Source organism: Rana temporaria, chromosome 3 (genome assembly GCF_905171775.1).
Source record: "Rana temporaria chromosome 3, aRanTem1.1, whole genome shotgun sequence".
Taxonomy (NCBI): Eukaryota; Metazoa; Chordata; class Amphibia; order Anura; family Ranidae; genus Rana; species Rana temporaria.
The window spans coordinates 193100529-193172617 of NC_053491.1; the positions used below are offsets into that span (position 1 = coordinate 193100529).

General features: G+C 42.4%; 2 protein-coding genes across 5 annotated transcripts in view; one reads left to right on the forward strand and one right to left on the reverse strand.

Annotated features, from left to right (window-relative positions):
* The first annotated feature begins 5341 nt into the window (after positions 1 to 5341).
* MDM2 (MDM2 proto-oncogene) lies at positions 5342 to 34978 on the forward strand. Of its 2 annotated transcripts, none has more exons than XM_040344023.1 (11): positions 5342 to 6053; positions 6202 to 6280; positions 6377 to 6451; positions 6560 to 6693; positions 16031 to 16080; positions 18620 to 18684; positions 21848 to 21926; positions 22099 to 22259; positions 25826 to 25981; positions 31646 to 31723; positions 33974 to 34978. In XM_040344023.1, the coding sequence occupies exons 1-11, from the start codon at positions 5929 to 5931 to the stop codon at positions 34520 to 34522; spliced, it is 1551 nt and encodes a 516-aa protein (XP_040199957.1). In that variant the 5' UTR covers positions 5342 to 5928; the 3' UTR covers positions 34523 to 34978. The 2 variants fall into 2 exon arrangements, with proteins under 2 accessions (XP_040199957.1, XP_040199958.1); XM_040344024.1 differs by having other exon boundaries at positions 5343 to 5506.
* Positions 34979 to 54748: 19770 nt separating this feature from the next.
* The window catches only part of CPM (carboxypeptidase M), a 110762-nt gene continuing 93421 nt past the window's right edge, over positions 54749 to 72089 (reverse strand). For all 3 annotated transcript variants that reach the window (XM_040344027.1, XM_040344025.1, XM_040344028.1), the window contains 4 exons: positions 64584 to 64724; positions 63128 to 63280; positions 58032 to 58180; positions 54749 to 56072 (listed from right to left, as the gene is read on the reverse strand). In XM_040344027.1, the coding sequence (XP_040199961.1) occupies positions 55845 to 56072; positions 58032 to 58180; positions 63128 to 63280; positions 64584 to 64724 (671 nt within the window). In that variant the 3' untranslated portion in view covers positions 54749 to 55844. The remainder of the gene's footprint in view (positions 56073 to 58031; positions 58181 to 63127; positions 63281 to 64583; positions 64725 to 72089) is intronic.

A 72089-nucleotide genomic window follows, 5' to 3' on the forward strand; every position in this document is an offset into this window, starting at 1 on the left:
GAGAATGCTGCTCAAATCTGTAAGTGTACAAATCACTGTGGATGTGGTATAAGGTAAAGGAGGGATGAGCGCTATCTCAGGCACATCTATTATGGATAAGTGTACGGGTCCCTTTAAATATGCTGTGAAATGCAAAGTGAATGAGTATAAGTGCAATGGTGATATATCATCAACAGCCTTATAATATAAGAGCAAACCCAGCTGCTGACTAAGTGTCCTGTGTCAATATAATCAAAATACAAAGTGGCAGCTGCTGAAACAAATTGAATGCATATAATATGATCATAAGCAATGCAGTATATCAATGACAAAGTCCATATGGTGGATGTATTTAGTCCATTTGTGAAAGATAAAAGCGTGGATCTTCTCAACAATCGAGCTCACAGAGTGCCTACCTGAAAGATGAAAATATCAAGCTTGGATGGCTGAATGGCAGCTTCTCTGGCGAATGGTGGCTTCTGTTTGGGGATTACCAGGCTCTATCTGCAGGCTTCAACAAAATGGAGGCTCCTAATCTAGTGCAGTTTGGTATATCAATCCAGAACAGAAAAGGAGCCCATAGTGAAGTACGTCAGTGTGAAAAACAATTTTAATAAAACATATGCGCTTACATGCATAGATAAAAACCAGGCGGTGAAAAAAGCATCCAGACGGACGAGGGGGACAGACTAACGTCGCTTCCGGTCGTGGAGCCTCCGCCTCTGGTATCACATGCACCCGGTTTGGCCAATCACCGGCCGTTTAATGCGGGCGTCAGTCGCTCCCTCCCCCTGGCCAAGTACGCCCCATGTATGTTGCTAGCGCAAGTGCCACGCTACAGGCCGCCGCACCGGGGGCTAAATTTATGAGGGAGCCGGAAGGTGGCCGCGGGAGCCGATTAAATAAAAGGACGGATCGGGGTCTTTTCTTTTCCCTAGGCCTAGGCCAAGATACATCCCTAGCCTGCGGACAGATGGCTGTAAACAGAGAGATCGTATCAATAGAAAGAAGGAACCGCCGCTCCAGATGATGTACCTCAGTCAGGGCCGGATTAACAATGGGGCTGATGGAGCTGCAGCTCCAGGCCCCTTTCTCAAGATAGGCCCATTTGCCCAAAAAAAAAAAAAAAAAAATTTTTTTTTTTTTTTTTTTTTTAAGATTTTTTTTTTCTAAGATCGAATTTGGGGGGTTGTAGCTCGATGACCAGAGGTCACAGAAACCCCACATTTTGGGGTAGGCATGGGAAGAGCTACCCCACAACTGGTTAAAATATGGGACGGCTATCATTTATGGTTCCGGAGATACAGGCCTGCTTGCACAGCCTGTCAGAAGCTACATTCAGAGCGGCCAATATAAATACAAGCTGACACACTACAGCAGACTGATAGGATCACAGGGTTTATAATAATTATTTGTATATTACTCATGGTAATTAACCCCTTGCCACCCAGGCCAATTCTGACACTTCTCTACTACATGTAAAAATCATCATTTGTTTTTTGCTAGAAAATTACTCTATGGTGGTCTTTGCACTTTTTATGTTGCAGGGTACAGAGCTGCACGATTCTGGCTAAAATGAGAATTGCAATTTTTTTGCTTAGAAGATAGATCACAATTCTCTCACGATTGTTGCGGCGTAACATCATCTTTCACATTAAAACAAAACAAAAAAAAAAAATGGGCTAACTTCACTGTTTTGTTTTTATGGTTTTTATTATTCATTGAAGTGGGAAAATGCAGTGTGACATAACATATTGCAGCAATAGCCATTGTCTTCCCTAGAGTTTCTGCTAAAATATATATAATGTTTGGCGGTTCCAAGTAATTTTCTAGCAAATAATATTATTTTTTAATTTAAGAAACAAGTGTTGGACTTTAAGTGGTTAAATTTAGTTACAATGTTAGTTACAATGTTTCATGTTGTTTACAAACTTCGCAGACTGCCCAGATTTGTTCTTTACACACAGAAGTGTATCCCTTTGATCTAAGAAGGAAGTGTCAGTTACAATGTTTCCTGTTAAAAACTTGGCAGACTGCCCAGATATTTTCTTTTGACAGCTGAAAGTCTCTCCACTTGTTATATGAAAGAATCAGCAAACTCTGAGATTGGAGATCGTCAGGGCGGTTGAATCTAGATCATGATTTTTTTAACGATTAATTGTGCAGCTCTAGCACGGTATTTGCGCAGCAATTTTTGAAACATGTTTTTTTGGAAAAAAACGTTTCATTCATTAGAAAAACAGTTAGTTAGTTAAGTTAGCACAATTTTTTTTTGGTATCCTAAGCGATGCTTTACTTTTTTTAGGTTACATGTTTAGAGTTACAGAGGAGGTCTAGTACTAGAATTATTGTTCTCGCTCTAATGATCGTGGCGTATGTAACCTGTGTGTATCTGGCTCTGATACTACCAGTGCCTACCCAGCCACTGACTAGTATCTCTCCCCAGCCTGTCCCCACACACCCTCTCACCTGCTGACCTGTGGATGGGGGAATCACTCCTGCAGTGTTATTGTGTTCTGCCAGTGCGTACAATGATCAGTGTTGCTAACTTTAGCTGGCAGCACTGATTGTTTTAAGAAAAAAAAACAGGCTGGTTGTACTCAAGTTGATTAATAGATTGACTTGTGTAAAACCAGCTAGCCCATACATAGATTGACTATGGCTGGTCTCTGCATAATTGGCGTAATTTCAATCCATGTATGACCCGCTTAACCACTACTCAGTCCCTAAATATCCTTCCACTCCTGTACATAGTGCTCACTGTCATACTCTCCACACTCCTCTCCTGTACATAGTGCCCACTGTCATACTCTCCACACTTCTCTCCTATACATAGTGCCCACTGTCATACCCTCCACACTCCTCTCCTGTACATAGTGCCCACTGTCATACCCTCCACACTCCTCTCCTATACATAGCGCCCACTGTCATACCCTTCACACTCCTCTCCTGTACATAGTGCCTGCTGTCATACACTTCTCTCCTGTACTTAGTGCCCACTGTCGCACCCTCCACACTCCTCTCCTGTACATACTGCTCACTGTCATACCCTCCACACTCCTCTCCTATACATAGTGTTCACTGTCATACCCTCCACACTCCTTTCCTATACATAGAGCCCACTATCATATCGTCTACATTCCTCTCCTGTACATACTGCCCACTGTCATACCCTCCACACTCCTCTCCTGTACATACTGCCCCATCATACCCTCCACACTTCTCTCTGGTACGTACTACCCTCTGTCATACCCCCTCACTCTTCCTGTACATACTGCCCATTGTCATACCCTTCACACTCCTCTCCTGTACATAGTGCTTTTTTCCGTACCCTTTGTACTCCTCTCCTGTACATAGTGCCCACTGTTAGACCCTCCACATTCCTCTCCCTCACCTGCACATACTTCCCACTTATATACCGTCCATACTCCTCCCCTATGTCGCTTACCCACAAAAACAGTTCTTTAAAATTATACTGAATATCCTCAATGTTACCAGCTCTAGAATTAACACACTTTTGTTAGTTCAACTAAAGGAAATCTCAGTTCTCATATTTGTTCTGCCCCATTATTAGTACTCCTTTAATTTTGTGATTACTACTATGATGTATAGAGGAACATAGGGGATCTCAGCTACTCTAAATATAGCACTTATATAAAAAAAATGGCCCTGAAAATATTTTTTAAATGTTGGCAACTGTGCACTTAGGCACTGCCCAAGGGCCACCGTCCACTGGGTCAGTAGGGGGCCCCATGAGAGGCTCCTGGGATCCTGTGATAATAAAGTGGTAGTAAACTTTCCTGACATTACTACTTTTTAGAGGCCCTGGGGTAGGTTATGCCACAATGTACAAGTATGCACAGCATATTAGCACATTAGTGTACACTTCAATTTTCAGACTGAGCCCTCCAGTGCTGCGCTGTGATGAATCAGGCGGGGCCCGGGCACTTCCATCTTCACCCGGTCTTCCTTCTGGGTTCTGTGCCTTTGGTCACTTGCCTTGGCTGGGCTGCGTTCATGTCATTCCCACGCATTTATTTATTATTTATTACACTCCATTCACACCTCCGCGACAAAACGCCCGACGCCGGCCGCTCGTGCCGCTGGAGGGGAGAATTCCCATTGCTGTCTATGAGATGGTTCACATCTCATAGACACCGTACACCTGCGGCATGAAAAAAAGTCCCGGACCCTTTTTTTCAGGCGGCATTGGCGTTCGGCCATACAAAGCAATAAGAAGGATTTGTAAAAAAAAAGTTACACTATTCGCGGCAAAATACGCCGCGTACGCGGCGTTACTTGTCGCGGAGGTGTGAATGCAGCCTAAAAGGCCCCACCAAAATCCTCAGCACCAGGCCCATGATGTTCTTAATCTGGCCCTGACCTCAGTGGTGAATAAAATAGCCCAAAATCCAGTGGGTACAGGCAATGCACAGAGCATAAATGGGAGAAAATACATTTTGGACAGCCGCACTCCAATAAAAGGTAAAAAGGTGGTGCCTTTTATTCTGGTAAAAAAATACTACAAAAGCAAGAAAAAAACAGCAAACAGTGGGGTAATAGAGCTAACTAGTTTCACATTGATAACCAATGCTTAGTCATAAGTCATAGCTATGACTAAGCATTGGTTATCAATGTGAAACTAGTTAGCTCTATTACCCCACTGTTTGCTGTTTTTTTCTTGCTTTTGTAGTATTTTTTTACCAGAATAAAAGGCACCACCTTTTTACCTTTTATTGGAGTGCGGCTGTCCAAAAATTTATTTTCTCCCATTAGAGATTGTATCAAGCTGAATACAAATTGCTGTTTGGTGAGTAGACCACCGAGGGGAGACTATTGATTGGGTCAGTGACAGAAGTGTGTATACATCATCCAGCATCATTAGCCACTAGGGATGAGCCGAACACCCCCCCCCCCCTTTCGGTTCGCACCAGAACCTTCGAACGGACCAACCGTTCGTGCGAACATTTAGAACCCCATTGACGTCTATGGGACTTGAACGTTTGAATTCAAAAGTGCTCATTTTAAAGCCTAATATGCAAGTTATTGTCATAAAACGTCTGAGAACCCGGGTCTTGCCCCAGGGAACATGTACCAATGGAAAAAAAGTTTTAAAAACAGTCGTTTTTTTTGTACTGTGTGTGTATTTTTATATATATATATATATATATAAAATCAGTGTGTAAATTATATATATATATATGAGATTAGTGTGTACTGTGTGTTATATATATATATATATATATATATATATATATATGAGATTAGTGTGTATGTTTATGAACAGTGTGTATATTGGGTGGAGAGCCGCCAGCATCCAGACGTGTCACTGTAGCAGGAAGAGGTTAGGTGTGGCGCCTGTGTCTGCCTGCAGGGGGAGCTCCTGGGATGGCGCGCTACTCGCTGGCAAGTCGTGGCTGTGTATATCGTGTGTGGAGCGGCTGCATCACCATTTTCCATGGTAAACACGGAAAATTAAACGTTTTGCACACAGAATGGAGGAAAGCGAAGGCTCCGGCCAGCTGAGGTGAGTTTGTGGTGTCCGGTAGGTATGTATGGTGCCGTGGTGCGGCGGAGGAGGGCTATGCGGCCTGTAGGAGCAGAGCTAGAGTAGCGTGTGGAGGGGGCGCTCCTTTGTACTAGGCCCTACTTTGTGTTGGCGCTCCCTGTATTGTATTGGTGGGCAGGCTCGGTGGTACGGGACATGTCCATGGCATGTAGTGCTGAGTTTCGTATGAGGAGAGGAAGGAGTCGTTGTGAGCGGGCTGGTGTCGTCATGAGTATCGGTGAGGGTGGGCCATGCTGGTCATGTCTGTGATAGCAGCGCCCCCCTCCCCCCTCATCACCCCCTCTAGTGGCGAGCATGCACGGAGCAGTCAGTCCGGTTTGGCGTGTTGTTGATGGTGACAGGTGGTGAGTCAGCTCTGACTGTACGGATCATGCTCAGACATGTGCCAGGGATCTAGCCCCGACTTGTCTGCTCTCACACTCATAAAGACGGCCATCGGCTGCACCGTCCTGCACTTTATATACTGGGAGCCCAGCTCCACAACCTCAGCACTTTATATGTCAAGGTAAGAAAAGCCCTCCTGCTCATCTACATGTCTCTCTTCTCTTTGATCATCCCAATCACTGATGTTCATGTCATCCACACAAGCTGTCAAGGAGCAATCCACTCATCTTCTTTACTTGTTCTCATAGAGAATCCTCTATTCGTTACAGGGAAGCGTGCAATGTATCGTCTACCAGTACCGATTGTATAGAAAACTCTGCAATCATGGGCTCGGACAACGAAACACTGGTGAGTGAACGCTATGTATATCCTCTTTAATTGATTTACCATTGTTGTCATTAGCCTGTCATTAAGCCTGTTTCTTCCAACTGGTTAATATTTCAGGTTAAACCAAATCCACTTCTGTTGCATCTGTTAAAATCTGCCGGTGCCCAGAAGGATACCTTTACAATGAAAGAGGTGCGCGGATGATATGTTTGCGTAAGATTGTATGCAGTCTGTATTAGCCGTGCTTTTGTTGTCTGATATAATATAGTTCATTGCATTGTTTCCATACTTACGCTGTAGGTTATTTACCATCTTGGTCAATACATTATGGCCAAGCAGTTGTATGACGAGAAGCAACAGCATATTGTCCACTGCTCTAATGATCCTCTGGGAGAACTATTTGGGGTACAGAACTTCTCTGTAAAAGAACCAAGGTAATATAAATACAGAGTGTATGTGAGATTGTGACGTTCTAGAAGGATTTCTTTTTATGTAAGGCTCCATGCACACTGGGCTTTAAAAAAACGTCTGTTCTCTTGGGAGTAAAAAACACTTATATAGAGCATTTTAAAAAAAAAAAAGTTTAGGAGAGTTTTAACTTATTTATTTTCTTTTTTGCCAGTAAGCTTCGATCAGAAACGCGAACCAGAATTTTTTTTTTTTCTGCCTCTAAACGTTGAGCTCAAAATATGCCTGTAATCGTCCTAATGTACATGGACACATAGGATAATATTGAGCTGCTTCTACAGGCAGAACACAAAACTTCTATAGAATCAACGTTTCTTTTAAGCCAGTATGCATGGAGCCTAAACGTTACAGCGTGTGCACACACCGTTTTAATTCCTGCTTTTCCTCTGTAAATCCTTACTTTTTCTTTAAAATTTGTTTAAAACATGGCTATCTTTTTATTTTCTATTTTATGCTGCATTAAGGCACAGATCTGATTCTGCTTTATTTTGGAATCTAATGGGGACCTCCAATAAATATGATTCTTCTCTAATTCGGGGGCCCCCTGCTTGCCAGCTGCATATTCATTTTGACATACAGCAAGTTTTTCTCCCTTTTATTCTACTCTCTCTCTCTCTCATCATGCTTTCATCACTGACTGCATACCATTCCCTACAGCAACTGACTGACTTCCAAAATAACCATCTACTCATTACATTTTTTCTTAAAGTGGAGGTTCACCCGAAAAGTTAATTTTTAACATTGGATTGAGGCTCATTTTGTCTAGGGGAATCGGGTAGTTTTTTTAAAATCGAAGCAGTACTTACCGTTTTAGAGAGCGATCTTCTCCGCCGCTTCCGGGTATGGGCTGCGGGACTGGGCGTTCCTATTTGATTGACAGGCTTCCGACGGTCGCATACATCGCGTCACGAGTAGCCGAACGTCGGTGCGCAGGCGCCGTATAGAACCGCACCGACGTTCGGCTTCTTTCGGCTACTCGTGACGCGATGTATGCGACCGTCGGAAGCCTGTCGGAAGACTGTCAATCAAATAGGAACGCCCAGTCCCGAAGACCATACCCGGAAGCGGCGGAGAAGATCGCTCTCTAAAACAGTAAGTACTGCTTTCGATTTAAAAAAAAAAACACCCAATTCCCCTTGACAAAATGAGCCTCAACCTAATGTTAAAAATTGTTTTTCGGGTGAACTCCCGCTTTAAAAACTCGCTCTCTTTTAAACTCCTTTTATATATCACAATGCCTGAAGCCGAATTGATTCTTTTTTTTGCCCACAGCAACCTCAGGTCAGCCATACATGTTAAGATTTCTGTCAGTAGATTCCTTCATGCTTGTTTAAAGGATAAGTTCACTTTTTGAACCTGTTGCGTGTTAAACCCTGAATATGGGTGTAGCATGTTACAAATGCATCAGCCCCCCATCATGATCTTCTCCCTTCATTAGCTGTCACAATGTAAAAAAAAAGTCACGGGGCTCTGCTCACCCGGCTGCTTCATTCCTTCACAATGTTCTGTGAATGGGAAAACTACAGGTACAGGCAGTCTTTGCAACTGTAGTTCTCAATGAACTACCAGGTCGCTGTGGTAGGTCATTGATTGATTTTTTATTTGTTTTTCCTCTGTCAGTCTGTAACTTGCTGCCCATTCAGTGTATAGGCATCAAGCTTACACTGACAGTCTATAGGAGTCCTGCATGGCACCCACAATCTGCTGATCACTGGTCCAATGCTTTACAGCAGGGGTCTTCAAACTATGGCCCTCCAGTTGTTCAGGAACTACAATTCCCATCATGCCTAGTCATGTGTGTGAATGTTAGAGTTTTACAATGCCTCATGGGATGTGTAGTTCCGCAACAGCTGGAGGGCTGTAGTTTGAAGATCCCTGCTTTACAGGCTCCTACAAAAAAAAATCGTAAATGCACAATTTCTTCTTCTTTTATTTTTTTTCCTGCAAACAAATTCGCTTTTCATTTAAAAAAAAAAAAAAAACTTATCCTTTTAACAGTGAGGATGGAGGAATTTTCCCTGCTAGCTAGTGAATATTCTCACAGCTCCTACAGCGGTTCTAATACTCAAACAATAAATGCATTGGCTACAGTCACTGTTAAGCTGAGAAATTTCATTTAGCTTCTTTGATTTTGAGATTGAAGTTTGTTAATTTAAGAGCGTCATCCACAGCTGGAATTTCTACTAATTCAGCAAGAATCAGACTAAATTTGAGCCATGTATGTCCAGCATAAGCTGGTCCTTCCTGTACAAAATGAGACATGTAAGGCATATTCTGGTTGCTATAGGTGACAAAAACGAATTCTTAAGTCATTTTGATATATAAGGTACAGTGTGCATTAAGTATACGTATACAGTTGATCATGCTTCACTTAATTAAAACGTTACATGTTACTGAGCAAAGTAAAAATCCAGGAGCCACTGTACCAATCGATGCATGCTGAACACAAGCCGAGTTGTGCAATGTCAGGTTTGACCAACTGTCAAGTTGCAAGTCGCAGAGCCTTCTGCTAATATGGCTATCAGTATATATGTCTGGTCATAAATGTTACATTTTGAAAACACATTCTCCTTTAGATTTAACATCAAATGTCCAAAGCAAGGCCCCTTGAAAAAAAAATCTTCCATTGCTGTAGAAACTACATTGGTGGCTTCAGGGGATCTTTAACTTTTGTAGTGTTTGTGTAAATGTCACAAGCCTAATGCCAGATGGAAGCAATATGGTGGCACAACGTTCCTGGTACTGTCAGCCCCCACCCTCTGCACCCTCTTCCTGCTCCTGCCATAGATCCTTCCGGGCGCCCATCGGTGGATCAAGGACTAGCACGCTGGAGGGAGATTAACCACAATCCTTTGATTTCCCCTTCTGCTACTGACTCAAACATCACCTCTGGGGCCTGGTGTCAATGTCTCCAGTATGGCTGGGGAAAAATCTAATGGAGTGCAATCTTCACTCTAATTTTACACATCTGATGTCTTTAAAAAAATTATCTTGTCACCAAAAAGGACTTTGTCCCAATGTGATTGTTGAAGAAACACCTACAGACACGTACAAATGTAAATGCATGCGACGGGTGACTATGCACAAAAATTCATGGTTTACCCTAAACTGATGACCTTTTAAAGCATTGCCTGTAGAAAATGTAGGGTATATAAGTTTGCAACTGTTTCCCAGATGCACGCAATTTTGTGCTCAATATGAGTTTTTGAAAGCTTTTCAAACGAAAAGAAGAAAAACACATCAAACAGAAACTAAGTCCGTCTTATTACAACGAAGAGAAGGGTACGGTTTTGCAAACTAGGACATGGAAAGCGCACACAATTTTAAGGTGTGACGTGTTGGGTATATATTTACTCAGTGCAGCCTCATCTTTTAGATTTTAACAAAAAATAATTTATTGCATTTGGTGTGCCTTAAAATTAACTTTAGGGTATTTTCAACTGAAATTTTCTAAAGTGTTTCGCTAATATTGTGTGACATAAAAATTGGATCTATCACTATTTTATTCTCTAGGGTGTCTGTTTTCAGAAAAATATAAATCATGTTTTGGTGTTTTTATGTATTGGCCCTGATAGCAAAAAGGTTATCGGCTCCCTTCACACCTCAGAGGTCTGGTGCCCTGTGTTAAGGCAGTCAATTCATAAGGAACGGATTGGCAACACAGCCTTCTGTTAACACAGTGAGATGTAGGTCTGTCAGCTCTTGCTACTGTAGGTTTGTTCAATGGAGTGCCTTTTTCACAATAAATGACACTGTGCAGAGTAGTGTGTGTGTTACCACATGGTAAAATGCTGCATTTTAATGAAAGCTAAGGTAACATTTAGACGTGACGCCACGATGACAGGCCAGTAAATTATTATCCAGTAAAGGTGACCCTGGCACAACCTAGTTTTTGGTAAATCTAATGGAGATTGTGTAAACGGATTTTAACATAGGTGACCTGCATAACATGGATAAAACATTTACTGTCCTCTGGCTGTGCACAGTGACTGCTTTTGTCTATTTGAAAAACTGGTTGAGTGAAGAAACAAAGGTAAGTAAGTGAACCTGGACTAATGTTTTGTCTAAAACATAAGTTATGTATCCTTATATGTTTATAGAATGTTTACAGATTACTGAAGCCTTATCTGTAGAAATGTACACAGTAACTTTGACAGAAATGTGTTTGTGACTCCTTCAATAGGTGAGGTAAAGGGGGGGGGGGGGGCGGCTGACAGAATTGGCCCTGTGTATGAGATATGTCTGAAAAGTAATTGTGTTGCTTGTAGAAACCAGTGAGTGACAGTGATTAGAATGATTTGGCCCACATGGATACCACATCTCGGAGAAAAAGTTGTCAGTAGATATACTTTGGGTCAGTTTTGCAATGTGTCCAAATGCCTTCTGCCCATTTTAGATGAAGTTTTATATTTGTAAAACTATGTTACAATTAAACATGTTTGTCCTGGTGGATTCCTGATTGGCCGTGGTGGAGAGGCAGGCAGATGTCACAATTTTCACCTTGGCCAATCAGAGGATGCCTTGTATTAATACTAAATGATGGAGATGTGGTCAGGCTGACTCAATATAGCTATGAATGATTTCAGGCAGGAAGTCGCCCATACTGCTGTGGAAGATGGTACTGTTATGGCTAATGCTACAACAGTGTGTTACAGTGCTCACATCCACCTCATAGTTATGTAATGGAAGTAGTTTGTTTGGGCCACCTTTTCCCAAATAAACTAATTAAAGTCATAGTAAATTTGGAATCTTACTTTAAGATTTTATTCACATCTATGTCCTTGTACCAGGCCACACTGCACAGGATATGTGCATTTATTGATGCATTACCGTTTGTTTTGAATGGAACCCAAACATACATTTAGTGCTAGTTCACACAGCCTTCAGCTTGTATAAGAGCAGTGTGAACAGCAAGCATTTGCTGAGCTTTCTGCAACCTTTTGTTGAAGCTTTTAAAGTGCCATTCTGCTCCACATTGGCATTGTTAAACACAGATCTTAAATGGAGTGCAGACTGTCAATTAAACAAGATGCTAGCAGGTTTCAGCACTACTGGAAGTTTGTTGAAAGGCTGCTGAAGCATGCTAAAAACAGTCTTTTAGCTGGCGCCCTCCTAAGAACAGCATAACTATTATCCTCATGCGGATCTATTTATATGGATTTGTTTTATTGCCCTGTTCTGTGACCCATCCCATACCTCTTGTTTTTAGTGTTGTATAGCCAGATACAGAGTGTGCCATATTATCCCACTGTTTGTATGCTGAAGCATGCTAGCTGCATATTTAAAGTGACATTCAGCACTCCTAATAAGATCAGTGTTTTAACATTTCCAAACGAGAGCTGAAGAGTGCTTTAATCCTAAAAAAAAAAAAATCAGCACAAGGGATATCATTTACAGTAAGTAGGACGTTGCCCTTGTGCTGATTTATTTTCTATGTTACTGAAATTCTTCCTCCATTCATGTCTTCACCCCCACTGTTGTAACCTTCTTGCGCGGCAGGTGTTAATACAACTAAAGGGCTATCGCAGGCTTCCTACAAGAGGGCTTTACTAACTGCCCTTTCTGAGCATCTCTTCTGCCTAGCTGCTCTATTCATAGATGCTGTACTACAGCTTCTATGAATTGAGGGGGCGGAGATATGAATTATCCTTCCTTCATCCATTCTCAGATTGCTTTCCAGTCATAGAAGCTGTAATACGGCTTCTAGGTGTTGAGGATTTGGGCGGAAAAGGCAGGCATAGTTGGGCTCTTTTGATGAGAAAATAAAGTGCAGCGCCAAACAATAAGAAGCACTAACCATGTGCAGGTAAGGCTATGAAGATAGAAAAGTTTATGCAATAAATTCAAGCACACACCTAACATGTGGGGTTGCAAAAACTAATACTAATGATAAAGTCCACAGTGTAAACCAATGATGAAAATCGTGAAAACACAATAAAATGTGCATATATAATGTCCATCCAAATGTAAACAAGCTGTCGGAGCATGTATGAGAGATGGTGTCTATTTTCTTCCCAATATCACTGTTTCTGGAATCCCATTCAAAGATATTCCTAATCAACAAGGTAAGAAGAGATTGAATACTCTTACCGGATGTGATGGACCCAGGAACACCGTACGGTGGTGGGTCAGATGCGCATAATCAACCCAGTGAATGGGGAGCAGCTTCTCTCGATGGCTCTGGACTGTGGTTCTCCACGATGGTATAATCCAAACTGACTCAGATCCTGGACGTGGAAGTGATGGATCACTGTTTCCTTGTTAGGCATAGGATGGACTCGCCATATAAAAAAGAAAAACAAAAGAGGACGCCTCCTCATAGTGTAAAAAATGGTACAAAATGTATTGTTCAAAAAGGTGACCAACCAAACATGAACATACTCAATAAAAATGCGTAAAACAACATCAAAGGGGAAAAAAAGCAAAAATGAAAAACTAATAAAAATCCCTGTATAAGAAACAATTGCACAGTACAGAAATGGCTGGGGCCAATGTGAGTCCATCCTATGCCTACCAAGGAAACAGTGATCCATCACTTCCACGTCCAGGATCTGAGTCAGTTTGGATTATACCATCGTGGAGAACCACAGTCCAGAGCCATCGAGAGAAGCTGCTCCCCATTCACTGGGTTGATTATGCGCATCTGACCCACCACCGTACGGTGTTCCTGGGTCCATCACATCCGGTAAGAGTATTCAATCTCTTCTTACCTTGTTGATTAGGAATATCTTTGAATGGGATTCCAGATACGGTGATATTGGGTAGAAAATATCTCTCATACATGCTCCGACAGCTTGATTACATTTGGATGGACATTATATACACATTTTATTGGTTTTTTTTTTCTTGGATTTATTGCATAAACTTTTCTATCTTCATAGCCTTACCTGCACATGGTTAGTGCTTCTCGTTTGGCGCTGCACTTTATTTTCACATTTTACACGATTTTACTCCTTTTGTTGTGTTGGCTGCCACTTCTGATTGGACGAGCGCAGTATATTTTTATAATTTTTGTATGCTCTTTTGATGAGAGCCTGTGGCAGCCCCTTGTATTGACCCCCACTGCATGGGGAAAGTTGCGCGGGCAGGAGTCATAAGGGGCAAAAGATTTCAGACGAGGAATCTGCACAAAAGGACACTTCCCACTGACTGTGACTGAAGTTGTCCCTTGTGCTTGTTTTTTTATTTTAGCTACACTTGGGCTTTAATGACTTCAAGAATATATATATATATACCAAAAAAATTATACTCACCATAAAGCGCCGCTGCTATGCGGAAGTATCTCTTCTGCCTCTTCCTCCACCGCGGTCTTCTTCTTCGTCTTGTGGTGAATGGGGCACGCTGCCTTCTGGGAACTGTGTGTAAACCAGGAGGCAGCCGCCCATTCACAAAGAGCCGTGCTAGTTGCGCATGCATGCGCAGTAGGAAACGGCAGTATAGCCGTAAGGATGGAGGCGCCAGGGCGGAGCGATTGCCGTCAGGGGCCCATCATCGCTAGCGCCTAGGACAGCTAAGTGTCCTTATTAAAAGTCAGCAGCTACACTGTTAGTAGCTGCTGACTTTAAAAAAAATAATAATTTGCGGGTGGAATCCCGCTTTAAGTCTGCTGAAAACTTTACAAAAGCTTTCTGAAGGTTTCATAAAAGATTGTAGTTATACAAGCTGAAGCTGGACTAGACCATACATTGTAAAGCATAGCACCTGCCTGTCAGCACACCACAACTTACAGGTGTGAATGCTGTTTGAATTGTGTCTCAGTGCATTGGCCATAAATAGTGCAGGTAGTTGCATTAACACAAATCTGAATTTAGATTAATATAGGCTGTCTTTCTGACCTAAAAATTCTAGCTACTTCTGTCTTAAGGATTCCCAATTTGTTGACTTAAAACAAGCAAACGGCTTTAATAAAATCAGTGGGAATTCGGAACAAATGATCTGTATTTTTGTAAAGCAGTAATAACTCGGAGTATTAGGACCAATATATCATTACAAAAGTTAAATTACAAATGTTAGAATTAACTGTCCGTGCGTCTTGTATTTCTTCCAGTACAGGTTTCTTTAACCACTTAACCCCCGGACCATATTGCTGGTCAAAGACCAGAGCACTTTTTGCGATTCGGCACTGCGTCGCTTTAACTGACAATTGCGCGGTCGTGCAACGTGGCTCCCTAACAAAATTGACGTCCTTTTTTTCCCACAAATAGAGCTTTCTTTTGGTGGTATTTGATCACCTCTGCGGTTTTTAGTTTTTGCGCTATAAACAAAAATAGAGCGACAATTTTGAAAAAAATGAATATTTTTTGCTGTAATAAATATCCCCCAAAAATATATAAAAAAAAAAGCATTTTTGACACATTTTTGGGACCATTGGCATTTTTATAGCGATCAGTGCTATAAAAATGCATTGGATTACTATAAAAATGCCACTGGCAGTGAAGGGGTTAAGTATGTTCCCTGGGTGTGTTCTAACTGTAGGGGGGGGGGGTGGCCTCACTAGGGGAAATGACTGATCGCTGTTCTTACATTGTATGAACAGACGGTCAGGCATTTCTCCCCTGACATGACCGGGAGCTGTGTGCTCCCGGTCCTCGCTCTGTAACGAGCAATCGCGGGTGCCCGGAGGCGATCGCACCCGCCGGGCATGGGAGTCAGGGACGAGCAGGCGGCGCGCATGCGCCCCTAGTGGCCGCTTAGAGAGTCGACTTATAGCTACAGGCTCTCGCGCAGGGGAGCCGACCTGCCGCCATATAACTGCGGCGGCTGGTCGGCAAGTAGTTAAAGAAAATAAAATAAAGCCTTGACTCTACCTTTTTAAAAAAAAATGATTTTGTAAGGCAGGACAGTGGCATACTGTAAATTGTAATTAATATGGGCTTAATTAACAAACATTTCCTCAAAAAGGACAATGTCCAAACGCATAGATCTACAACATTTACACAGATGACATTGGGCCTGATAAGTGTCTAAAGAAAGATCATATTCCCAATGATACACACATGTTGCACAACCAATAATTCAAAGGTTGTTGCAGAGAAAGGGAGATCGAGATATTGTGTGTGTATGTGTGTGTATATATATATATATATATATATATATGGCTAATGGCATGTTTGCCTTAAAAACCAAGTCTGTGACAGCAAAGATTGTTGAAGTCTGAGATATGGTTACAAATTGTTGCTGCCAGAACTTGCCTCCATATTGTAAACCTAGAGCTTCAAAACAAATATTTCAGAATTTCTAATATATGCGCATGTATACGAATGTACAGATTTTAAAATATGATCTCCCGCTTTCTTCCCTTAGGAGGTTGTATGCAATGATCTCAAAAAATCTAGTAACTGCTGATTCACAAGGTAAGTTATCGAAATACATGTACTTTCTAATACTAGTTTAACATACATGTCTCTACTTTGAATCTTTCTGTATTTAAGGACCAGAGCAATTTTTTTACATTTCCGCTATGAACCTTTGTCATTACTTTAAAGTGTAAGTTCACTTTTCAGGAAGTTTTTTTTTTTTTTTTTTTGTTTAGAGATCCCCACTATGTAATTCTACATCCAATGAATAGTACGTACTGTAGCATCTTCTCTTAAATACGGTTCTCCCATTCAAATGCAGGTTTGTTGGAGCCTCTCCAGAAACAGCACCCCCCCCCCCCACCCCCCAAATATCTCCTGGTCCTGCCGTTTGCAGGACAGGCTTAATTTCACTAATGGCGCCCCTAGTTGCTGCTCTGAGCAATTTAAACTGCACACATTGGCAGCGTGTCCTCCAATGACTCAGGCTAACCTTAGTAGTGACTGCTCTGGAACATTCAAACGCAGCGTGTTCTGCCGAAAATCGTAATCTTTTTTCTAAGCAAAAAAATTGTGATTCTCATTTTATCCAGAATCGTGCAGCTCTAGCCTGTACATGTGCTTTCTTGAGTAGGGGGACCTTGCGGCCGCAACAGGACTTCAGTCCTTCATGGCGTAGTGTGTTCCCAATTGTTTTCCTGGTGACTATGGTCCAGGGCTGCCTTAATATCCTTGACAAGATTCTCCCGTGTAGTTCTGGGCTGATTTCTTATTTTTCTTGTGTTAATCGAAACTCCACGAGGTGAGATCTTGCATGGAGCCCCAGACCGAGGGAGATTGACAGTTATATTGTGTTTCTTCCATTTATGAATAATCGCACCAACTGTCATCCTCTCACCAAGCTGCTTGGCGATGGTCTTGTAGCCCATTCCAGCCTTGTGTAGGTCTACAATCTTGTCCCTGACATCCTTGGACAGCTCTTTGGTCTTGGTCATGGTGGAGAGCTTGGAATCTGATTAGTTCTGTGGACAGGTGTCTTTTTATACAGGTAACAAGCTGAGGTTAGGAGATGTGCTGTGCTTTACCTACACCGCAGGTGCAGTGTACCTGCAGCTTTCCTGCTGGATTTTTGCGCTTGGCCTTAGACTTCTATTATATCCTGCTGTTTTACCAACCCCCCCCCCCCCCTAACTAAGGGCTTATTCACAAGTTCAGCAGGCACTGCTGCTCCTCTGAAAGAGGCGACACTGTGATCTTTGACTTCTCCCGTGTTGTTCAGGTAGATCTCCACCTCCTTAAGGTTGCCTACCCCTGACCTAGAGCAATGGTCATCAATCCTGTCCTGCAGGGCCCACTAACAGGCCAGGTTTTATGTATTACCTTGGGGAGATGCAGTCTAGAATACTGCAATCACTGAGGAGCAAATGATATCAGCTGTGATGTATTTCAGTTATCTTGCAAACCTGGCCTGTTAGTGAGGCCTGCAGGACAAGGTTGATGACCACTGACCTAGAGCATTTATTGTTTCGTTAAGTGTTAGCTGGGTATTGGATTTGAGACAGTAGAGGTAACTGCATCCCAGAATGCACTGGGAAATAATAGAGAGCTAGAAAGGAGCAGCTTCAGTCACTTCCTGTTTGTACAGAGCAACTCTGTGGTAACACCATTTGCTTCTGTGTTCAGGCAAAAACAGCCAGCCAACAAAACTGATAGTGCCAGGCAGGGGCAAAGGCATTGAGCATTATTGCCAGAAGTTCAAGCTTTTTGTTTAAGCAGAATTATTCTGGACCGAGCCAAGTGTCAAAATATACAAATCCATCTTGCAGAGAATTCACAAAATGTTTGCTATTGCACCACAACCTAACCACGTTTAAAGGTAGATCATTTTCTCTGCATTGCTTTCCCCTTTAAGCACTTCCAACTTGAAAAGCAATGCTTCCATGGGCATTTATCAAGCATTATTGAAACATTTTTAACGCTTCATAAACGCAAAAAAAAACATGCCATAGTCGCATAAATACCATAGAAGCGTTAACGAGCATTGCTTCGTTCTTCATAATTTAACACATGTATGAACAAGCACTAGCTACACCTGTCAGACTAGGCTGTCGCTTAACGCTCTTGCCCCTAATAACAAATCAAAGTGTTTCCCAAACATGCGATTACTATGTCAGCTTTGATATAGTATTGGCCTGTCGGGCCATAATAAAATAAAAACAGAACAGCGTTTTTTTTTATTCAAACAGTGTACCAAAATAAAAGCCGAATATAAATAATATTTAGGTATGCAGATTATTTAAAGTATTATATTAAGGGTAACTGGTACATACTGACATGGCTAGATTTAACTTTGGCCTCTAGGCTTCAATGATCTCTACTTGCAAAAGGGTTAAAAACAAGAGATAAACACTGTTTTCTGCACAATCTACAATTGTCCTGTTTTGTATACTTAAATTTATCATATCCATCGTTCCTTTAGAAGAGCTTGGAACTATTGTACAAAGTATTTTTCTATTTAGAATGTTGAAAGTCACCTGTGTATAGCTTTTATCATTTCTTTGTATATGTACCAATGATCTGTGTATTTTTCCTGCAGAGTGCTTGGGAGACATATTGTATGGGAAAGACAAGTGTACTTTACTTACACAGGGATCTCAGCAGGTTGGTATACACTCCTAAACAGGTTATTTTATGAAACTAAGAAAATGAAACCGATCCCTGGTTTAGACAGCGAGCAGGACTAAGGGGCCACTTGCTGTCAGAATGTAAAAAAAACGCATCCGCGTCATTCATTCAGTGTTCTGTGAATACTACAAGTACTGACAACCTTTGCAGTTGTCAGCTTGCAGTTGTCAGCTTGTAGTTTTCGATTAACTACCAGGGTGCTGTTGAGCGCTCTATTAGTTCATTGTGTCTTACTGTCAGAGTGTAACTGCCTTCTTGTATCGGAGGTACGAGCAGACAGCTTCACACAGTTTAGATCATGACATTACACCCACGATCTGCTGATGGTGGGTGTGATTCCTTACGGACTCCTAACGAAAAAAAATAATAGTAAATGCTAGTGCTGTCAGTTAAACGCGTTAACGGCGTTAACACAAACCCATTTTAACGCCGTCAATTTTTTTATCGCGCGATTAAGGAGGTTCACCCTTTAAAACATTTTTTTTTTGTCAGCACGTACCTCTTAACCCTTTCACGCCGACGGGACGCATATATGCGTCCTCGGCGTCCGGGGGTTATACCGGGATGATGCCTGCAGCCGCAGGTATCATCCCGGTACCGTTGTTTAGAGCGGGCGATCGGCTATCCAAACATAACAACCGATGCGGCTAAAAGCCGCTCGGTTGTTATGCCGGAGGAGCGGGAGGGGACACCCCCCCCGCCTTTTGCCGCTCTGACCGGGCCTCCCGTCCCACCGGGAGACCCGATCCTCCATCCGCCGCGTTCTGTGTTCAGGCGGAGACTGACACTAAGCCGTAAACGGCTTTGATTCATGACGTCACTTCCGGGTTTCTCGGCTGCCAATGGCGCCGGATTTAAAAAAGTACACAGTATTCAGAATCGCCGTTTTCGGCGATCTGAATACTTTGAAGTGCAAAGGAGGGCTCGGAGGTCTTTTAGACCCCGATCCCTCCATAAAGAGTACCTGTCACCACCTATTGCTGTCACAAGGGATGTTTACATTCCTTGTGACAGCAATAAAAGTGATCAAAATGTAAAAAAACACAATTTAATATTCTAAAAAAAAAAATGTTTTAAAGGGTGAACCTCCTTAATCGCGCGATTAATCGTGAGTTAACTATGACATTAATGCGATTAATCGCGATTAGAAATTTTAATCGCTTGACAGCACTAGTAAATGCATATTTTTTTACTTTGGGGGGGGTGATGTACATTTTTATTTTTTTGTAAAGGTGAACTTATCCTTTAACCACCTAACCCCTGGCCAATGCTGACGTTTGTCGTACAATAAAAATCATGATTTTTTTGGAATAAAGTTACTTAGGACCCCCAAACATTAGATTTTTGAAAGTAGACACCCTGGAGAACTTAACTGGTTGTTGTTGCAGTTTCATTATGTCACACAATATCTGTGCAGCCATTTAAAAAAAAAAAAAAAAAAGCAAATTTTTAGGAAAATATACACTTTGACCACTTCAGTACCAGGCCTTTTCACCCCATTTCTGCCCAGGCCAATTTTCAGCTTTCAGCACTGTCACACTTTGAGTGATAATTGTGCAGTCATGCAACGTTGTACCCACATTAATTTTGATCATTTTTTTTTCTCCACAAATAGAGCTTTCTTTTGGTGGCATTTGATCAACTCTGCGGTTTTTATTTTTTGCGCTATAAACCAAAAAAGAGCGTTAATTTTGAAAAAAAAAAATCTTTTTGCAATAAAAAAGTTTCCTCAGTTATAGGCCGATATATTCTACATATTTTTGGTATAAAAAATCGCAATAAGCGTATATTGATTGAATTGCGCAAAAGTTATAGCGTCTACAAAATAGGGGATAGAATTATGTCATTTTTTATTATTATTATTTTTTAAATAGTAATGGTGGCGATCTGCGTGACCTGTTGTGACTGTGACATTCGGACACTTTTGACACTATTTTTGGACCATTCACATTTATACAGCGATCAGCGCTATAAAAATGCATTGATTACTGTATAAATGTGACTGGCAGGGAAGGGGTTAACACCTAGGGGGCGATCAAGGGGCTAAGTATATTACCTAGGGCAAGGATCCTCAAACTACAGCCCTCCAGCTGTTGCGGAACTACACATCCCATGAGGCATTGTGAAACTCTGACATTCACAGACATGACGAGGCATGATGGGAATTGTAGTTCCTAGACAACTGGAGGGCCGTAGTTTGAGGACTCCTGACCTAGGGAGTGAGTCTAACTGTAGGGGACTCACAAGGGGAGGAGACCGATCAGTGTTACTCTGTAATAGGAACACACGGATCGGTCTCCTCTCACCTGACAGGACATGGATCTGTGTGTTTACACACACAGATCTACGTCCCTGCTCTGTGACGTGCAATCGTGGGTGCCCAGCGGACATCACGCGCATTGGGTGGTGCGATCACAGTTTACATATTTAAAACTTTTTTATTTTTTTACACTGTCCCTTTTTACACACTCCTTGTGATAGCAAAAAGCATGACAGGTCCTCTTTATGGAGAGATTTGGGGTATGTGAGACCCCAGATTTCTCTTTTGTCCTCAGAAGCAGTAGTCATCAACCCTGTCCTTAGGGCCCACAAACAGTCCAGATTTTATGTTTTACCTTGAGGAGATGCTGAGCAGCAAATGATATCACCTGTGATGTATTTCAGTTATCTTGCAAACCTGATCTATTGGTGGGCACTGAAGACAGGGTTGATGACCATTGCTCAAAAGCATCTGATCAAATGGAGATTGGTTTGATCTGATGGTGACGAGACTGTCCCCCTTCAGTGCCCTGTAAAAGTGATCGTGGCTGTAGAGCTGCTTGGATCACTTTTACAGGAATCCTACAAGCCCATCACTAGCTGGAAATGATGATACCTGCAGGTGCAGACATCATCCAACCAACCACTTCAACCCGAGAATGTACAGGTACGTCCTAAGGGGTTGAAGTGGTTAATAAAACGTCATACTTTAGCTAGTAAGTGGATACAGTTTATAGTCTCCAGCGCTTTCATTCTAGATCTGCAGTATGTAAAAGTGAACCATTTACCCTAAATTCTACTTTTTATTTTATTTTATTTTTATGCCACATATCAGAAAATGGTCCTAATGTCTCATTAACTATGTTTGTCTCACATCTAGGTGTCCTCTGTGGAGCTCCAAGAGAAGTTAACTCCAGGCACCTCTGCGTCGTGTTCAAAAAAAGGCAACAGTGACTCTGGTAAGGAACCTTCATGATCTCTGATGCCTTGGTGTCACATTGGTCTTGACATTCCCTCCAAAGTGTAAATAATCTCTTGGTCATTATATAAACAGTTATTGAGCAAATTTTCTATGTTTTTTTTTTTTTTTTTTTTTTTTTTTTTTTTTTTTTTTTTTTTTACTTTGCTTAGAAGAAAATTCTTCAAATGATCAACCAGCAGAACAACAGAGAAAGCGTCATAAGTCAGACAGTATTTCATTAACGTTTGATGAAAGCCTTTCGTGGTGGGTGATAAGTGGCTTACGGTGTGATAGAAATAACAGTGATTCAACAGACACCTCTTCTAATGCTGTAAGTAAGGTTATTGGCTGACAACAAATGGGTGTGAGAGATTTGTATTTTTTCAGCAAGGGGTGTTAGACAAGTTAACAGCATTCAGGTGTGCTCATGCAGATAATTCTTCTCTGTTGCCTTTGAGGTAGATTCTATGCTATGGTGTCTGGTTTGTGATTTTGTTTTGAATACAGGCTGAATGGCTAAAGACAGAATATTTAAAAACAAAAGTGGCAGGTTGACTGTGAGAGGTTCTGTTTGCATTATGCAGTTGGTTTGGATTGTGCATGATTGTGATGTGCCAAGAGAGTCTATAGGTCGTAATCAAGTGAAAGCTAAGGTCTTAATAGGTAAAGCGATGGGCAAGTTTCATGGCCATCTTTATTTGAACATCGGTTTCTTTGGTAAAATAAAGATTCTCTCTCAATGAGCATTCATCTTGATAAGTGATTGGTAAGTAAATGGAGAAACTTTACCTATGTTTTAACCACTTCAGCTCTGGAAGGTTTTACCCCTTTCATGACCAGGTAATTTTTTGCTGTTCGGCACTGGGCTACTTTGGCAATTGCGCGGTCATGTAACGATGTACCGAAACAAATTTTATATAATTTTTTTCACACAGATAGAGCTTTCTTTTAGTGGTATTTTTATTTTTTGCGATCTAAAAAGATAAAAAAAACAATCTGAAACTGACACTGAGAGGAACTGACTAACTGGCACTGACATCACCAGTGACTTTAATACAATGATAGTACTATACACTCTAAATGTACCAATTCCACTGGCTCGGAAGAGTTACCATAGGGTGGGGTTAAATATGTGCTTAAAGCGGAGCTTCACCCAAAAGCCATAAAAGGGAAATTTTACGCTTGTCTGCCTATTCCTCCTTCCCTGCCCCCCCCCCAAGCTGCAACATTTGACACCTTTTGGGGGGGTCCTGGTTTTAACATGTTCTGGCTCGGTTCTTGCCTTTTCCTCGCAGCTAGCCCATTCATACAGGGCAGTAAGAGATTGGGTGTGGGTTCCTGGACAGTTAAGTGCCCTAATATTAAAAGTCAGCAGCTACAGTATTTTTTGAAGGAGCCTGGACCTCCTATTTAACTATGTGTGTACAGTGTGCTGCTTTTATTAAAGAGAAGCTAACAGATTGCTCCCTCTGTACAGAGCTCTGTGTTGTTTACCAACATAAGAGCTCTGGGCTGTGATTGCACACAGCCGATCAGCAGATCCCAGCCATGAATGCCAGGACTCACTGACAGGCTTCTGCTGTGTGCAATTACAGTGGGTGCCTGGCAAGGGGGCGTGGCCGAAACACAGAATTGATCAGCGACATACAGGTATGACGCTTTTCCTACAGCCGCCACCCGTCTGCAGTACATTGCGGGCAGGCAATCACCAAGTGGTTTAAGGGTCCTTTTATGAATAGGATAATAGATGTATATTTTACTGATGGATAGTTCTGCATAGGCAAATTCAGGGAGATGCAGTATGCCTCTGGCTGTAGGACACAGGACAAAGTACTTGAGGCACCCTTTGCTTTATTCGCACTACAGCCCGCCTTGCTATTAACTACTTAACCCCCGGACCATATTGCTGGTCAAAGACCAGAGCACTTTTTGCGATTCGGGACTGCGACGCTTTAACTGACAATTGCGCGGTCGTGCGACGTGGCTCCCAAACAAAATTGGCGTCCTTTTTTTCCCACAAATAGAGCTTTCTTTTGGTGGTATTTGATCACATCTGCGGTTTTTATTTTTTGCGCTATAAACAAAAATAGAGTGACAATTTTGAAAAAAAATAATATTTTTTACTTTTTGCTGTAATAAATATCCCCCAAAAATATATAAAAAAACATTTTTTTTCCTTAGTTTAGGCCGATACGTATTCTTCTACATATTTTTCGTAAAAAAAAAATCGCAATAAGCGTTTATTGATTGGTTTGCGCAAAAGTTATAGCGTTTAAAAAATAGGGGGTATTTTTATGGCATTTTTATTAATATATTTTTTTTACTAGTAATGGCGGCGATCAGCGATTTTTTTTCGTTACTGCGACATTATGGCGGACACTTCGGACACTTTTGACACATTTTTGGGACCATTGGCATTTTTATAGCGATCAGTGCTTTAAAAATGCATTGGATTACTATAAAAATGCCACTGGCAGTGAAGGGGTTAACACTAGGGGGCGGGGAAGGGGTTAAGTATGCCTGGGTGTGTTCTTACTGTGGGGGGGGGGGTGGCCTCACTGGGGGAAACACTGATCCTCGGTTCATACATTGTATGAACCGAAGATCAGCATTTCCCCTGCTGACAGGACCGGGAGCTGTGTGTTTACACACACAGCTCCCGGTCCCCGCTCTGTAACGAGCGATCGCGTGTGCCCGGCGGCGATCGCGCCCGCCGGGCACACGCACGGGAGTCGGGGGCGAGCGGGGGGCGCCTCCGGCGGCGCGCACGCGCCCCCTAGTGGCCGCTCGAAGAGTGGACGTATAGCTACGGGCTCTCGCCCAGGAGAGCCGACCTGCCGCCGTATAATGACGGTGGCTGGTCGGCTAGTGGTTAAAGTGATATGTAAGCAATTTTTTTTTACATTTGTTTTGGTAAAATGAAATGCTGAAAGTAGGACTTGCATGCTCCACCGCAAACCCGCCCCCCCCCCCCACCCCGCCCTTTCTGTGCTTGCTCCTCACACTGTCCCCCAGCCATGCTGCCTAACTTCAGGTAAGTGGGTGCCTTCCGGGATCTATGGAGTTTTGCAGGAGTTTCCATTCGGGATCTATGGAGTTTTGCAGGAGTTTCCATTTTGTGCATGCTCCCGTATTGAATGTCTGACTCCTGAGCTTTTGGCTTTCAGGAGGAGGAGACAAAAAAAAGACAGGAAGAACATGCAAGTCCTGCTATCAAAAACCACTTGCCTGTGTTCTGTCAGATCAGCTAATGGAAGTGACGTTCCGTCAGCTGCGCATGCATTCCACTACCAGGTTTGCTAATCTAACAGAACACCTGCAGTTCGAAGGCGGCAGTGGACCTCTTGCTACACCCAGCTCTACGTCTTTTATTTTAGAGGAATTTTAGCAATAAAGTGAGCGTAGATGGATAAAAATATAGTGTATTGATATCTGTGATGCTGTTTGGATCTTTGTTGTCTGGGTACCATTTTATTGACATTCCAGACTTCTGTGCTGCCGATTCTAGAAAGACATCCCTAAATGCACACATAAGCCTGTAAAAGCCTATTTGCCATCATCCCACCTGATGTAATGCAGCCACTGAGGGAGGGCCAATATATTTTGTATGACTACAGATTTTATTTATTTTTTATTTTGTGCAATCATTGAAATCTCATCATATTAGGCTATCCTTACTGATGCATTTAATTTAAAAGACATTTAATTTTTGTTTTTAAATGAATTTATTGGTAAGTTTAAATATATTTTTCAGTAAGCGCTGGCTGTTGGGAGCTAAGCACTACCAGTGATCCCCACTTATTTAAGATTGGTTATCTCTTCTCTCCAAACGGCAGACACCATTTTTAGCACCTCATCATTTCAACAGGTATTTTTTACTTTCACGTCTTGTTTTAGGATCTTCAAGCACATTCAGATGACTCTGATTGGCTGGACCAAGATTCTGAATCTGACCAGTTCAGCGTGGAATTTGAAGTTGAGTCTGTATATTCAGATGATTACAGCCCCAGTGCAGATGAACAGAGTCATTCGGATGATGAATTAGATGATGAGGTACACATATGCTTTTAAGTGAAAATGGTAGCTTGGAAAATGTCCACACAAAATGCAAATGTGTAATTTTTATGCTATCCTCTAGTATCAAGCAGAGTTTAAAAATGTGTTTTATCTTGGATGCATACATGTTTCTTGGGCATTTCATTGCAAGCGCATTACAGCTGAATGGTTTGTTCATGCAGACATAGGCAGCAGAATAAAACCAAACCTTACCTAAACAATACACAGAAAAAATATGGTAAGGCTCCATTCACATCTAGGCGTTTTCACGCCCGACGCTCGTGCCGCTGGAGGGGAGATTTCACATTGGTGTCTATGGAGATGGTTCACATCTCACGCCGAAACGCTGTACGCCTGCCGCCTAAAAAAAAAGTCCCGGACCCTTTTTTTCAGGCGGCATTGGCGTTCGGCCATAGACAACAATGTGTTGTAAAAAAAAAAAAGACCCGTTTTGTCGCGGCAAATCGCGGGTTAAATACGCCGCAATTTGTAGCGGCAAAATACGCCGAAATACGCTGCGTTAGTGTGAATGCGGCCTTAATGCTGAACTCTAGGTAGTGAGATTAACATCAGTTTAAATACAAAAAGGGAACTATTTTACCCACCAAACGATTTTGAATTCTTTGATCCCGTCACCACTGTTGGACATCCCAGCCACACCCAGGATCTCCACTGCAGCAGCACTTTATCAAACAGTACGGTCTGCTGATTGGATAGTGAAGAAGCTGAAGCATGCTGGAGAAGTCATCTCTGTCCACTTTCTCTTCTCTTGTTAGCACACTGACATTGAACAGAGTTTAAATGGCTCAGTATGCTTCACATTTCCCTTCCCTACCACTGAACTGCTGCGCAGACTTACAAGTTGGTGCACTCAAGGCAAATTTAGGCACTTACCTTGGATACATGGGTGCAATTCTTCTTCATTTTTATATCCATGTGGAGTTCAGCTTTTAACAAGAACTTTTTTTTTAAATCTATTTTCAAATTTTAATCATATGTTTTTTAGATGCTACCTTGACGAAGTTGTTTTTATTTGGATTTGATGATATTAGAGCTGGTTCACACAGGGGCGACTCGTCGGGTGACTTAGCCGCCTGACAAGTCGCTCTCCGTTCTGTACTATGAAACCATTCTGATAGGAGCGACTCAAGTCGCACCGACTTAGAAAAGGGTTCCTGTACGACTTTGGGATGACTTCAGGGTGACTTGCATTGACTTCAATACAGAAGTCATTTTGCAAGTTGCCTCTGAAGTCGTGGGCAGATCCCCATGCCCAGTCGCTCGGCAAGTCGTGCTGCCCCTGTGTGAACCGGCTCTTAAAGTACTGCTTGGCAGCATTCGGGGATAACAATGTTTTGATAAACCATCGCCTCTGCCAATACATGTTTTGTCTGGCTTTATGGCAAGGCTTTTGGACACTTTTCAAAGGATTTGTATATGTCAGGGTGGGTCTCTCTTGCAACTGATACATTTGTTGGCAAACTCTTATGCTGCTAATTGATACTTTGAAACTGAATGAAGGTAGATGGTTGTAAATATTGTGTGTAAAGGCATTGTGATTTATGAGCAATGTGATAATTTTGTCTTTTATGTATTTAAACAATGCAAATCATCATGCCTTCATTGCAGTATTTCCTCTCTTACTTCCATAGGCTGCTGTAAGCCTGGTCTGTTGTTACATTTTGGGTACTGAAGATGATCAGCAACTTCTGATATCACTGAAATGCATGTTCATATGTGCATTCTAGTGAGTGGCCCCTCGTCTTCATTGCTCCAAACCTAATGTCATCTGTTCAGATGTGAGTGGGAAGGCAGAGAAGCATGGCATACAGCCTGTCAATTCCCACACACACTGAGCTCAGATCCAGACTACAAGACTAATCATTGTCTCCCAGGTAGGAAACTGGAGCAAACCATTTTAATAGAAAATGTAATTTTTAAATTACAATGTGATAGTGGTGTTTTTTTTTTTTAAATTATGGATTTACTGAATGTTAGATTAAGACAAATAAGGGATACAGGTTGTTAGAGTGTAATTTCCAGGGCTCATGATCGTGAGGGGGGTATGGCTTAGAGTTTAGAGGCTTGGGTGCCAGTGGTTGCATAGAATTCTTGTGAATTACAAAGGGCAGTCCAGGAAACTCAGATCCGAGTATATGAAGACAGATGGAGATGGGAAATATAGTCTAATACATTGAACCACTCGTGAAGGGTAGGTGGTTGGGGTCAGTGTCAGTTGCGATCACATGTTTGCAGTGAGAAAATCTTGAAGGATATCTTGAGTAGCATGTTTAATAGAGCTAGAGTCTGTCAGAGTGTTACAACAAGGACAGTTAGGGACAGCAGAACCTGTGGTTTTGGTGTAGAGTTCCTGGATTATGCCCCAGAGTTTGTTGTGAGGGTGCAAGCCAACCAAATGGAACATAGTGCCCAGATGTTTTTTTTTCCACCATTGGACCGCGACTGAGGGATAGACGATAGGGAGCATTGTAGGGCAATCGGTACCAAGTGAGAATTTTGCAATTGGTTTCTTGAGCTTTGTTTGCCTATCGGAGTGTAAAGATAAAGGCTTGTGTAAAGCCTCTTATCCTCCCTTCTCAAAAACGGCTTTAGCCAGATCTTGACCACATACAATTTTTGTTGTAATTAATCATGAAATCTAACTACAGTGTTCAGGCAAAGAAGCAATAAGGCAACATTATCATGTACCACTTCTAAGTAGAAATCGGTGCCTGCTTATATATTCAGCAGATAGGGTTGCGGCAATGTACATGTATAATTGCATGCTGTATAAACTAGTTCCACTAAAATCATTATTAGAGATTGATCATCATTTAAATTAAGCTAAGCATCTTTACCTTTTTCACTATTACTTTTATATCTAGAAAAGGTTCAAATGCAGCCAATAAATCACTTGGCTGAAAAGGTGAACTTGGCTTGTTGCAGCAATGGCCATGGAAGAGCTCACTATTGGAGTTTTAGACGGTAGTAAAAATTAAACCTGGAGAATTTTAGTTTTTCTTAAAATCCCTACACCGTTAAACTTCAAAAAGGGGTCTGTAAGTTTGTTCTTTATGAATGTCTAAGATTCTGCTGTTTTAAATATAACTTTGCTTTGCAGTAATATATAGTACTGTCTGTGCAAAGATTTTAGGCAGATGTGAAGAAATTCTGTAAAGTATGAATGCTTTCAAAAATTATACATTTTTATTGTTTATTTTTATCAATTTACAAAATGCGAATTGAGTGAACAGAAGAAAAATCTAAATCAAATCGATATTTGGTGTGACTGCCCTTTCCCTTCAAACCAGCACCATTTCACATGGGCAATCAGTTCAGGTCATTTTTTCAATGGTCCATGCATCCCTATTGAGCGTTGGGTGTTATTGGACTTGTGTCTGTTTACATTCGCCTATTTCCGATTTGCCAGAAAAAGACGAGAATCTATTGTTTCCTTTTGGGTGGATCAGATTGGAGGGCAGTTGGGCGTAAACGAGGAGCTGGTCCATTTACACCCGACCACTCATAGAGCAGAGTGGGCTGTGTCGGTGTCCTCCATGCATATACTGAGTGGACATGGACATCTCATCTGCCCGCTCTGATCTGCTCAGCAGGGAATCGGACAGATCTCCTGCTGAGCAAAGCAGACTAGTGAAAGAGGTCTTAAGCTTGTACACTTGCAAAAAGTCAGGGATTTTGGAGGGTTAGAGTCAGGTGTATAACCAATTATACCAGGTAGAAGCTAATGTTTTATCAATTTTCATATGTAGGTTGAAATACAGTCATTAACTGAAACCGCTGTGTAGGAGGCTTAGAACTGGGTGAAGAGCAGCCAAACTCTGCTGCCAAGGTGAGGCTGTGGAACACCATTTCATGTCACAGGTCATACTCCATTGCAAGACTCTGAGCACAGTAACAGGACACAAGTTAGTTCTACTGCATCAGCAAGGTCTCTCCCAGGCAAATATTTCAAAGCAGACTGGGGTTTCAAGATGTGCTGTTTAAAACTCTTTTGAAGAAGCCCAAAGAAGTGGGCAATGTTGAGGACCATAAACGCAGTGGTTGGCCAAGGAAAAATGCAGCAGATGAAAGACACATCATGCCTACTTTCCTTTGACATAGATGCCCAGTAATGCCATCAGCACAGAACTGGTGGAATGCAGTGTGACGTCACCCAGGTAGACCCCTTTACTGCCTGGAAAAGTCGTAACCAGAAGTCATGTTCGGGGAAGAACTGCAAAAAGTCCAAATTCCAAAAATCCGTACCTCTGACGTGGAAACAAGGTGACTCAACTATGCACGAAAACAGGAACTGGTTCAAACGCACAACTCCCAAAGCACTAGGGTTGTCACCTCATCCCTTTAAAACCGAACACATATTAATTACACAGGTTCTCTGGCTGATTTAAGGTGCTAATTAAACTCGGTGCCTTATCGACATTAAATTACCCCCAGAACCTGTGTAATTACTATGTGTTTGGGTTTAAAGGGATGAGGTGGCAACCCTACAATGCACACATTCCGGTAGAAATGCCTGTGCATGTAAGTGAATGCTGAGGAGAACCGTAAAAAGAGCAAAAGAATGTCACCAGCACACCATGGATCTCCAGAAAGGGTCCAAAGCTTTAATTTGCGATCACACTACAGCAGATTTTAATAAATATCTTATTTATTAAAATATTTTTAATATTTTTGTTCTGTATCGCACTTTGTCACATACCTGATGAAGAGGTCCTGCGCGGCTCCAAAACTTTGCTATCTGCTGTAATGATGTGATTGCTGATTAAAGCTTTGCACCCGTTCTTGATATCCATGATGTGCTGGTCAAATTCTTTTGCTCTAACCTAAGAACTGGGTTGCAGAAAAATGTCAGCAGGTGCGCTGGACTGAAAATTTTGAACTGTTATTGGAGCAAGAGGCATTAATGGGTTAAATATATCCTCAGCCTAAAGAACAAGGAGTCCTGGAAGTGATGGTTTGGCCCCCCACAGAGCCCTGATCTTATCTAGTCTGTCTGGGATTACATGAAGAAACGGAAGGATTTGCATTTGAGGCAGCCTGTATCCACAGATATCTGTGGATAGTTATCCAACATGTTTGGAACAAGCTACCTCCCGAGTTCCTTCAGAAACTGCACGTTTACCTAGACGAATTGATGCTGTTTTGAAGGCAAAGGTTGGTCACACCAAATATTGATTTGGATTTTTGTTCTGTTCATTTGCACTTTGGTGGCCGGTGTACATCAAGCAACCAGTGCAGGAAGTGGAAAAGCAGAAAAATGAACATACTTTTGTAAAAGAATAATGCTAGCTTACTCTGGTTTCTACAAGGAGTGATGTTGGCAAGGTACTGTTTGGAAATAGTTCAATTATTTTCATGATGATTTAGAGCAGGGGTGGGTAAGCTGCAGCCCTCCAGCTGTTATGGATATTCATATGCCATGAGGCATTACAAGACTGGAAAGTTCCAGAGAAAGAGGCGTGATGGGACTTGTAGTTTCCCAACAGCTGGAGGGCCATGGTTTCCCCACCTCTGTTTTAGAGTTTATATGAACTTTTAAAGGTTTTATAGTCTAAATTTATTGTATTTTTATTTTTTTTCAATGTCTACTGAATGATAATACTGTTTTTTTCTTTGTAATGACCTGTTTTCTAAATCTAGGTATATCAAGTAACCATATACCAAGCTGAGGATAGTAATGTGGATTCTTTTGAAGATGATACAGAAATTTCAGAAGCTGTAAGTGTTTATTTTTTAATGGAGTAGACCAAAATATAAATGTGTATTTGCTTTTATCCTCATACATGTGGCTAACATTTAGCAGCTGACTTTCATTCATAAAGCCCAGCCAAAGTGTATTGAGACAAATGGGTCAATACTGGAACATTTCCTTTTATCATTTTTATTTTTTTAAACTATTTACACAAACGTTAACATTAATAACACTTTGGCCTTCATGTTCACTAGGCCTTAGACTGGCAGCTCCTAAACTTTGACTTTTAGGAGCTCTTGGTGTTTTTTTTTGCCAAAGCTCCTAAACTCAACTCTGTATAAAAGCCTATGTGTCCATGTACAGAAAGGCTTTTAGCAGAGTGTATCAGATGCTGCGTTTAAGGTGAGGTTCAACCCCCCTCTCCTGAATGTGGAATAATCGTGCTCGGGATCGGAAAGTGTTTTGACCGCCAGCCACGAGAAAACCCAATGCATGGCAAAAACGTGCCACAATTTTGCTGCGTTTTCCCACAGCCGAGGTAAATGTAGGCCAGTGTACTTAAAGCCTTTTATCTTTTACAGCAGGGTTTTTTTTTTTTTTTTTTTTTTTTTTACTCTCGAAGTCCTAAACCTAACATGTGACCTATCCTTTACTGTTAAAGGCTAAGTTCATCTTTGGGGACAAAAAAATTATAAATGCACATATTTTCACAGGGAAAATATGCTTTTTCTTTTAACTTTCCCCCTAGGATCAGAGGGGTGCTGGAGAATATTACATGTTACACCCTAAATACATGTGTAATATGTAACATGCTCCAATAGGTGAACTTATCCTTAACCCTAAATCAGCCTAAGCTTTTAACAATACTAAGCCATAAATTAACACTTGAAGCAGTATTAAACCCAAAACCAAGCATTTAATATCTTGCATCTTTCTAATCCTTCGATTTGATGGCTGTCTTTTCTTTTTCTTTTCTTTTCTTTCTTTCTTTTCTTTCTTTCTTTTCTTTTCTTTTCTTTTCTTTCTTCTAACTTTTATATCTGCAGGAAAGCATGTTCTGTTGAAAACCAATGCAGCCATTACATCTAAAAATGAATAAGCTGCAGTAAAAAAAAAAGCTTGGATTTGATTTAAATTGATTGAAAGCCCTCACAAATACCCACTGAAGTGACTAGCCTCAGGTTATACACTGAGAAGAAACAAACCCTCCTACATATGTTGTACCAATTTTTTTTTTCTTCATATGAGGTTTACAACCACCTTAACCATAGCCTCTTATGTAGGTACTAAAGTGACACTCAAAATGAATATTTTTTTTGTCTATGCAAGGGACAGGATCACTTAACCACCTCCTCAGTCCTCAACAACATGTACCTTTTTTTTTAACTCTTGTGCTGCACCATTTGGATGCCAGGACCTGGAATAAATAATTGACCATTCCTGCTATGGGTGAACATGTGAAATCGCCCTTTTCCATGTGACAGGCCTAGGGGCCTAGGTACCCTGTGATTACCATAGCGCTGTTACATAGTTCTAGTTCTGTGTATGCTCTGACTAGGCAGTTTTCATTCCTTTCCATAATCCTGTGACCAAATGAGTGCATGCTGTAGGGTAAAGAGGAAGTTGGAACCCAACTCCAGGAAATTTAAAAATCTTCTCTTGCAGTGGGGCTGCAATCACACTGCATGTGTTAACTGCTCCTTTACTTTAGTAGAGAATAGAAGAACATTTTACTTGCATGATCCTCTGCTTACCCAGCACACCGTACTCCCCCATTCTCTGGTGGTGTAAACTATCTCTTGGCATTGTTATATCCAGTGCAGGGCTAAGGACCCTGCATTGGTTTTGATGGTGACAGGACCTTAGAATGCTGGAGCATGGGGGAGAAGATTTTGCAGAGACTGGTATAGCAATGTGGAGGATTGGGTAGGTAGATCTTTTTTTGGTCCCCTAGCCCTTGAATTACGAGTACAGTCCCACTACAAGGCATCATTTTTCAGTCAAATTTGAGAAAACCCCACCTGGTGTTTTTATGTGATCCCACTCACACAGCATACCAAAAAAAATGTCCTTGCCTTTTTAAGATGTTGAAAACACATTCTATTCTCTCCTGCTTTTGTTACAATGTTTTTAAACTATTTTTATTGTTCTTTAAAATATATCTACCACAAAATGAAAGACCCACTGTAAATGTGTATGGAAATAAGGTGTCCTTTTTTTACTAAACAATTTCTGGGGTGCTGTGTGGTAAGCGTGTCTTGTACCTGTCATTGCAGGATTATTGGAAATGTTCGGAGTGTGATGAGATGAATCCTCCCATCCCAAGATACTGTCACAGGTGTTGGTCTCTTCGGAAGGGCTGGCTTCCTGATGAGAACGAGGAAAAAACGAACTCCCTAAAGAGGAAAAAGATGGAAGATTCTCTGGATGACGAGGGTTTTGATGTACCTGATGGCAAAAAGGCAAAATTGTCAGATTCACAAGAAGCAAATCTAGAAAAGAAGGAAGATGAGGGCTTACAAAGTTCAGAATCCCAGGAGACAGAGGACTTTTCTCAGCCATCCACGTCGGGTAGTCAGGAGGAGCTCAGAGAGAATGAGCGGGAGCAGTCTTATGAAGAAAGCTCAGAAAAGAGCCTGCCTTTGACCAGCATAGAACCTTGCGTCATTTGTCAGACCAGGCCAAAAAATGGATGCATTGTCCATGGCAGGACGGGACACCTCATGGCATGCTTTAGCTGTGCAAAGAAACTGAAGAAAAGGAACAAGCCTTGTCCTGTCTGCAGACAGCCCATCCAGATGATTGTACTAACCTACTTCAGCTAAAAATCAATACTTGACCATTAAGCTTTTAAAATGAAAAAAACTAGATCATAAAACCTTTGTATCCAATAGTTATACATAAAAAAAAAAAAAATTATATATATATATATTTAGTATTTTTTCCTCAACAGAAGAATGGACTGTCAAACTGTAATACTTGTTGGGCTTATTTGCTTAATGAAGAATTCTAGTAAGCAGGTTTATTTAAAAACATGTACATAGTTATCTTATAGTTTTGTAAATTTAGGCACAGGTCGGTGTATTTTTTTTTTTTTTTTCCCCATATCCATGATTTATTAATGATGCTTGCAATCCAGTGATGAGGATGTGATTACAGGTGTACCAGATGGTGACCACATTTGCACTTGATGGACTGGGACATTATAGCCCATTCCTATGGTGATGCTGTGTTTCTAATCGCATACACTGTAGCTGTGATAAACGCATCTAATCCGTTAAGAGAAGTAAGGGATTTATTTTGGTATCCTACTTACCTAGGTGGATGCAGCAGGCGCCTCTAACACTGAAAATTGTGCAATTGAACATTGCAGATGGCTCAGTTCTCACAGCTCCCTGAGGAAAGAGCTGCTGACTGTCAATCGGAAGCTCTCTGCTCTGCTGCTCTTCGCTCACTGCAGCGCTGAGCTGTGGAGGTGCGGGGTGCTGCTGTCTCAGGCTCAGTCACTGACGCGGGGTCTGGACTGATTTCTGTGATATCGGCAGACTTCAGTCTGCTCTCTGCTAAAAACGGGTCACTGTTGCAGGTTCATTCAGTCAATAGGTCATGATTCCAACATTATACAGTAGACAAAAAGGAGATGCAAGGTACATCTGTGAAGGTTATCATTTGTTAAAGTGGTTGTAAACCATAATAAAAAAAACTTGCAAGACAAAGGCATAATGAGCTAGCTCATTATGTAATGCTTGCCTTAGATCGAAGCTGTTACAGTGGTCCTCATACACCGCTGTGACCGGCGACATGTCTCCCGAAGTTATTTATGGGTTTGCAGGCTCCAGCGCTGTGATTGGCCAGAGCCGTGATGTCACTCCCGTGTATGGCCCGCCGGTCACAGCACGAGCCCTTTTGAAACGGCACAATTGAGTCGTTTCTTCAGTGCGCATACACAGATGACGCCGGTGCAAGCGTATATGATAAATATCTCCTAAACTGTGCACATTTAGGAGATATTTACAGTACCTACAGGTATGCCTCATTATAGGCTTACCTGTAGGTACAAGTGGTGTAACAGGGTTTACAACCATTTTAAAGTCATCGTATAGCTAGGGTTAGTCAGACACACTAAACTAGTGTCATATATTTTTTATAAAAAAAAATTTCAGTTTGTACAAGCTGCCTCTTCGAACAGAAGCGGCTTCTTTGATAAGATCCAAATTGTCCAAGGGTCCGTTACACTTGTCTGTTTTAAAGCAGCAAAGCTCTTGCATTTTGCTGCATTAAAATGCAAGTCGGGCCCATTTACACTTGCACGTGTGCATAACTATGCATGCTGCATGCACATGGAACAGTGCAAACCCAGCCTTAAACATTACAGAACAAGTCTATTTTAATATTTTGCCACTCCTAACTATACCACAAAGTGTCCGCTCGGCGCTTCTGTGCTCTATGTTAAAGGCTCCAAAGGTGCTTCTGTACACCTCGGGAGCCTTGAATTCAAAGACTTGGTAACCAAGTTGGAGCTTTGATGATATTGTGCACCTGACATTTTAGATAATTAGAGAGGGGCACACTTTGCATTATGGAATGCTACTGGGATATTGCAATGCACTTTGTTCACCAAGTTATTTGTGTACAGTACACACAGAAGCCCCCCAAATCACAAAGTCAGAAAGAATGCAGACCTCTTGTGGTAGTTGCTAATGGCCACCATTGGATATTTAATTACCTTGTAATATAGATAGATTTGCTTTATATTAAGCGTGTGTAAAAACACCTGTGGTCACTATAGAAACACAGTGTCAATGCTCCACTCCCATTTGGAATCCTCTTCTGGTGGACCTTTTTCTATTCAAAGGTCAGTGTAAGTCGATGTGGTGACCAGCGGGTAGCAAATGACGTATGCAATGAACTATTTGGCTTGGTGCACAAACACATACCAAATGGCGCCTTAAATAGCATGACTACAGAACCTATAAGTTGTCAAATAGATTAGCTAAAATTGCAGACATCAGAAGTACATTCTTGTCTGTAAAGTTGCTCACATGTGAAGCTTTCATGCTCCGTTTTGTATATTGTATAGAGATATTTGCATGCAAAATGAATGGGCTGAAATTGCACTGCACAGAACTTAATGTGAATTGCAGGTGAACGTGCGGCACGATCCTGTGTGACTCGCATGCATTTCTTAGTGTGAATGGGCTCTTAGGCTGGATACACACCTATGCATTTTTTGTGCTTCTTGCAGATTTGCAGTACAGAACGTGTTCCATAGGAAACCATGTTAAATGGGCTGTAGTGCAAAATGCACTAAAACTGCATGGGTGTGAATCCAGCCTTAGGGCTTTGATACTGTGGTGGTTAATCTCCAGCAGGCAGATTTAATTCTGCATCAGCCATGGTATAATGTATCCTCTTACTATTTAATAGTCCATCCTGCTTCTCCACTAATCCTTGTTTCCCAGGTGGAAAGCCTGCAGTTATTTGCACACAGACATTTTGAAGGACTGAACCCTAAATATACAAGTTACCTCTTGCAATTGTTATTTTGTTCGTAACTTGTTTGTGTAGTTGTCAAAACAATTAACAATTTCCTTATACAGTATTTTAGTTTGTGAGCAAGCCTGCGAAAATTCCAGGAGTTATGCCGCGTACACACGATTGGAAATTCCGACAAGAAAACGCAGTGACGTACAACACTACGACGAGCCCAAAAAATGAAAATTCTGAGCATGCATAGGATTGATTCCGAGCATGCGTAGGATTTTTGTGCGTCGGAATTGCATACAGACAATTGGAATTTCCGACAATAACTTTTCCGACTAAGTCAGATGGGGCCTACACACGGTCAGAATTTCCGACCAAAAGCTCACATCGAACTTTTCTTGTCGGAAATTCTGATCGTGTGTACGCGGCATTTGGCTGCCAGTACGCCTGGAAGACTATGCTATTTTTGTGTAATGCTGTTAATAGCGGTGCAGATTCCCTGCTGTGTTACAACATGTTGCTCGCTCCTGGGTTGGCTGACTGGCTCTTGCAATCTGCATGAATTTACTTTTAAAATCTATGCGATTTTTTTTTTTTTTCCCCATCTGATATTTGTTATCTGGCAGAAGTTGTAGCCATAAGGCTTATTTGTTGCGTACGTTTTCTCCATAGGTATCTAGAGCTTTTTTACAGATCTCTTTGAGGTAGTGTATTTTATATGAAGAGTTTGTAAGAAGATTAATGGATGGCATCTGTTCAGTTGTCCTATTTGCTATGTGATGTATGTCTGCTGTGCAGAATTGTATTCTTGTGCCTTTCTATGTTTTGAGCATTGGTTGTGAATGCAAAGATTTGTCACACAACCCAAACCACCCAGTAATACATGTAAGGTATTTAGTGTAGGGTTAATTAAAAAAAAAAATTGGGTTTGAGGATCTTCATAATGATTGTGCTTTGTTTTAGTTTTTGTAAGCTTTTATTTGTGAATCAACACACTGAGCATTGTATAACAGAAATGGTACTGCACACTTCATGTAAGCTGATAGATGACCATGGCCGCCGCCTCTGTTTCATGTTGTGGGCAGTGCTGTCTGGCTAGATTGCAGAGTAATGTTTTTTTTTTTTTTTCCTGGTCAATGAGTTCCATCTTTGCTGTCTAAATTTGGTGAAACACATGAGTTTAGAAACTATATTAATCTATATCTTTTTTTTTTTTTTAATTAAAATATGATTGGCTACAGTGGGGATCGAAAGTTTGGGCACCCCAGGTAAAAATTTGTATTTATTGTGCATAACGAAGCCAAGGAAAGATGGAAAAATCTCCAAAAGGCATCAAATTACAGATTAGACATTCTTATATGTCAAAAAAAGTTAGATTTTATTTCCATCATTTACACTTTCAAAATTACAGAAAACAAAAAAAAAATGGCGTCTGCAAAAGTTTGGGCACCCTGCAGAGTTAATATCTTGTACTGCCCCCTTTGGCAAGCTTATCACAGCTTGTAAACACTTTTTGTAGCCAGCCAAGAGTCTTTCAAATCTTGTTTGAGGTATCTTTGCCCATTCTTCCTTAGAAAAGTCTTCCAGTTCTTTGAGATTTTTGGACTGTCTGTCACGCACTGCTCTTTTAAGGTCTATCCATAGATTTTCAATTATGTTGAGGTCAGGAGATTGTGAAGGCCATGGCAAAAACTTTCAGTTTACGCCTCTTGATGTAATTCCCAGTGGATTTTGAGGTGTGTTTAGGATCATTATCCATTTGCTTTTTCACAGATGGCATCAAATTACCATCCAAAATTTGCTGAAATTGTATTGAATCCATTTTTCCTTCTACTTGTGAAATGTTTCCTGTGCCACTGGCTGCAATACAACCCCAAAGCATGATTGAACCACCCCCATGCTTAAAAGTTGGACAGAGGTTCTTTTCATTAAATTCTGTGCCCTTTCTTCTCCAAACGTACCTTTGCTCATTCCGGCCAAAAAGTTCTATTTTAACCTCATCGGTCCACAGAACTTGTTTCCAAAATGCATCAGGCTTGTCTATGTTAATTTGCAAAGTTCAAACGCTGATTTTTGTGGTGAGGACGTAGAAGAGGTTTTCTTCTGATGACTCTTCCATGAAGACCATATTTGTACAAGTATCTCTTTATAGTGGAATAGTGTACCACAACTCCAGTGAATACCAGATCTTTCTGGAGGGATCGTGCAGTCAAGCGTGGGTTTTGAATTGCTTTTCTCACAAACCTGCGAGCTGTTCTGTCTGATATTTTTCTTGGTCTTCCAAATCTTGCTTTAACTTCCACTGTTCCTGATTGCCATTTCTTAATTACATTACGAACAGAGGATATTGACATCTGAAAACGCTTTGCTATCTTCTTATAGCCTTCTCCAGCTTTGTGAGCGTCAACTCTTTTCAGTTTCAGTTTTCTAGACCAGTGTTTCTCAACTCCAGTCCTCGGGGCGCACCAACAGGTCATGTTTTCAGGATTTCCCTCAGATCAAACTGCTGTGGTAATTACTAAGGCAGTGAAACTGATAAAATCACCTGTGCACAATAATGGAAAGCCTGAAAACAAGACCTGTTGGTGCGCCCCGAGGACTGGAGTTGAGAAACACTGTTCTAGACAACTGCTTAGAAGAACCCATGGTGCTGATTGTTGGGGCAAGGTCAGATGAGTCTGGGCATTTAAAACCTTTGAGATTGACATCACCTGGTCTTCCCAGACGATGATTGAGAACATTCCATGACACTGGCAGGTCTCAGCTTTGCAAAGGGGGCAGTATAGGTTATAAATTCTGCAGGGTGCCCAAACTTTTGCAGACGCCATTTTTTTGTTTTTTGTCATTTTGAAAGTGTAAATGATGGAAATAAAATCTAACGTTTTTTGACATATAAGAATGTATAATCTGTAGTTTGATGCATTTTGGAGATTTTTCCATCTTTCCTTGGCTTCGTTATTCACATTAATACAAATTTTTTCCTGGGGTGCCCAAACTTTCAATCCCCACTGTATATCGGTTCCAAGGCAAGGATATTTCCAGGACCAGAGGACTGTTCTCAGCCATTTTTACGATTTACACATACCTGTTGCATTGCATAGCCAGAATTGTGACCCATTCTTCGCCAAAAACTATAGCTTCTGTGGCACTTGTTTTCTTATCAATTGAAAAGCATCCACCTATTGCCGAAAACCTCCCTGTGCTCTCCCCTTTTGCAAGCAGCATGGAAAGATGTTAGACTGACAATGTTGTATAATGCAATGGAGCCTTTCACTTTCATGCTGATTACTGCAGTAAAGAGGATTGTGAGAAGACAACTTTGGGCAGATAGATATGACGGCTGTATTTTTTCAATGTATTTCATATCTTTTTATTGGATATATAACTGCCATAATTTTTATTTGATTTTTTTTGCCTGGCCTTTAGTACATTATTGAAATATTGCATTTGGTGTGCATGTAATTTAGTTTGTTTAGAATTTAGTTTGATTGCCTATCTCATACATAGAGTGATTTCTTCTTCCCCTTTTTTCTTTTTCTTTCTTTTTTTTTGAGAAACCCAAGTGCTTCTTTACAAAACTGCAAGAGTGCATCATTGGTCCAAATGAGAATTCATATTGACCAATAAGGCGAGTGTTGCCCATAGATGGAGAACTGTGGGCAGCAACTTTTCTTGTCTCATGCCTGTTATGTATAACTTAGTTTGTTTTAGCGAACATGCCAAATTATAAGATACATAGAACGCAGGCTTAGACATATTCTGTTTTAGAGGAAAAAGGCAGATTTTTTCCTTAAGTGAAAAGTGCACTAATATTGACAACTGGTAGGAACACCGGAACACCCAGCATTCACTCTATTTGGCTTGAGATTTGGGGGTCGATAAGGGCAATATACGGTAACCTGTTTGCTGGTGAATTGGTGTTTGACCAGACTTAATAATTTCCATGCATCGTAACGTTATCACTTTTATTTAGCAGATTTATACAGCAAATGGTTTGTTTGTTGCCACAGCTGGCTTTAAATATTAAAATGTAGTTATTTATGCTGGATACAGTGGTCTGCTCACTAATGAATTTTTGGAAAGGCTAATTAGTGCTACGTCCTTATTCGACTATGAGCACTTATGAATTTAGTAAAAACAAGTAGTAAAATTGATCAACTTGTAAAGAGGAACTAAAAGTAATAATAATTTGTAGTAGATGCTCAGAAGCAATATTTCTTAAAGATTATACATAAAACACAAATTGGCAACATCGTGCACAGTTTTTGCATTTTCTTTTCCTTTTATTTTGGAAATGTCAATTAGCCCAGGTTCACACTGAGCTGCGGGAATAAAGCCGTGCGAGTTTAGCTGAACTCTCACGGTTTCACTCCCGCATTTCAATTCCGATTTCGGACACGAGACATCTGTGCAGGATTGGATTTTGCACAGATGTCGATGTAAATCGCAGCCCGAAATTGCAAAAAGTAGTACAGAAACTGCTTTTTGAAATCGGTGCAGCGCCGCAGGTGCGGTGTCGCACCAATTTAGGTCGGTGTCATTGATTCCAATTGCCACCAATTTGAAACAGTCTGAGCCAGGGCTTAGAGTAAATGTGTTTGGGACTTTTCTTAGTTTAATTTGCCCCAGCCATGATAATCCTGCTACATTTTGACTATGATTTTTTATTTATTTTTTTGGATCAAAGTACACTATAATCTTGCTAAGTTTTGTCCATGATTACTCCTTAACTTATATTTAAACCAAAATGTGTCTAGGTATAATTTACACTTCATTAGGCTTTCATGCTGTGTGTTTTTGTTAATGTTTTGCTATTTATTTCCATCTATGACTGATCAGCAGTAACAATGCATAGAGTAAATACAGAGTAAAACCAGTTGCTAATGGTTGTTTCTGTACTTTCTCCTCTTAGCACCTTCTTCAGTTGTTTGCACTGTGAAAAAAAAATTACAGTCCTAAGAGCTGATATGTACATTTAACCCTCTGTACAGAACATTCAACTAAAATGCACTGTATATAAACTATTGAAAATGTTACATTTTGTGAATTTATTTAAGATTAAAACAATTAATTTTATTTGTTTTGCAGTATGCATGTTTATTTTTCATATAACACTGGTACTGGGAAGTTTACAAGTCAGATGTGCAATGCTTTTGGGTCATTTACATTAAACTACTGGCACAAAATGGCTTTTTAACACAGTTTATTAAGTGGTTGAATAGGTTTCCATAATCCAGTATTTTTTTACTTAATGCATTCTATGTTTTAATAAAAAAAGCTGCCTGTGTGCAGCAGCCCCCCTAACACTTACCTGAGGTCCCTCTCTGTCCAGCGATGTCCAAGAGTGTCTCAGCAGTCCAAATTTCTCCTTCCTTATTGGCTGAGACACATCAGTGGCGCCATTGACTCTTGTTGCTGTCAAAGTAAGCTAGCCAATCAGCGGAGAGAGGGGGCAAGGCCGAGTCGGGGGGGGGGGGTGGTCCGTGTCTGAATGGACATAGGGAGCTGTGACTTGGCTTGGGTGTTCCCATAGCAAGCTGCTTGCTGTGGGGGCACTCAACGGGAGGGAGACGCCAAGATCACCGAAGAGGGTGTGCTAATGCACTGCAACAGACCAGGTAATTATAACACGTTTGTGTTTTGAGATTTTAGAAATCACTTTAAACGGCTCTTCCCTTAGACACTTTTATAAATTTGGCTCACTTTGTCTTACATTATACAAGGATGCTAGAATAAATTGACAGTAGAGCCCAATCACACCAATGCTGTCCCATGGGAGAAGGGGAGTTAAGCACATGCTTATCCATACAGGGAAATGCTGGGTATTTCACTCCCATTGAAGCAGGGAGGGTGCGAAGAAAAGGTATGTGCTGTTGGGGGGGGGGGGGTGGATGAGTTGGGTGGCTCCACTTTCGACATTAGGAAGGTTAGTAAATGTTAACCATATTTTAAAGCTTGTTTCCTGTAATTTTTTTAATGGCTTGGACCAAGCTGGCCTAAACAAACTATCTCCTCCACTACGGAACTTAACACGTTTGAAGAACTAGTGTAGGAAGAAGGGTTTTAATTATTGGCATTAGTCGGTGTGTTCCAATAGGCAACAAATCCAAAATGACTAAAGCTAAACCAGGATGACTAAATTCAAGTATAAAAAAGGCACATTAAAGCGAGAAACTATCCTTTAGAAAATATAAGGCTGAGGGGACACTATCAACATCCCAGCACTCCTCACTCCAATAGTCATCAGTCTGTCCCTCGAACTCGACTAATCAGAGGAAGCTTTATAGTAATTCACAGAATACAAAGCTGCCTATAAATGGCTGAGCGCTGCACAGTTTGACTGCATTATTCAGGGTGTAAGATGGGAAGCCTTCATCTCCCAGCCAGAACCCAGTACTGTATGCAGCTGAACCTACATACAATGCTTAGAGCAAGTGCAGCACTTGGTAAAGACAATAGTTTATTTGCACCAACTTGGTCCATGTGAACTCGTGGACCTGAAGTCAAAATGTGGCCATTTGCTATCTTATAGGAACATCTAGAATAGTTATTTGTGCATAGGCAGTGCCCTGAAAGATCTACCCTACATCTTAAAGCGGAGTTCCACCCAACTTTGCTACTTTACTTTGACAGCATTTACACAGTTCAATCATTCTAAAATGGGGGGGGGGGGGGGAAATTCTCCTAAGAGTTAGTTAGGTTTGAAGTTTTTTCAGTGGCCTTTCCGGTCTCTGCTACCCGTGGGTATGGCCGTCATATCCACACTGTCTCCTGGGAGCTATGTGTCCTTTTTCCCAGGAGTCAGTGTGGATGGCCGCCACTCATTCTTGTGAGATTCGCAAAACCGGAAGTGATGCAAATCTCTTTGTTGCCATCACAACGGGGCGGGCAATTCTGACGACGGCTGTTGTAATGGCAACAAGGAACATACTGAGCATGCGCGGGAACAGGTGGTGCATGCTGGTAGCTCGGGATCCCCGTATCCAGGAACTGTATGCTTGTGGGCTTCACATTACCACAAGCAAGATGAAAACTGTCAGTAAGAAATTTTAGAACTACGTTTTTTTATACGAAACCAGACATGAGGGGGATATACAGTGCCTTGCAAAAGTATTCGGCTCAGTTGTATTGCAACATCATATATTAACAATGATGCATCAGGGGATCTATTTATTTTAAAAAAATCACTAAACCATTTGCCTAGCCATAAAAAAAAAAAAAAAAAATCCCTTTTATTTTGTCTAAAAGGTTTATTTCCGGTAATCATCATCTCCATCTAGTGGCCACAATGTGTTTTTTTTTTTTTTTTTCCTTTGGCAGATTTTATATAAACACCCAAGTGTTTTCCCCGTTTCCACTGGCCTACAAGAAAAGTTGTCTTTTCATATTGGATATACATTTTAAAGTAAAAGAATGCAGAAAAAAAACATGTGTACCCCAAAAAAAATAAAAAAAAAATGTATTTAATTTTATTAACCACTTAACCCCCGGACCATATTGCTGCCCAAAGACCAGAGCACTTTTTGCGATTCGGGACTGCGCCGCTTTAACTGACAATTGCGCGGTCGTGCGACGTGGCTCCCAAACAAAATTGGCGTCCTTTTTTTCCCACAAATAGAGCTTTCTTTTGGTGGTATTTGATCACCTCTGCGGTTTTTATTTTTTGCGCTATAAACAAAAATAGAGCAACAATTTTGAAAAAAATGAATATTTTTTACTTTTTGCTGTAATATCCCCCAAAAACATATATAAAAAAACATTTTTTTTCCTCAGTTTAGGCCGATACGTATTATTCTACCTATTTTTCGTAAAAAAAAATCGCAATAAGCGCTTGATTGGTTTGCGCAAAAGTTATAGCGTTTACAAAATAGGGTGTATTTTTATGGCATTTTTATTATATTTTTTTTACTAGTAATGGCGGCGATCAGCGATTTTTTTTTTTCGATACTGCGACATTATGGCGGACACTTCGGACACTTTTGACACATTTTTGGGACCATTGGCATTTTTATAGCGGGGAAGGGGTTAAGTATGCTCCCGGTCCCCGCTCTGTAACGAGCAATCGCGTGTGCCCGGCGGCGATCGAGCCCGCTGGGCACACGCGCGGGGGGCGCGTCGCCGGAGGGCGGACGCATAGCTACGGGCTCTCTCGCCCAGGAGAGCCGACCTGCCGCCGTATAATGACGGTGGCTGGTCGGCTAGTAGTTTAACTTACCCTGTCTGAAAACTTTGTGTTAAGAACAGATACAGTATCTCACAAAAATGAGTACACCCCTCACATTTTTGTAAATATTTTATTGTATCTTTTCATGTTACAACCCTGAAGAAATGACACTTTGCTACAATGTAAAGTAGTGTGTACAGCTTGTATAACAGTGTACATTTTCTGTCCCCTAAGTAGGGTTTTATTTTATTGTTGGATTGTCATAAGACGTAAGAATAACCATTTTGTTTGCATTATTTTGCACATCTTGATGAGAAATTTGTTGCAGCACTTGTACTTTGAGTACAAACTCAGTAGATAAAATATTAGTATTATTCAATATCTACCTTGAGAGATCAGACATATGTAAAATTACTGTTTGTATTTTAGATGCAGAGACACATTGTCAAGTTGTGAGTAGCTGCTTCCTATTTATTATAAGCGGTAGCGCATAGGATTCTATATCATCTGCAATGGTGCTTTGGCTCCAGCAACCTCCCTGCAATCACCCTTAGAGGGTTTCCCATGGTTTAAACTTTTTAGACTTAGACTTTTTTCTTTTTTTAATCCTGGGGGAAATATGGGCAATGTCACTTGTGGAAAAATTTCACCCTGGGGAAAGCTTCTCCCCCTAGTGTGCATACAACTGGGTCAGTTCCCAATTGGTCATTGGTATTACAGACAATTGGCAGACTTCTAAAACAAGTTATCCCTTAAGTTGATGGAGATAGAATCCATGACCACATTTGAATCCATGTGTGCGAAAAAGGGGACACTACACCTACTCTTCCAAATGTATAGACTTGCTTTCTCAACATTTAGGACAGACCCTATATTACAAATGAGAATGAGAAAGGGAGTTGGGAATTACATTCTCACCAGCTCAGAACAGAAAATATTCAAACTCTCCCACATCTCATTTATTACTCCATTTATTATCATTTATTGTACTGGTATAAAAATGTCCCTGAATTGTTGGAAGGGATGTGTTCATGAAAGCTCGTTCCTTCATCTATGGTGGTGCTGTCTGAAAATTCAAACATTCTGGGTATCAATCCCCACCATTGAGCCTATTCGACATAAGATCCTTCACTAACTGTTTGTGTTGCTGTGGCTATTTCAGTGATTTTTGTAGCATACAGTGCCTTGAAAAAGTATTTATACCCCTTGAAATTTTCCAAAATTTGTTATGTTACAATCAAAAAACATAACTGTATTTTAAGTGAATTACCAACACAAAGTGGCACATAATTGTGAAGTAGAAGGAAAATGATTTGAATTTTTTTTTTTTTTTTTTACAAATAAATATCTGAAAAGTGTGGGGTGCATTTGTATTCAGCCCCCCTCACTCTGATACCCCTAACTAAAATCTAGTGCCTACAAAAGTCACCTAATCAGTAAATAGAGTCCACCTGTGTGTAATTTAATCTCAGTATAAATACAGCTGTTCTGTGAAACCTTCAGAGGTTTGTTAGAGAACCTTGGTGAACAAACCGCATCATGAAGGCCAAGGAACACACCAAGACAGGTCAGGGATAAATTTGTGGAGAAGTTTAAAGCAGGGTTAGGTTAAAATTATATATATATATATATATATATATATATATATATATATATATATATATATATATATATATATATCCCAAGCCTTGAATATCTCATGGAGTACTGTTCAATCCATCACCCAAAAATAGAAAGAGTATGGCACAACTGCAAACCTATCACGACATGGCCATCCATCTAAACTGACAGGCTGTGCAAGGAGAGCGTTAATCAGAGAAGCAGCCAAGAGGCCCATGGTAACTCTGTAGGAGCTGCAGAGATCCACAACTCAGGTGGGAGAATCTGTCCACAGGACAACTATTAGTCGTGTACTCCCCAAATCTTGCCTTAATAGAAGAGTGGCAAGAAGAAAGCCATAAGAAGTCCCGTTTGCAGTTTGCGAGAAGCCATGTGGGGGACACAGCAAATGTGGAAGAAGGAGCTCTGGTCAGATGAGACCTAAATTTAACTTTTTGGCCTACAAGTGGAAAACTAACACAGCACGTCACACTGGACACACCATCCCCACAGTGAAACATGATGGTGGCAGCATCATGTTGTGGGGATGGTTTTTCTTCAGCAGGGACAGGGAAGCTGGTTGGAGTTGTTGGGAAGATGAATGGAGCCAAATACAGGGCAATCTTAGACGAAAACCTGTTAGAGTCTGCAAAGACTTGAGACAGGGGGAGGTTCACTTTCCAGCAAGACAAAGACCCTAAACATAGAGCCAGAGCTACAATGGAATAGTTTAGATCAAAGCATATTCATGTATTAGAATGGCCCAGTCAAAGTCCAGACCTAAATCCAATTGAGAATCTGTGGCAAGACTTGAAAATTGCTGTTCACAGACGCTCTCCAATTCAATTTGACAGCTTGAGCTGTTTTGCAAAGAAGAATGGGGAAAAATCACTCTAGATGTGCAAAGCTGGTAGAGACATCCCCAAAAAGACTTGCAGCTGTAATTGCAGAAAAAGGTTGTTCTACAAAAGTATTGTTTTGGGGGGGGGGGGGGGGAATACAAACGAACCACACACTTTTCATATATATATTTCTGAAAAAAATTGAAAATCATTTAGCATTTTGTGTTGGTTTATCACATAAAATCCTAATAAAATACATTTACGTTTTTGGTTGTAACATGAAAAATGTCAAAGGCTCTATATATATATATATATATATATATATATATATATATATATATATATATATATATATATATATATATATATATATATATTTGTGAGGGGGTTAACTTGTCAGCGGGCGTGTGTGACCCCTTGGATGGGTTCACCACACAAAGATTAGGCACAGCAGACAATGGTAGGTGGAAAAACAAAAAGGGTTTTATTTGAACCATATACAAAGAAAAATATAACAGAAAACAAGAAAAAAACACAAAAATAAACCCTGGTCACTTGACCGCTCACTAAACACATTGGTGTCCTGACTAACACCTGGGTTCAGCCTAGTGCTGCCCAGTCCCTAACTCCCTGCTGTTTAGAGTCTTAGTAGTAGTAGCCACACAGGCTTTGTCTCACCGCACAGAGATCACACTCCCCAGATTATCCACACAGATCTTGTTCCAGGTTGGAGCATATCTCTCCTAGCATGCTGGGAGTTTTTGTAGAGGACCTAATGAGCCCACTTAATTCAGCTGGGCTCATCAAGTCCTCCTAGCAGGGCTCCCAGCACTCCCCCTAGAGGTACAAACTGGCATAAAGCCTGAACCTAGGACATAAATATATATATATATACTGCATCCTGGATGCAATCAGGGAATTCAACCTGCCTAATGCCACAATATATATATATCATTTTTTTTTTATAAAGACTGTGCTCTATATGAGCTGAATTATACATCAGACAGGAGGCTCATATCTTATGCATTAATCCTTCTTTATTAATGCTCACAGCAGAAATGTAAAAACATCTTAACGTAAGTCTTAAAAAGAAAACTGTAAGAACTACATATCCCAGCAGCCCCTGCGCCTTAGCCACTCCTATCCCAGTCTCTATAAATGGGCTGCTCTCTCCTGATTCCTCCTCTTTCTTTCTGCTCACGGCAGAGCACCTAAGATGAGTAGTCAATGATTTATATTTACTTATACATTATTATTAATATTATTATTAATATTGATATTGATATTTATAGAATGTGATATGACTATTGTATGACTATTGATTTGTTGCTTATCGGAAATGTTGTGTGCTGGATAGTGGTTGCTGGGTGCTATTGCCAGGGATCCTGATCCCTGCAGTGTTCCAGCGCTTCACTGTACTTCCTGCAGTGATACTTTTCTACAATTGTTTACCTGGTGACGCTGCGATCAGCGGTGTCCCACTTCCTCATCCAGACACTTCCTTTCCCCCCTCTCTTTCGATCGAATCTGCGCCATCTTGCCATCGGCTTCTCCCCTCAGGAGAGCGTTGGCGTGCATACAAGGAGGCGTGTCCCGCGCCTCCCTGCAACCAATCCGCTACGCCGCTCCCCCGTCCAATCGCGACGTGCGCAGGACTCGGGGGGCGGGCTCCACCTTTCTCCTCACCAATAGCAGCCCTGGGATCGTAGTCTCGCGAGACTTCGTCCCTGGAGGGCGATTTTGAGCAGGCCCTCCTCCCACCGCAAGCCAGTCAGCGCTGATGGTCGGAGGTTGTGCCTGCTGAGAAGTATAGTGAGTCCCCTAAATAACTACAGCATTCCTGGGAATTTATTCCCCTCTTACCAATCCCTAATAGCCCAGTCCTATTACTGAACGTTTTCCCTGCATATAAAATTATAGCAGCATGACAGAAGAGGGCTCCCCCCCCCCCCACCACAGAACAGGAGCTGCTGCTGGAACCAGCACAAATGTTAAATGCTGCCCAGCTTCAGGACATCATAAATAGGTCCATCCAATCAGCATTAGCTGCAGCCACCAGCTCATCCAAAATTACCCAAAACCCCCCCCATGAGCCCACACCACAGGGCAATATACCGGCCGTAAAAAAGGGTAAAGCTTCCCAAAAAAGGAAGCACACGGCGACAGGTTATGACTCCCCGGCAGGGGAAGCAAAGAATATGCTCGGAGCAGATCCTTACACGAACTGCCACCCCACGCATCCGTCAGACCCCCTTCAACCCCTGGGCCTCAGGGAGTCATACAAGAGGCATGGGTCCGCCAAGCGGACCAAACCAGACTCATATGTCATCGAGTCGGACGACGACTCGTCCGCTGAGTCGGACGGGTCCGAGGTCTCAGGGTCTGACTATAGTGAAGAGGATGCGGGGGCACCGGCACTCCTACAGGATGCCAACCCTGACAATCAGGGCAAAGATATTATGGACGCCCTGGGTGAACCACTATTCAACCCGGACGCCATTTCCCATCCACGATCTGGGGACTGGTCCCCCCTCCCCCATGTGTCACAGTACATCGAACTCTGGGCACGTAAAGCCCTAGAAAAATCTAACCGCAATAAACTCAGGGCAGAATGTCCTCGCCCCCACATTCCCATGAAAGCGGTCATTACACCCGAGGTTGATCCCATCCTAGCAAAATATTTGCTAAAAACGGGAAAATTCCCCAAAAAAGGGATAGACAGGTCTTTTAAGAACATACAAGACCGCATCCTGGATTTGTTCGGTCCCTTGACCAAAATCCTAAACCTCGCAGAACAAGCCGCGGCGACTGGCCAGTCAGTCGACCTAACACAATTGCGTGGCTGGGCCCAAAGGGCCATATGTCTGACGGGCAGCGCCAACACCGCCTGCTCCGTCGAGCGCAGGCGCTCAATCCTCATGCGGCTTGATCCGCAACTGGCCCATCTGGCGGAATCTGAGCCAGGCCCCTCAGCAGAGGGCATGTTGTTTGGCGACTCCCTTGTGAAGGATATAAATAAATTTGTGGGCATGTTTAATAGCCTTGACAAGGCACAAACGTCTCTCAAAAAAGCGGGTAGCGCTAGAGTTTTTCCCCGGGCCGGCAGAAGTAGGGGCCGTTCTGCCGGCCGCTATAATAGCGGCAGACCATTCCAGAGATCAGCCGCACAACCTCACTACAACCAGGCTCCCACTCCGTACACCACCACGGCACAACCTGCACCCTTCTTCCCGCCACGCGGCAGACCCTGGAGGGGACGCGGTCAGAGAGGATACCCTCGTTCCCGACCGTATTCTGGTGAGTACCACGCACACCCCCAGACCCCTCACACCTGTGGGGGGCCGTCTAAAATTTTTTACCCACGCCTGGTCTGCGATTACGGCAGACTCATGGATACTGAATACGATTGCAGGGTTCCAGATAGATCTTGTATCCCCACCGAATCTGGGAATAATACCGCCCCCTATCCAGTTTGCGGAACAAAATGTGTCTCTGATAGACACCGAACTCCACGAACTTATATCCAAGCATGCAGTGATCGAAGTCGACCCTTCTTCCCCGGGGTTCCTCAGCAACCTCTTCTTAGTCAAGAAGAAAGGGGGGGGCTATCGCCCGGTCATAAACCTTCGGGGCTTGAACCAACATGTCGCATATCGACACTTCAAGATGGAGGGCATCCATTGCCTCCGAGATCTCCTCGTCCCGGGAGACTGGTTGGTGAAGGTCGATCTAAAAGACGCATACCTCACCGTCCCCATGCACCAAGAATCTCAACACCTTCTCCGTTTCAGGTGGTGGGGACGCACTTGGCAGTTTACATGCCTTCCATTCGGACTGTCATCCGCCCCATGGTGCTTCACGAAGCTCCTGAAACCGGTCGTAGCATCGCTGAGGAGCAGAGGAGTACGTCTAATCATTTATTTGGACGACATCCTCATAATAGCTTACTCCAAGACTCAAGCACTCCGCCACATGACTTGGGCGATCAGCCTTCTGCAAGGCCTAGGTTTCCTGATCAATCAGGAAAAATCGGTTCTCGTACCAGCTCAGGAGATGGAGTTCCTCGGCTTCTCGGTAGACACCAAGCTTGCTGTCCTTCGCCTGCCCAGCGAGAAACTGGCTCTGATTCGCAAAGAGATCAGAGCGGTACTTCGCAAAGGGTTCTTATCCCTACGCGTACTGGCCCGCATAGTAGGCCTGTTAGCAGCATCCATCCAGGCCATATTTCCGGCCCCCCTGCATTACAGGGCACTACAGAGACTGAAAATCCTACACCTACGTCAGGGTCTCCGCTACGCGGACGAGGTACCCATTTCCACGGAAGCCCAGGTCGAACTCCGATGGTGGCTCAAACATGCCATCGAGTGGAACGGCAGGACAATCTTCAACTCTCGTCCGGACGTCGTCATAGAATCGGACGCGAGCCGCCGAGGTTGGGGCGCCCGCATAGAGGAGACCTCGACGGGAGGGACCTGGTCCAGAGAAGAATCCCTCTTACACATCAACGCTTTGGAACTCTCAGCAGCACTCTTCGCTATTCAGAGTTTCCTAGCGGAACGGTCCAACTGTTGCGTTTTATTACGTATGGACAATATTGCAGCGGTTCAATACATCAACCGCTTAGGAGGCACCAGATCCAAAATCCTGGCGGACATCGCTACAGAGATATGGCACTTCTGTCTGTCTCGAGACATCATCCTGATGGCGGAGTACATCCCGGGTACGTCCAACACTGTCGCAGACTGGAATTCCCGATACCTTATCGACTCCAGCGATTGGTGTTTGGACCGTCCAGTCTTCGCCCACTTGAATCGGCTTTGGGGCCCCCTGGACATAGACCTTTTCGCCTCCCGCCTCAATCACCAACTGCCCCGGTTTTTCAGCTGGAGACCGGACCCAGGGTCCGCGGCAGTGGACGCTTTCCGCCAATCTTGGACAAGGGGAACACACTACGCGTTTCCCCCATTCTCGATGATCCCCAGGGTTCTGTTGCAGATTGCGAACCAGAAGGCGACTGCGGTTCTGATCACGCCATGGTGGCCAACACAACCATGGTTTCCTCTCCTACTGGGATTGGTCATCGACTATCCCAGGCTTCTCCCCCAGTTCCCACACATCCTCTCCCACCCGACCAAGGGCATTCATCCCCTGGTGGAGGAGGGCACACTGACACTCCTAGCATGGTTGGTCTCGGGGTGCCAGACACTCACGACGGCCTTTCAAACTCGGCTAGAGATCTCCTCGCCGTGGCCTGGGCCCCCGGGACTCGGGCAGCATACCGATCAGCATGGAAACTTTGGGTACGTTGGTGTGACCAACGGCAGGCTGATCCCGTGCGTGCCCCTGTAACCGTCATAGCAAATTACCTGGCAGAGTCCTTCAACTCCGGCAGGTCATACAGCTCCATTAATATTTACAGGTCAGCCATTTCGGCCTACCATTACCCGGTGGATTCTTTGCCAATCGGCAAACACCCCATGATCTGCAGACTGCTACGAGGCATCAGGTTCAAACGACCCCCTCGGCCTAAATACCAATCCACTTGGGATGTCTCCAAGGTCCTTGACATGTTCTCAGGTTGGGAGGACAACGATTCACTGTCTCTCAAGTTACTGTCTTTTAAACTGACAGTGCTGTTATGCCTGATCTCCATCAAACGTGTCTCAGACGTTAGGGCCTTGGACATTTCCAGACGCCAATTTTCACCTCAAGGGGTGAAGTTCACGGTAGTCCGCAGAACCAAAACGGGCCTTCATTCGGTGTTCTACCCCTGTTTTCCTGCACACCCACGACTCTGCGTGGTTAGATGCCTACAGACTTACGAGGCAAACACGAAAGATCTACGACCCCCGGGGTCTTCTCAACTCCTAATATCTTACACGAGACCGCATAACCCGGTCACCCCGGCTACCTTGGCACGTTGGGTTAGATCTATCATGGCAATGGCGGGTATAAACGTTACCCTGTTTGGAGCACACTCATCCAGAGGTGCCATGGCCACCAAGGTGGTGGCGACCGGAGGTTCTCTTTCTGACCTATTACTGGCGGCTGACTGGTCTTCTGAGACCGTGTTCCGCCTGTTTTACTTCAGACCGGAGGAGCATGTTGCTATGTCTGTTTTATGATAATATGTTCTGAAATATCATATTTGTTATAATAATACTGTGAATACCACGTTAAGCTTTGAACTTGCATAAGATATGAGCCTCCTGTCTGATGTATAATTCGAGATTTTCCTAGCTTGTGACGGAAAATATTGATTATATGAAGACAGGAGGCGAGTATCTTCCCTCCCTGCCCAACCCTCTCATGGTCTTGGGTTTTCTGTTTCAGGTTATTGACGGCGTTCCTGTTTGGTACATGATTGCGACCTGTCGTTCGGGTGATGTTCCCCGGCTTCTGGATGTCCAGTGGATCAAGGTCGCTCAGTTGGTCCATCCTGTTGGGACCTGTTGATATTACCGCAGAAGTCTTCAATTAAGAAGTCATGGGCCGGCCGGCCGAAGAATTGACAGTTGAAGACACGGTTCACGTAAGGATCCTGATAAAGACACCTCAAGGTTCACACAAAGAAAGAGGAGGAATCAGGAGAGAGCAGCCCATTTATAGAGACTGGGATAGGAGTGGCTAAGGCGCAGGGGCTGCTGGGATATGTAGTTCTTACAGTTTTCTTTTTAAGACTTACGTTAAGATGTTTTTACATTTCTGCTGTGAGCATTAATAAAGAAGGATTAATGCATAAGATACTCGCCTCCTGTCTTCATATAATCAATATTTTCCGTCACAAGCTAGGAAAATCTCGAATTGTGTAGTTAAAGTGGCTGTAAACCTCTGAAATAAATTTTTTTACAGATGGGGTGTTGGGTTGACCACCATCAGGGGCTGCCCCAAAGCTGTTCTTTGTTTTTGCCTGGTGTCCTAGTCCTTAATGCGGTGCTAAAAAAATGTGGGGTGAGAACAACATTTATTTTTTACAAAGTGATCTTTACATCAGACTAAAGTAGCAAGTAAATGTATCGGTTTTTTTCTATCCCAAAGTAACTGAAGGAACACAACTGACATGAACCTGAAAGCACCATCTAAAAGTAAAATCTGACAATATCTATAATAAAAAATTACAATTTCCTGAGCGGGGAAAGACTTTAGCACTTATGGAATGATCCTTGGTATAAAACCCTGAAAGACCATGGAACCCTGGTGATCAGTTTCTATGGGTAGCCAGAAAACGGCAACCTATAACAATGTTTCACAACCTTTTTTTTAGTCAAGGCACCCTTTGAAATGAAGCATTCTAAAATGTAAAAACAAAACAAATAGTTTTCCATATCGCAGCAGTATTCACACACGTGGGCCACCCAACATTAGAGGTGATTTTTTCCTCCACCTCAAACTGGTACTGGGTAGTATTATAGAATTTCTTCCTCATTTTCTCTCCTGCTCTTCGCTTACGTGACCCCAGTGCTGAGGGACAAACAATTATACTATGCAGGCACCCGAAATCCTGATGACATCATCGATTGTTAGGATGCCAGTGGCTGGCCAGCATGGTCTCCAATGGTGAAATCATGCACAATGAAAACCTGTGGCTTTTTGTAACAAAATGGAAGGCTTGATCCTCTCACTGGCTTGGTGACAATTTTTGGGCAATTTGTGCAATTTTTAGGCATTTTGCCAAGGCACCCTGGTTGAAAAAGGCTGACCTATACTTCCAGATCTTTTTGTCCTGGCTCGAAATGGTAAAAGCAAATATTTCACATGGATATTGTAATAAACAAGCACAGAGAAAGTCGAATGATAAAGCATTACAAGTCTGAATAATGGCACATACAAGTTAACACGAACATTCTAACCTTAACATCTTCAATAAATGCAACAACAATTTTAAAAATATTAAATCTGTATATTGCTGGTGTGATTCATGGAATAAAAGCAGTTAAAAAGGCAATTTAATGGTGTCTTGTTACTATATAAACTTTTGGTAACTTTTTTGGCTTCTTGCTTTCTGGAAAGTCCCAAAACTTGCTCCTTTGCGCAGGCTTGAATCTTTCATGGCAGGCGCTATAGTGCATTAACGAAGAATGTCAGCGCAGTTCTTAGTAGAATTGTCAGCAAACATGCTTTCAGTATGCTGCTGCTATTGCTGTCTCCGTTAGGGCTGCAATTTGTTGGGAACAAAGATGGGCTGCCTATATTGACTTTGTACTGGAAGTCATAAACCATCGCTGAGAAACCTACAGTCTCTGGCACTGTTATGTTGGTTACTATTGTGTTTTTCTGCACTGAGACCTAAAACATGGGAACATTAAACATATGTTAATAAGATGATCCTTTTTAATTTTACTAGCCATATGTACAGAATTGGTATAATGCACAGAAGACAGTATACAGGCATACCCCACTTTTAAGTACACAATGGGACCAGAGCATGTTTGTAAAACGAAAATGTACTTAAAGTGAAACAATGCCTTTTTGCACTTATAGGGTGTAGTGGGGGGTTAGGGGGTGTAGTGGGGGTGTTAGGAGCTGTAGTTAAGGTCTCAGGGGCTGTAGTGGGGGTGTCAGGGGCACACTGGAACAGGGCAGGCTATGCTCTCTGAGCTTCAGCTCCTTCTACTGTGGCTGCAAAATGTCTGTACAGTGCTTGTAAGGCACTTTACATACACTCAGGGGTATGTCCTTACTCGCGAGTGTATGTAAAGTGAGTGTACTTAAAGCGGGGTATGCCTGTAGTTTGAAAAACAGACCAAGTACCAGAAGAAGCAAGATTTAGCATTAACAGAATAAAGCAGAAGTGGTAGACAAGTATAAGGCTAGCCTGTGTTTGTAGGAGGAGTCTGCCTCCTCCTCTGTCGGGGTCGGTGTTGTCGCCATTTCAGGTTTCCAACCCACCCGTTTCCCCCAGCTTTCATTCATACTTTACTCTTTGTACATTTTTCTTATTCTTACATTCAGGGTATGCCCTTTTTTCTGGCATACCGACCAGCTAGCCCAAGGCACACCTCAGGCCTTGGTTGTTGGGGTTATCACATTTCATACTCGAAGACGCTGACTACAAACTCTAGTTCTGTGATCCCTTTCACTGGAAATATTTTGTTTCATAATCATTTTTATTAAAGTGTTACTAAACCCACAATGGTGAAATTAGTCTGTATATGCAGTAAAGCATGCTTGTTACTGTGGCACTGTGGAACCTAAGGGGTTAATTCTCAGCATTGTATAAAAAGGCTGTTTGATCCTCCACTTCTTCCACAGTCCTCAATCTATCTGCTGATGGAACAAAGTCAGGGGCACTCTGCACATGCTCAGTTTGGTGTGTATTGCTAGAGTGATTTCTTTTGTTGGGAGGGTGTATGTAATCAGCACAGGGCCAATCGGCCCTGTCCAGAGGGTCAGGGGTCCTGCAGCCTCATAGGACAGTCAGAGAAGAATGAAAATGCCTCATATAAGCTCAAACCAGTGCTCGGCCAGACACTGATAGAAGTCACCAAACTGCTATATACTCTTGATGAGAAAAGGTATTTAGCAGTTTATATTTACATAAAATGTTCTGTGTACTGTGAGGGACCAGATGTAGTGAATGCAGGGTCCTGGGTTTAGTAACACTTTAAGCATTTTCAGGTGCAGTTTAGTATTAGCGTTACAGTTTCCAAAAGTATATGCAAAGCCGCACAGGGAAATTCACAGCTTGGGTATGACATGAATGTACATATTAAGCAATACACAAAGTGGTAAAACCATTGGGCAAGAAAGGAAAACGGGAGGTGGTTGGCATTGGTGTTCATGCCCGCTGTGCTTTCCCCAGTTGTGGAACACTTCAGGAGGGCGTCCATTTCTAGAGTATTGCTTGTGGCATATATTTGTTAGCCAGTTGGGCATCATTAGGGTGGAGGTCTTGGGTCTAAGAGGTCTTATTTATGGGCCGAAGGGAAAGGGGGAAATAAAAAAAATAAAAAAAAGGGAGGGGGAAAGAAAAGGACGGAAGGACAGGTAAAGGGATATGGGAGGCATGGGAATCCAGCAAGGGCCTCACAAAATTCCATCATGTGATATATTCGCCATGGGGCATGCAGTAGGGAACCCAATCCTCAGCACCTGGGGACAGTCACAATCCGTTTCCCGTATACGATATTTGATATTCAATGGAAAAATTGTAACTACTGATGGCTTTTCATAAGTTGGCCATCTACTGGTATACAATATATTAATCATTTACTAGCTTCTCTGGTCTGTAGTCTTGATACTTACATTAAATGTGTATGTTCCGGGAAGAAGTAAGAGATAATATTCCCCATACTTGTTAGTTTTATATGGACATATATGTTGCTTTCTCGTGACCTCCACAATAGCGTTTTGGACAGGTTTTCCATTTATGTCAAACACCTGTCCCTTTATTCCTGTGAAATCAATGGACATTATTATTGTACAGGACAATTGTGCTTTCCTTCAACTGAACATAGTTTATTCTTGTTTTTTTCATGGAAAACGACACTAATCAACTAAACATTTTTGGCTACATTCACATGGCAGTTTGCATGTGGGAAGGTGAGTAGATTCTTGTTAGCACTTTTAAACACTGCTTGTGCAGTGTGGATCTGGCAGCAGCTATCAGCGGCAACTGTCAGATTTGTACTCTGTACAGATCAATGGCTGGTGCTTCAGCTGTTCGTATACAGTGGATATAAAAAGTCTACACACCCCTGCTAAAATGTCAGGTTTCTGTGATGTAAAAAAATGAGACAAAGATAAATCATTTCAGAAATGTTTCCACCTTTAATGTGACCTATAAACTGAAATCTTTTAGGTGGAGGGACGTAAAAATTAAAAGTATGGTTGCATAAATGTGCACACCCTTACACTAATGCCGCATACACACCATCACTTTATGTGATGAAAAAAAACGACACTTTCTGTGAAGTAAAAAATGACGTTTTTGAAACTTCAATTTTCAAAGACGAAGTTGCCTACACACCATCGTTTTTCTCACAATGTTCTTGCAAAGTGAGGTTACGTTCCACCACGTTTTTCCATTGAAGCTTGCTTCATAAGTAGCTTCTGGGCATGCGTGGATGAAAAAACGTCTTAGAAAACGACGTTTTTTGCTACACACGGTCAATTTCTGTGAAGTAAAAAGTGCACTTTTGAAAAACGACACATACAATTGAAGCATGCTTCAATTTTTTTGGGTCGTTTTTTTACAAGACATAAAACAACGTTTTCCCCCACACACAGTCAATTAAAGTGACGTTTTTAAAAACTTCATTTTTTTCATCACATAAAGTGATGGTGTGTACGCGGCATAATACTTTACTTTGAAGCACCTTTTGATTTTATTACAGCACCCAGTCTTTTTTGGGTATGAGTCTATCAGCATGGTACATCTTGACTATTTGCCCACTCTTCTTTGCAAAAACACTCCAAATCTGTCAGATTGCGAGGGTATTTCATGTGCACAGTCCTCTTTAGATCACCACCACAGATTTTCAATGGGATTGAGGTCTGGGCTCTGTCTGAGCCATTTCAAAACTTTAATCTTCTTCTAGTGGAGCCATTCCTTTGTTGATTTGGATGTATGCTTTCGGTTGTTGTCATGCTGAAAGATGAAATTCCTCTTCATGGTCAGCTTTCTAGCAGAAGCCTGAAGGTTTTGTGCCAATATTGTTTGGTATTTGGAACTGTTCATAATTTCCTCTACCTAGACTAAGGCCACTGTTCCAGCTGAAGAAAAACAGCCCCAAAGCATGATGCTGCCATCGCCATGCTTCACTGTGGGTAAAGTGTTCTTTTGGTGATGTGCAGTGTTGTTTTTCCACCACAGATATATTTTGGAATTATGGCCAAAAAGTTAAACTTTAAGTTTCATCAGACCATAACACATTTTCCCCACACACTTTTGGGAGACTCCAGATGTGTTTTTGCAAATTTTTTCTTTGTAAGAAAATGCTTCCATCTTGCCACTCTTCCCCATAGCCCAGACATATGAAGAATATGGGAGATTTTTATCACATGTACCACACAGCCAGTACTTGCCAGATATTCCTGCAGCTCTTTTAATGTTGCTATAGGCCTATTGGCAGCCTCACTTACCAGTTTTCTTCTTATCTTTTTATCATTTGGAGGGACATCCAGTTCCTGGTAATATCACTGTTGTGCCCTATTTTCTCCACTTGATGATGACTGTCTTCATTGTGTTCCATGGAATATCTAATGCCTTGGAAATTCTTTAGATCCCTTCTCCCAACTGATACATTTTAACAATGAGATCCCTCTGATGCTTTGGAAGCTCTCTGCGGACCATGTCTTTTGCTGTATGATGCAAGAAAATGCCAGGAAAGACCTACTAGAACAGCTTAACTTTATTTTGGGTTCATCAGAGTGTGTACTGACTCCTATTTAACATGAGTTAGAAGGTGATTGCTTAAAATTCTAAACACAGCTTCATTTCTAGTTATAAGAGGGTGTGCATACTTATGCAACCACAAGGTTTCACAGTTTGTTTTTCAATTGTGCTGCACAGTTTATAGGTCACATTAAAGGTGGAAAAGGTTTTGTAATGATTCATCTTTGTCTCATTTTTTTATATCACAGAAACCTAACATTTTAACAGAGGTGTGTAGACTTTTTTTTATGTCCATTGTAGCTTCTCATGTGAGCGGTTACATACAAATACAAAGCCTGAATGCAGATAGTGGGCCGGATTCAGAAAGAAGATACGACGGCGTATCTCCTGTCCTGATACACCGTCGTATCTCTGAGTCGGGCCGTCGTATCTATGCGCCTGATTCATAGAATCAGGTTACGCATAGATATGCCTAAGATCTGACAGGTGTAAGTGACTTACACCGTCGGATCTTAGGCTGCAATTCCAGGCCGTCCGCTAGGTGGCGCTTCCGTATCTTTTACACGTCGAATATGCAAATGAGCATTTACGCAGATTCAGAAACGAACGACCGCCCGGCGCTTTTTTTTTTTACGTCGTTTGCGTTAGGCTTTTTCCGGCGGAAAGTTACCCCTGCTATAGGAGGGGTAAGTGCGGCGTATCCTATGTTAAGTATGGCCATCGTTCCCGCGCCGAGTTTTGAATTTTTTACGTCGTTTGCGTAAGTCGTTCACGAATACGGCCGGACGTAATTTACGTTAACGTGGAAACCAATGACGTCCTTGCGACGTCATTTGGAGCAATGCACGCTGATTTTGCCAGTAAAACACTCCTTATCGTGCAGTAATGCCGAACCTTAGCACCCCAGATGTTTTGGAACTACATTTCCCATGATGCTTAACTACACTGCAGAGTGCACGAGCATCATGGGAAATGAAGTTCCAAAAACACGGGGGTGCCAAGGTTCGCCATCACTGTCCTAGAGTGACAATGCTACCTCACTATATCTGTATCTAAAGAGGAGCAGTGCCTTTAAATTTATCGCCGTTATTAACTCTGGCAAAGCAACGTATGTTGGCCTGGTCCCACCTCTCTCTCTCTCTCCCTCCCCCTCTTAGGGAGGATCAATATCATTAAAATGAGATTGCTCCCCTCTATACTATACATTCTTCGTCATGCCCCAGTTTTGGATCCCTAGGAAATATTTTAGACAATTCGAATCTGCTCTGGCCTCTTTCCTCTGGGGTTTAAAACCTAGATTTAGATTGACAATACTACAGAGACCATGGAAGCAGATCGGACTAACATTTCCAGACTTATTTGCCTATTACAATGCTGCTTTTGATTACTCAGGCGCATAACTGGCTGGTGGCAGACAAGACCAAAGCAGCAATGGTACTGGAGGCAGCACATCTTGGCTCATAAGTATTTTTTAAATTACACATTCCCTGAGATCCATTATTAAAGTCTGGCAACTGCAACACCCAGTGTCCCCTCATCATTTATCGCCCAATCACACCACTGTGGTTCAAACCCTCTCTCAAACAATTGTTTCTGTTTTCAGACCCTAACGTATGGGCTTCTAAAATAATTTACATTTTCAGCCAAGTTTGTACAGGGGATGTCCTTCAAACTTTTGACTCACTTAAACTGATCTACTCCCTCCCTCCCTAACTCCAGTTGCGCCACACGTTTCAGTTGTAATTTCGCAATCCAGTACCCCTTACATTATCAGGGCTTGAGTCCCTATTGCGAGAGGAAACCCTAGATATAAACCCACTATACATGGAGATCTTGACAAGCTTTTGTCCTGTTGGCGCACAGAGGTTCCGGAGCTGGATTCAGAGGATATATGGGATCACCCTATGCGACACCTGGTCTCAGTCAGGGATAGATTGATACAATTTAAAATTTGTCATAGAGTCTACTTCACTTCCCAACAGTTACATACATTTTTTCCCCTACACCCATCTAAATGCTGGCGCTGTTTGGAAGGCCCTGCCACGTTTTTTACATGTGTTCTGGGACTGTCTCTGCGTTAATCTTTTTTGGACTAATATTTAAAAATGTGCATTTGTTCAGTTACTACCATTTCAGTAACCGTATACATAGTTGTTTGTATTTTGGGTCTATTTCATTTACTGGCCACCTCTAGGGCCATGAGAATTTTGATAGGGTTGTTATTTTATGCTCGCAAGTCTTTACTCCTTTAATGGAAATCTCTGCAGGCCTCTAATTTAGACTTCTAGAATACAGTTGCAAATAAAATGATGCCATTGTGTAAATATACATATGAATCTAGAGGATCCTCTAACAAATTCTCTAAGGTATGGGACATCTGGACGGAATCCAATGTATACGGTTGTCTCAACGCCAATGCCCCCATGATTAATGCTTTTCTGCTTCCCAGTACTTTACATAGGTTATTGCATTGTAAGGTGGGTATTTATTCTCCTGAATCCTACTTAGTGCCTACCAGCAGAACTGAGAGGGTTCCCTTTGACTTTGGTTTCCAACCTCTTATGTTTTGTGTGCTTTTATTTTTCTCTCTTTTCTGTGTTTTTAAGCCTGGGTATGCCCAATAGGCTTTGTTTTTTTATAACTTAACTTTTAAACAAAATAAAAAGCAGATGAATGTCAGGATCCACCTCCTCCAATGACAGAACTTTGTATTCTGGAAAGAATCCTTGTCCTGGGGTAAATTGTGCCTTATGTCAGCAATACAATGGACCTGCTGGTCATACAGTATATCTTTACAAAATTTGTATTTTCTACAGTTAATCAACTTTTGAAAACACTTATGTTACACTTTGGCCTCTTTGGACTCCCAAATTGGAGATCAAGATTCTGCTGGAGGAATTCAAGATTTTGCTTTGCAAGATTTAGAATGGTCCTCCATACGACCTCCTGCTGGTCTGTGGTACATTACAATTAGCTTGAAGTACAATTATCAATACATACGTACCCATGTGCACCTTCTTCATGTACTCGATCAACGATACTCTGTTATCATTCCAGTAATTCTCCAGTGTGGAAGCATTTGGATATTTACAGCATGAGACCTCAATTGTAATTTCAAAACATTGGCTATAGATGTAGTTATAATCTTGCATGCCACCTGTAGTTTTTAGGAATAAAAACGATAAATTCTGGAAGGACATTTTCTCAACTTTCTCATCCTAAACAAATAACATGTCTATTATTAACATTGTTGTCAGCAGGATTTAAAGATATAAGGTGATGTACGGTATATATAGGGGCCTACAGTCTAAATGTGACTGATTTCTTTGCCTCTGGACCAGAAATTTGACATTGGTGGTGATGCAGTTGAGTGAGTGCCAAAGACTTTACGCCCTAATGTTAAAGCGGAGTTCCACTTATTTCTCTCCTACCCCCCCTCCTGTCCCCACTTCCGGGAGTCTGGGCCGCGGCGCATTGGTTCCCTCTGTTGTGATCCCGAAAGAAAGCTCTATCTGTCTCAAAAAAATGATAACAATTTTGTTTGTGTACAGTGTTGCAGGACCGCGCAATTGTCATTCAAATTGTAAACAGCGCTGAAAGCTGAAAATTGGCCTGGGCAGGAAGGGGGTGAAAATGCCCTGTATTGAAGTGGTTAATGTTATTCTAACAAATTACACAAACTCTGTTTTTCCCCTAAGTGTGTCATTTTGCAGCAAAATAGGAATAAATCCTTCTTAAAGTAAAACACGTGTTCACTTTTGATACATTCTACACAAATCGCATTAATGTGACATCCACTTAATCAGCAGGCGTTGATTATATTTCGGGGTAAATAAATAGGGGTGGGTGGCACTGTCCTTAAACAATGAGTTGCGAAAAATTACTGAAATGTTGTTTTTTTCTGATTTATTCCCAATAAAAAGCTAAAAGAAGATAAAAATTATATACTGGTATATCTAAATTTATTAGCAAAAAAAACTATTTGTAATACTTTAGGTTGGATGTAAAAATCTAAAACACATTATATTCTGTATGGAACTGAGACATTGTAAAAATGGAATAAAACACTCTGGAACTCAAGGAGATTTAGGCCTCTTGCACACAATACTCCTGTTTAAGCATCTATTTTTTCAGCAGTTTTTTTTGTATGTATGTATGTATTTGCGCATATTTTCGCACACATACGTGCAAATGTATTCTCGTGTTCACAATATGTTAATGGTCATTTGCGCAAAAAATTACTGAACAAAAAATGCAGATTTTTCTATAATTTTTTTTACTGAAGAAAACATGGCGCTTGTTTACGCGCCTGTGTGCATAGGCACATTACAATTAATGGGCAAGAGGCCTTAAGAGGAAAAAGCCTCAGGGACTCAAGTGGTTAAAAAAAAATAAAGTGGCGAATGTAATGCTCAGAAAAAAAAAACAAAGAAAAAAACAAAGGCTTTTCAAGAACCTACCTCTCACAGGATACCATGCGTAGCCATTGGTGATGCCACCCTGAAATGCTGCTGAATCACACATATTGTTTGAGGACATTGTGGCGTGATTGTTGGCATATGTTTGAGCGAGATACTTCAAAAAATCATTATCCGGAGATGCTGTGAGATTAGAATATTGCAGTGAACAAATATTTAGCAATCAATAAAAAATGCATATCACAAAGCTTGTGTGGGTTTCCTATGGGAACACTGGTTTCCTCCCAAACTCCAGAGAAATGCTGGTAGGTTACCTGGCTCCTGTCTAATTAGTTGGTGCTATACAAGTACCAATAATAACTAAAAATATCACCCTGACCAGCTATACTAACTTTATTGTATTAAATAGAGAAATCTATAGACTAACCACTAGAGGGAGCTCTGTACTTCTCCTCTTCATAGGACCATGCAGATCCTGTGCTGCTAATCCAGACTCTGGCATAACCGTGACTGGATCAGAAGGGTTACCTGTCTGCCTGACACTGATGAGGGCAAGCAAGCAGCAGGAGAATATCATGAGAGGGTAGCCTGGAGAAAAGTATTTTTCAGACTGTAAGCCAGGAAGTGTGTGCTAGTGCTTGGATTAAATGCAGGGGTATCATAAGAAACAAGGGGTTAGACGCAGGGGTCTCAAACTGGCTGCCCTCCAGCTGTTGCGGAAATAGAAGTCCCATGGCGCATTGCAACGCTGACAGTTACAAGCATGACTCCCACAGGCAGAGGCATGATGGGACTTGTAGTTTCGCAGGATCCAAGACACTTGAGACTAAGATAGGTACAGTGGGTGGGATTGGGAATGGCCACAGATTCAGATAGTGGGCAGGATGGTGTTCCAGACCAGAACCACAAGATTACCAGCAAAAATTTTATTGCAAGGTGGCACTGTACATGTCAAGAACAGCACGATGAAAAGCAGAAGTACCAGGCATGGTAGACTGTGCATGTTCTTCAGCAGGCTATGCTAAAAAACACCATGGGCCAGATTCACAGCCAAGCGGCGCAGCGTAACGTAACCGATTTAGGTTACACTGCCGCAAATTTTCTGGCTAAGTGCCCGATCCACAAAGCACTTACCTGGAAATTTGTGGTGGTGTATCCTAAATCCGTCCGGCGCAAGGCGGGCCCAATCGAATGGGGCGAGTCCCATTTAAATTAGGCTCGCTCCCGCGCTGGACGTACTGCGCATGCTCCCGTCGCAAATATCCCGACGTGCTTTGCGCGAAGTTACGACGCGCCAACGTTTTGTGAATCGCGACGGGTAAAAAAGACTTGCGCCGAAAAAATAAAAAATAAAAATCGAAAGCGTCGCGGGAAAGACGGGTATACTTTTACATGATGTACTAGGTTTACACTTTGTAAAAGGTACACTATCTTTGCGACGGCAAACTAACACTTGCGGCGACGTAACGACGTGAAAACATTTTGTGGATCGCCGTAACTGCTAATTTGCATACCCGATGCTGGTTTACGACGCAAAATCACCCCAGCGGCGGCCGCGGTACTGCATCCTAAGATCCGACAGTGTAAAACTTTTACACCTGTTGGATCTTAGGGATATCTATGCGTAACTGATTCTATGAATCAGTCGCATAGATAGAAACAGGGATACGACGGCGTATCAGCAGATACGCCGTCGTATCCCTTTTGTGAATCTGGCCCCATATTTCTAGCAAGTTTCACAATAAATTGAAATAGTATTTTTAGTACTGTTTTTTTTTATTATAATTTATTTTATTTTATTTATTTTTATGCTTGAACTAGATGAACTAGATGGACTTTTTTCAACCTAACTATGTAGTGTGTAAGCTTCAGATTCTTTTTTTGAGAACACAAATCTCCACATACCTAGGACAGACCAAATTCTCACAGTATACTCAGGAACAGCCCACTGCATGTTGGTTTCATTGTAGTTGAGCTCAATATGTTCAACCAATGTGCCAGTGACATATGCAGATGGCTATCCCTGACGCTGGGAAATATAGTATATATATACTTGATTCTATATATATTAGGGCTGCAGAAATTAACGATTAATTCCTAATTCGTAAATGATCCGTGATCTGAACAGGTCACCATATGCGGATCGGCACACCACGTCATCTGCGGAGCTCCGCTGCTGGCCCGGCCATAGGAAAGGCTGCAGCTTCGGCCTAGCTCCTGAAGCGGCTGCCATCTTGGTCCACCCAGCGGCGGCCTAGGTGAGCTTAGAGCGGCGCACTGATGTCATCACCCGGCCTCAACTGCTCGTGTTTGGCCGGCTTCTCTAGTAAGACTAAGCAAGCACTAATCTTCCTATACAGTGAGGGAGATGTGGACCATATTACAGTGGGGAGATGTCTGTGGATATTACAGTGGGAAGATGTCTGTGGATATTACATTGGGGGAGATGTCTGTGGATATTACAGTGGGGGAGATGTCTGTGGATATTACAGTGGGGGTGATTGTGGATATTACAGTGGGGAGATGTCTGTGGATATTACAGTGGGGGAGATGTCTGTGGATATTACAGTGGGGGAGATGTCTGTGGATATTACAGTGGGGGAGATGTCTGTGGATATTACAGTGGGGGAGATGTCTGTGGATATTACAGTGGGGAGATGTCTGTGGATATTACAGTGGGAAGATGTCTGTGAATATTACAGTGGGGGAGATGTCTGTGGATATTACAGTGGGGAGATGTCTGTGGATATTACAGTGGGGAGATGTCTGTGGATATTACAGGGGGGGGGGAGATTGTGGATATTACAGTGGGGGAGATGTCTGTGGACATTACAGTGGGGGAGATGTCTGTGGATATTACAGTGGGGGAGATGTCTGTGGATATTACAGTGGGGGAGATGTCTGTGGATATTACAGGGGGGAGATGTCTGTGGATATTACAGGGGGGAGATGTCTGTGGATATTACAGTGGGGGAGATGTCTGTGGATATTACAGTGGGGGAGATGTCTGTGGATATTACAGTGGGCAGATGTCTGTGGATATTACAGTGGGGGAGATGTCTGTGGATATAACAGGGGGGGGGGTTGTGGATATTACAGTGGGGGAGATGTCTGTGGGTATTACAGGGGGGAGATGTCTGTGGATATTACAGTGGGGGAGATGTCTGTGGATATTACAGTGGGGGAGGTGTCTGTGGATATTACAGTGGGGGAGATGTCTGTGGATATTACAGTGGGGAGATGTCTGTGGATATTACAGTGGGGAGATGTCTGTGGATATTACAGTGGGGGAGATGTCTGTGGATATTACAGTGGGGGAGATGTCTGTGGATATTACAGTGGGCAGATGTCTGTGGATATTACAGTGGGGGAGATGTCTGTGGATATAACAGGGGGGGGGGGTTGTGGATATTACAGTGGGGAGATGTCTGTGGATATTACAGGGGGGGGGAGATTGTGGATATTACAGTGGGGGAGATGTCTGTGGACATTACAGTGGGGGAGATGTCTGTGGATATTACAGTGGGGGAGATGTCTGTGGATATTACAGTGGGGGAGATGTCTGTGGATATTACAGGGGGGAGATGTCTGTGGATATTACAGGGGGGAGATGTCTGTGGATATTACAGTGGGGGAGATGTCTGTGGATATTACAGTGGGGGAGATGTCTGTGGATATTACAGTGGGCAGATGTCTGTGGATATTACAGTGGGGGAGATGTCTGTGGATATTACAGGGGGGGGGGGGTTGTGGATATTACAGTGGGGGAGATGTCTGTGGGTATTACAGGGGGGAGATGTCTGTGGATATTACAGTGGGGGAGATGTCTGTGGATATTACAGTGGGGGAGATGTCTGTGGATATTACAGTGGGGGAGATGTCTGTGGATATTACAGTGGGGAGATGTCTGTGGATATTACAGTGGGGAGATGTCTGTGGATATTACAGTGGGGGAGATGTCTGTGGATATTACAGTGGGGGAGATGTCTGTGGATATTACAGTGGGCAGATGTCTGTGGATATTACAGTGGGGGAGATGTCTGTGGATATAACAGGGGGGGGGGGTGTGGATATTACAGTGGGGGAGATGTCTGTGGGTATTACAGGGGGGAGGGGTTGTGGATATTACAGTGGGGGAGATGTCTGTGGGTATTACAGGGGGGAGATGTCTGTGGATATTACAGTGGGGGAGATGTCTGTGGATATTACAGTGGGGGAGATGTCTGTGGATATTACAGTGGGGAGATGTCTGTGGATATTACAGTGGGGGAGATGTCTGTGGATATTACAGTGGGGGAGATGTCTGTGGATATTACAGTGGGGGAGATGTCTGTGGATATTACAGTGGGGGAGATGTCTGTGGATATTACAGTGGATATTACAGTGGGGGAGATGTCTGTGGATATTACAGTGGGGAGATGTCTGTGGATATTACATTGGGGGAGATGTCTGTGGATATTACAGTGGGCAGATGTCTGTGGATATTACAGTGGGGGAGATGTCTGTGGATATTACAGTGGGGGAGATGTCTGTGGATATTACAGGGGGGGGGGAGATTGTGGATATTACAGTGGGGGAGATGTCTGTGGATATTACAGTGGGGAGATGTCTGTGGATATTACAGTGGGGAGATGTCTGTGGATATTACAGTGGGGGAGATGTCTGTGGATATTACAGTGGGGGAGATGTCTGTGGATATTACAGTGGGGGAGATGTCTGTGGATATTACAGTGGGGAGATGACTGTGGATATTACAGTGGGGAGATGTCTGTGGATATTACAGTGGGGAGATGTCTGTGGATATTACAGGGGGGGGGGAGATTGTGGATATTACAGTGGGGGAGATGTCTGTGGACATTACAGTGGGGGAGATGTCTGTGGATATTACAGTCGGGTGATGTATGTGGATATTACAGTGGGGAGATGTCTGTGGATATTACAGTGGGGGAGATGTCTGTGGATATTACAGTGGGGGAGATGTCTGTGGATATTACAGTGGGGGAGATGTCTGTGGATATTACAGTGGATATTACAGTGGGGGAGATGTCTGTGGATATTACAGTGGATATTACAGTGGGGGAGATGTCTGTGGATATTACAGTGGGGAGATGTCTGTGGATATTACAGTGGGGGAGATGTCTGTGGATATTACAGTGGGGGAGATGTCTGTGGATATTACAGTGGGGGAGATGTCTGTGGATATTACAGTGGGGAGATGTCTGTGGATATTACAGTGGGAAGATGTCTGTGAATATTACAGTGGGGGAGATGTCTGTGAATATTACAGTGGGGGAGATGTCTGTGGATATTACAGTGGGGAGATGTCTGTGGATATTACAGTGGGGGAGATGTCTGTGGATATTACAGTGGGGGAGATGTCTGTGGATATTACAGTGGGGGAGATGTCTGTGGATATTTCAGCGGGGGTGATGTCTGTAGATATTACATTGGGGGAGATGTCTGTGGATATTACAGTGGGGGAGATGTCTGTGGATATTACAGGGGGGAGATGTCTGTGGATATTACAGTGGGGAGATGTCTGTGGATATTACAGTGGGGGAGATGTCTGTGGATATTACAGTGGGGGAGATGTCTGTGGATATTACAGGGGGGAGATGTCTGTGGATATTACAGTGGGGGAGATGTCTGTGGATATAACAGGGGGGGGGTGTGTGGATATTACAGTGGGGGAGATGTCTGTGGATATTACAGGGGGGAGATGTCTGTGGGTATTACAGGGGGGAGATGTCTGTGGATATTACAGTGGGGGAGATGTATGTGGATATTACAGTGGGGGAGATGTCTGTACATATTACAGTGGGGGAGATGTCTGTGGATATTACAGTGGGGAGATGTCTGTGGATATTACAGTGGGGGAGATGTCTGTGGATATTACAGTGGGGGAGATGTCTGTGGATATTACAGTGGGGGAGATGTCTGTGGATATTACAGTGGATATTACAGTGGGGGAGATGTATGTGGATATTACAGTGGATATTACAGTGGGGAGATGTCTGTGGATATTACAGTGGGGGAGATGTCTGTGGATATTACAGTGGGGGAGATGTCTGTGGATATTACAGTGGGGGAGATGTCTGTGGATATTACAGTGGGGGAGATGTCTGTGGATATTACAGTGGGGGAGATGTCTGTGGATATTACAGTGGGGAGATGTCTGTGGATATTACAGTGGGGAGATGTCTGTGGATATTACAGGGGGGGGAGATTGTGGATATTACAGTGGGGGAGATGTCTGTGGACATTACAGTGGGGGAGATGTCTGTGGATATTACAGTCGGGTGATGTATGTGGATATTACAGTGGGGAGATGTCTGTGGATATTACAGTGGGGGAGATGTCTGTGGATATTACAGTGGGGGAGATGTCTGTGGATATTACAGTGGGGGAGATGTCTGTGGATATTACAGTGGATATTACAGTGGGGGAGATGTCTGTGGATATTACAGTGGATATTACAGTGGGGAGATGTCTGTGGATATTACAGTGGGGGAGATGTCTGTGGATATTACAGTGGGGAGATGTCTGTGGATATTACAGTGGGGGAGATGTCTGTGGATATTACAGTGGGGGAGATGTCTGTGGATATTACAGTGGGGGAGATGTCTGTGGATATTACAGTGGGGGAGATGTCTGTGGATATTACAGTGGATATTACAGTGGGGGAGATGTCTGTGGATATTACAGTGGATATTACAGTGGGGGAGATGTCTGGATATTACAGTGGGCAGATGTATGTGGATATTACAGTGGGGGAGATGTATGTGGATATTACAGTGGGGGAGATGTATGTGGATATTACAGTGGGGGAGATGTCTGTGGATATTACAGTGGGGGAGATGTCTGTGGATATTACAGTGGGGAGATGTCTGTGGATATTACAGTGGGGGAGATGTCTGTGGATATTACAGTGGGGGAGATGTCTGTGGATATTACAGTGGGGGAGATGTCTGTGGATATTACAGTGGGGGAGATGTCTGTGGATATTACAGTGGATATTACAGTGGGGGAGATGTCTGTGGATATTACAGTGGGGAGATGTCTGTGGATATTACATTGGGGGAGATGTCTGTGGATATTACAGTGGGCAGATGTCTGTGGATATTACAGTGGGGGAGATGTCTGTGGATATTACAGTGGGGGAGATGTCTGTGGATATTACAGGGGGGGAGATTGTGGATATTACAGTGGGGGAGATGTCTGTGGATATTACAGGGGGGAGATGTCTGTGGATATTACAGGGGGGGATGTCTGTGGATATTACAGTGGGGGAGATGTCTGTGGATATTACAGTAGGGGAGATGTCTGTGGATATTACAGTAGGGGAGATGTCTGTGGATATTACAGTAGGGGAGATGTCTATGGATATTACAGTGGGGGAGGTATCTGTGGATATTACAGTGGGGAGATGTCTGTGGATATTACAGTGGGGGAGATGTCTGTGGATATTACAGTGGGGGAGATGTCTGTGGATATTACAGTGGGGGAGATGTCTGTGGATATTACAGTGGATATTACAGTGGGGGAGAT

Coding starts and splice junctions, on each gene's coding strand:
- MDM2 (XM_040344023.1), top strand. CDS start 5,929: ATGTGCCAGGGATCTAGCCCCGACTTGTCTGCTCTCACACTCATAAAG. Junction 16,081..18,619: donor AGTAACTGCTGATTCACAAG/GTAAGTTATCGA, acceptor TTTTTCCTGCAG/AGTGCTTGGGAGACATATTG. Junction 31,724..33,973: donor ATACAGAAATTTCAGAAGCT/GTAAGTGTTTAT, acceptor CTGTCATTGCAG/GATTATTGGAAATGTTCGGA.